This window comes from Simochromis diagramma, unplaced genomic scaffold (genome assembly GCF_900408965.1).
Source record: "Simochromis diagramma unplaced genomic scaffold, fSimDia1.1 OVJJ01000640.1, whole genome shotgun sequence".
NCBI classification, from domain to species: Eukaryota; Metazoa; Chordata; class Actinopteri; order Cichliformes; family Cichlidae; genus Simochromis; species Simochromis diagramma.
The window spans coordinates 336,422-393,490 of NW_024387439.1; the positions used below are offsets into that span (position 1 = coordinate 336,422).

Below are 57,069 nucleotides of genomic sequence, written 5' to 3' on the forward strand. Positions count from 1 at the left end.
CATTATTCATCTGGACTGATGGATCACCTTTGTTTTTATAAGTCAGCATTACCATGGAAATTACAGTAAAGCACTATGTAAACAGAAAGTGGATTTATTTGACTTCAGTCTTGATTCTGCATGGAAACAATAACCTGACATCTTTGGCTGGAATCATCAGTTTCAGAGCGTCGCCTGAAACCATGGTTACTGACCTGCAGCCTGACGTCACTCTCAGCAGCTGCATGTATGAGTGTAGACACATGCGTGCAGCTGCTCAGCCGGGTGGATGTGTTGGTGGAAACTTTGAGTGTGACAGTGAGGGCCAGGCGCAACATGAGCACATGACTGCTGTCAACACACTCAAGTGTATAAAGGTCTGTACCCTTGTAGTCCTCTTGCTATGAGCGCTCATATCCCCCAAACCCAAGAGGACTAAGGAGCTCTGAGCATTGCACCTCCACTGCTGAGAATACAAGCATGTCCAGGAAAGCTGTGTTGGCTTTGATTCTTCTCTGCCTGTTTACAGGATCTGTAGGTAAGTTTTTGCATGAGAAAGATGGAAATCGTGTGTTTTGTCTGCACAGCAGTGTTCATGCACAGGTATATGTGTCTGTTTCTACACGTGTGCATCATGTTAGACTCTTCTAATGTTGGGAAGAAAATGAAAACAGCATTTTCTTCACTTCTCTAACTAAAAATCTGCTGTTTTGTTTTCTATTCTACATGTTTATTTTTGCATCTGTCAAGATTCAGACACGGGCACTGATTATCCTCAAGTGTTTTTATTACCGTGCACTCAAATATGAGATTTGGAAGGACCGCTTGATTGTTTTTGTACTAGTGTTTGAAGTTTCTTTGCTAAATGACAGACCCTGATTCATGCACATGAAGGCTGTTGTGTTTATAGGTGTTGACAGACTCATGTTTAAGCATTGCCTCAGGTTTCATTGTGCAGGAAATGGACATGAAAATGAGTGGAAGGGGACTTTTTAAGTACAAAATTTGATACATGAAGATAAAGCTTCACAGCAGTGGCAGTTCCACACCAGATTTAGCAGGTTGGGCTCAGGGTGTTTTTTCATGGGGGCATTGAACCATCCTCGATCCTGCTGATGTCTGAAAAGAGATGAATATGGAGTAAACATGAGGCTGTAACTGAGAACTATAGTAACTCATTACTTTATCTTTTCATTATTATTCATTAGTGTTAATGAAACTGCGTGTATGGAGCATCATCACAGGGCAGTGTGAGACTCACAGGTCTAAGGACTGGTCCACTGTGTGTCCCTCACAGCCCGTATCCTCCTCCTCCTCCTCTCTGTGGCTCCCTCTCATTTCGGGGCTTTTCTGGTCAGATTCAACATGCTCGATCAAAGAAATTATTTTGGTCTTTCCTAGTAACCCAAGTTTACATGTCACATGGTTTACTTTTCACTCATATTATACAATATATACACTATAGTTTAATATTCATGATGATGTGCAATGTTCCCTCTAATTTTTCATGTGTCTGATTTTTCAACTCTCTGAGCGATCCCTTGGACTACTGTGACCAACAGAAGACGTGTGCGCTGTGGTCACGCCAGCATCAAATCCGTCCAAGTTACTTGGTTTATTAAAATAATCAAATTACAGCATTTACATTTATGTTAGACTACTTTTAATTAAGTGCTTTAGCCCACTTACAATGAAAATTTTAAAAGAAAATCTTGTTCATGACCTGTGTAGTATGTTAACACTACTGGAAGTAAAAATAACTTGAACTCCAATTTTGAAAGCACAACTTTTTTTTCTTTTTTTTTTTATAAAGCTCTGACTTTATGATTATGAGTCTGTGGTCTGGGAGAGAGTCCTGTAACTCTCTGTCTGCAAAATACAGCATATAATGACCGATGTTGGGAAATTACTTATATAGTTACTTCTTCAAAAAAGTGACTGAGTTATGCAAACAACAACGTTTTTTGCATCTGTTTATCTAAAAATGCAGCAAAGGCGTTTTTTTAAATATACATTTCAAACTATTTACAGAACAATCAGCTGTTCTGCATCAAATCTGATGCCACACAAATTATTTGTGCCACTCCAAAAAATAATTTTTGTCCACTATGAGATAAAGGAGAACAACAGCCTGATACCTGCAGGCCTGAGAACAGGAGATGTATCACTCCTGTAGCACCTGTAACATTCAGCAGTCGCCTCATGTTCTGACACACACAACAAAACAATTGACTACACTACACACTAACTACACAAGACAACACACTGACTTTAGACTCCAAACACGCTAAACGTTGCAAACGCCGTCACTCCTAAACTTCCCCCTTCCTAAACAACTAAATTTCATGTTTCCATTTCCTTTTTTTAATGGTCGACATGGTACATTTTTCTACCAATAGAAAAGGGGGAGTTTTTTTTGGTTTTGCCCACAGGTGGAGAGTGCTTTCAAACGCATTCCTTATAAAACGCAGTTTTTACCATTTTTCCCGCAGTAAATATAAACAATAATAGTATTCAGGAAAAAAACATTGCACATATTTTTATCATAACTCTGGTTTTACGTGGCCTATCAACACAATTTAAAAACTGGTATAAAGTCCACACTTGTTCCGTCAATTGTTCCGTCTGTCCTGCTCACATCTCCAATGGTTGTAAATATTGTCATTGGAGACCGTGCCAGCAGTGCATGATTGCGCACGCGCGCAGCTTAGAGGGAACATTGATGACGTGAACAGTTTCAATGAGGGAGTTTCATCCATCGCTCAAATAGGATATTATTGTCAGATGATCTGTTAGCTGTTTGACAACTACTCTTTCAAGAACTTTTGATATGAAAGGAAGGTTGGAGATTGGCCTATAATTAGCTAAGACTGCTGGGTCTAGAGATGGCTTTTTGAGTAAAGGTTTATGTCATGGCCTGGGTCTAGGGACCCAGGGCTCAGGCATTTTCAGTGTATGTTTATGTTTATGTTTTCCGTGTGTTGTATTGGTTTGCTCTCCGTCTCTCCATGTGTCTCTGTGTGAGCTTCCGGAGGTGTGGGTTCGCTGAGGAGACTGCGAACCCGGAAGTGGTCTACTCGAGAGACAGCCGCACCTGCCGCTCATCGTCCTCTGCCAGCTGCAACAGATTACGCTCGTCTAGGAACGGCATTTAGGACTGCAGCTGAGCTGAGGCCGACGCTGGATCCTTGAGTCAGAACTCGTCAGTACTGCCGTGAGCTTTTATGTAACCTCCGAGGAAACAGATCGCCTGCTAACCCTCTGCCTTTTGTGTTACCAGGAATCGGGAGCGGAGTACGCCTCTAAAGTCACGGTGTGGGAATTGGAGTTTTTTGGAGTCGCCACCTTTCACTTCTCACGGACATCTGCACTGTGTGGGATTCAGGGAGAATCACCACGGGACCACAGTGCTGGGATTTTGTATATAGTTGTGTGTTTTTCACCTCCTGTAAATAAATCCACTGTCCTTCACTTAGAGTCTCGCGTTTGGGCCCTGCTTTCACTGTCACTCCACGGTTTGCCATCGCAGCCCGTGACAGAAGGATCCAGCCACTATGGACCCAGCGGACTCACCGCGGAAGCGCAGCTCCCGTTTTGACGGGACCCGACTAGTGCTTGGAGGGCCTCCGTGCTGCCGTTCCTCGCTGGCAGCCTACCCTTCGGCCCACTCGTCTGCTTCCTCTCCGCGGACGCCTCGGTCTCGCAGAGAACGCCCTAGCCGGTCCCGGGAGGATTACTATGAGCCTGACAGCAATCAGCTTACGCCCGCTCAGGCATTCTATAAAATGCTAGGGATTATTCTCGTGCCACCCGACACACCCAGCGCTCCCACATCACTACAGGAGCAGCCACATCAAAATCCGCCCTCGTCACATTCCGCCAGCTTCATGAACACTACAGCTCGTGTTTCTCCGGTTTGTGAAAATAGAAGTTTTCGTTTTAAGAGCGATTATTCTCCCATAGGTTCAGAAGACTGTGCGCCTGACGTTCTTTCAAATCCAGGAATCAAGACTGTTTCGTCTAGAACTCTTTATTCTGGGGCTATGTTTGTTCAGTCAGCTGATCAGCAGCCGCCTTCAGTTCGGTTAGCCGATCAGCGGCCACCTTCAGCTCAGTTTACAGCGCCACGTATGGACCCAGCGGTCTCTGAGGAGAGGCTCAGGGGGGAGGTTATGGACAAGGTTTACCGCATGTGTGAGTTGTGGTGGGAGAAGCCCACGGAGGGGTTGCGTCGTGCCGTGGAGAGGCGGCTGCAGGGGATGCTGTTTGAATTCCCCTGGTTGGTGGACTCCCTTAATTCAGTAGTCCTGGACTTCCTGCTTTCCTCCCTCCACCTCCACTCTCCTCCTCAGGCTGCTCACCGGCCCGGACAGCTGGTGGATTCACAGCCTGAGACGCCGGCCCCGACGTCTACATGGAAACGACGTTCGCGCCGCCGGCGTTCCTCACCGCAGCCGCCCTCCCGGACGTCTCAAGAACCGGCTGTGGTGAGTAATAAGGACACTTTTTCATTTCTCACCCCATCTGCTTTTTTGTTTTCAGTGGATGGTGACACCGCTGACGCTGCTGCAAGCCGGCCTACAGTGCGACTAGCGTCGCCTCATTCAGCAGTCTCCACGCCGCTGGCGGCTTCACCATCTGCGGATGTAGCGCCGTCATCATCTCATCCGCATGTAGTCACCCCTCAGCCATCTTCTTCACCGGGTCTACCTTCACCTTCCCCGCCTGCGTACACCGCATCACCGTCTTCGCCTCCGGATCATCCATCTGTGACTGGAGCGCAGCCGGAGGTGCCCGCACGGCCAGCTGTGGAGCCCTGCGAGCGGGAGCCGGCGCTCATCGAGCGGCAGCCGGAGCTCAGCGAGCGGGAGGAGCTCAGCATGCCCGAGCCGGAGCTCAGCGAGCGGGAGGAGCTCAGCATGCCCGAGCCGGAGCTCAGCATGCCCGAGCCGGAGCTCAGCGAGCGGGAGGAGCTCAGCATGCCCGAGCCGGAGCTCAGCATGCCCGAGCAGGAGCCCGCGTCGTCAGCTGTGGAGCTCAGCGAGCGGGAGGAGCTCAGCATGCCCGAGCCGGAGCTCAGCATGCCCGAGCCGGAGCTCCGGAGCTCAGCATGCCCGAGCCGGAGCTCAGCATGCCCGAGCAGGAGCCCGCGTCGCCAGCTGTGGAGCTCAGCGAGCCGGAGGAGCTCAGCATGCCCGAGCCGGAGCTCAGCGAGCCGGAGGAGCTCAGCATGCCCGGGCCGGAGCTCAGCGAGCGGGAGGAGCTCAGCATGCCCGAGCCGGAGCTCAGCATGCCCGAGCCGGAGCGCCGGAGCTCAGCATGCCCGAGCCGGAGCGCCGGAGCTCAGCATGCCCGAGCCGGAGCTCAGCATGCCCGAGCAGGAGCCCGCGTCGCCAGCTGTGGAGCTCAGCGAGCCGGAAGAGCTCAGCGAGCCACCAGCAGAGGAGCTCGGCGAGCGGAAGGAACAACCGGCGCTGCCAGCCGAGGAGGGGCTCTCGCTGCCAGCCGAGGAGGGGCTCTCGCTGCCAGCCGAGGAGGGACCCGCTCAGCCGGAGCCGGAGGTCAGCGAACCGGAGGGACCTCCACGTCCAGTGCGTCCACGTCAGCTACCGGCGCGTCATAGACCATGTGCCACGCCTCGCTGTTGCTCACTGGAGCAGCGACGTTGCCATCGGACCCAGGGCAGGCCGCCAGAACCGTTCCGCCGCCGCCACCGGACTCGTGGCAGACCGCCGGAGGAGCAGCGCCACCGCCGCCACCGGACCCGTGGCAGGCCACCAGAACCGTTCCGCCGCCACCGGACCCGTGGCAGGCCGCCGGAGGAGCAGCGCCGCCGCCACCGGACCCGTGGCAGGCCACCAGAACCGTTCCGCCGCGGCTGCCGGACCCGTGGCCGCCCGCCGGAGCTGCTGCGTTTCCGTCAAGGGGTTAGAGGTAGGCCACCTGAACTGTTTTGCCGCCACTGTCTAACCCGCGGCGGGTCCCGCTTGTTTTGCCATCCTGCAGGTCGGCCGCCGGAACTGTTTGCTGCCGCTGGACCGGGGGATTGGACTGAACTGTGTTTTTTCTGTTGTTGCTTTGTAGTGGCTGTTTAGCGGAGTGGTTTTGGGGCCCTCCGTCCTGGACCTCCCGCCGCCCGTCCTGGGTTGGTTGTACTGTTGTTTTTGGTTTGTGTTTTTGGGTCGTCGGGAGCCGACCCTTAGAGGGGGGGTACTGTCATGGCCTGGGTCTAGGGACCCAGGGCTCAGGCATTTTCAGTGTATGTTTATGTTTATGTTTTCCGTGTGTTGTATTGGTTTGCTCTCCGTCTCTCCATGTGTCTCTGTGTGAGCTTCCGGAGGTGTGGGTTCGCTGAGGAGACTGCGAACCCGGAAGTGGTCTACTCGAGAGACAGCCGCACCTGCCGCTCATCGTCCTCTGCCAGCTGCAACAGATTACGCTCGTCTAGGAACGGCATTTAGGACTGCAGCTGAGCTGAGGCCGACGCTGGATCCTTGAGTCAGAACTCGTCAGTACTGCCGTGAGCTTTTATGTAACCTCCGAGGAAACAGATCGCCTGCTAACCCTCTGCCTTTTGTGTTACCAGGAATCGGGAGCGGAGTACGCCTCTAAAGTCACGGTGTGGGAATTGGAGTTTTTTGGAGTCGCCACCTTTCACTTCTCACGGACATCTGCACTGTGTGGGATTCAGGGAGAATCACCACGGGACCACAGTGCTGGGATTTTGTATATAGTTGTGTGTTTTTCACCTCCTGTAAATAAATCCACTGTCCTTCACTTAGAGTCTCGCGTTTGGGCCCTGCTTTCACTGTCACTCCACGGTTTGCCATCGCAGCCCGTGACAGTTTAACTACAGCCAGCTTGAAGGCCTGTGGTACATAGCCAATCATTAGAGATAGGTTGATCATATTTAAGATCGAAGAATTAATTAATGGCAGGACTTCGTTGGGCAGTTTTGTAGGAATGGGGTCTAAAAGACACGTTGATGGTGTGGAGGAAGTAATTATTGAAGTTAACTCAGAAAGATCAATTAGAGAAAAAGAGGCTAAATGAATATCAATCATCCTAAAAGTAGCTGTAGATAATATTACATCTGTGAGATGATTATGAGTCATTTTTTCTCTAATGGTTAAAATTTTATCTGTGAAAAAAATCATGAAGTCATTACTAGTTAACGTTAAAGGGATGGTTGGCTCAACAGTGCTCTGACTTTTTGTCAGCCTGGCTACAGTGCTGGAGAGAAACCTGAGGTTGTTCTTATTTTCATCAATCAGTGATGAATAGTAAGATGTTCTGGCTTTTCGGAGGGCTTTCTTATAAAGCAGCAAACTATTTCTCCAGGCTAAAGGATTATATTCTAAATTTGTGACACGCCATTTCCTCTCCAGCTTACGAGTCATCTGCTTTAGGCTGCGTGTTTGAGACTTATACCACAGAGTCACGGGTTTTGGGGGGGTAGCAGGAGGAGAGAAGCAGCAGAGAGGCGTCTAAGACTCCAACTATGCATCCTGGTCCCAACTCTGGATAGTCATATTTGGGGGGATTTAATAAATTTTGCCAGATTTCTAGAAATGAGAGCTGCTCCATCCAAAGTCGGATGGATGCCGTCTCTCCTAACAAGACCAGGTTTCCTCCAGAAAGTTTCCCAATTATCTATGAAGCCCACATCGTTTCTGGGACACCACTCAGACAGTCAGCAATTGAAGGAGAACATGCAGCTAAACATCTCACTCCTGGTCTGATTGGGGAGGGGACCAGAGAAAACTGGTCCGACATTGTTTTGGCAAAGTTGCACACCGATTCAATATTGATTTTAGTGACCTCCGATTGGCGTAACCAGGTGTCATTACTGCCGACGTGAATTATAGTTTTACTGAATTTACGTTTACCCTTAGCCAGCAGTTTTAAATTTCCCTCAGTGACGCCTGCTCTGGTCCCTGGGAGACAACTGACTACAGTTGCTGAGGTCTCTAGCTTCATACGGTGGCTGTAGCTTAAGTCGGAGAACAGGTCACCTACCAATCAGAAGATTGGTCTGTGTGCCAGATATCCTTGGGCAAGATAGTAACCCCAAGTTGCTCTCTGATGCATCTATTGGAGAATGAATGTGTGTATATATTAGATAGAAAGCACTTATAGACAAAGAACATAGAAAAGGTACTTGTGCGAAAGGGTGTTAATGGGGAAAGTTGAGTAAAGCACATTAATGCTCAGAGTAGAAAAAGCACCATATAAGAACCAGTCCATTTACATGTCTCAGAACAGAATCGCCAATTACCAGAGTTAGATCCCCGGCTGGTGTGTTGCAGAGTGGGGAAAAACGGTTAGACACATGAACAGGTTGGTGGTGTACATGGGGCTTCTGTTTAAGACTATGCTTCCTCCTCACCGTCACCCAGCCTTCCTGTTTCCTTAGCTGCTCTTGACAGTCTGTCAGGTGACAGCTAGCGGGGCCTACACCACCTTCGGCTGCACCAGCTACAGGGGCCTGGCTAGCTACGGGTGTATCAAGAGTGCAAAGCCGGGTCTACAATTCAGTGATCCCGGCTTCCAGAGCTGCAAATAGGCTACATTTAATACAATGATCATTACTGATAAAGGAGGCAGAGGAGTAACTAAACATTTGACACAATGAGCAGGAAAGTGTAGGGGGTCAGGTGAAGAGTCCATGCTGCTAGCGAGTTGGCTAAGAGCTATGCTAAGCTAGCGAAACCCTAAAGACACAATAAGTAATTACTGACAATAATTAGCAAGTGAATACACAGAGAGTGTGCTCCAGAAGCACATCAAGATTAAACTATGAATATGAAATAAGTTTTTCTATAAGTTTTTTTATTGCCATGAGCAATTCTGCCCCCAGGTCTGAAATGTACAGTGACAGAACTTTCACATGATGTTAAACAGAAGCTGTCAGCTCAGTTCTGTTAAGTGGATAATCATGTTGAAGAACTTCATTATAAGTTGTAGATTCAAGCCTCCCTTCATATGTTTGGCCACCAGATGTCACCAAAGAAGACTGTGTTGAAAAGCCTCGAGTACTGTACCCTTTTTCAATACGAGCTTCGGAAAGTTTCATTTGGCCGTCTCTATCACTGTGTGTGTTGTAACAGGAACAGGAAATGATACTCTACCACAAAGAGAGCAAAAAACAAGTGACAGCACCACCAAAAACTTGATTGGTCACAATCAAGTTGTTGATATTTAATTATCTGATGTCCCTTATCGCTCTCACTCAGGCTTACATGATTTAAACTTTAAAGTTCCTTCATTAATTCCACCATCAGGCTGGGGTCTTTCTGTGCTTGTCTCCCCATGTTTGTTTTCAACACAGTCAGATTAACTGGTAACAAAAAACTGCCCATAGGTGCGAATGTGAGTTTGAATGCCTGACCCTAACTTATCTGTAACTCTGACACTAACACCACATTTTGAGTCTCAGCAAACGTCTTCAAAATAATGGTGCCAAGAATTTGTCCCCATAAGGTCTGTTGGTCCCCACAAGTATATTAATTGTCCAAAGGATCATGGAAGTGATGAGTTGGTGACACAGTTCTTATCTTCCTGGGTTTGTTACAGGAAGTGTGTGTGTGTGCATGCATGGGTTTGTGTGTGTGTGTGTGTGTGTGTGTGTGTGTGTGAGAGTGAGCGTTTGCCTTGAAATGTACTTAAAAAAGATTGATTCTGTCCTGTGTTGTCTCTTCTCTCCTTCAGCCCTGACAATTATCAGAGCTGAGTGTGGACAGGATGTCATTCTGCCGTGTCAGGTCCATAAAGATTATCCCACTGCAGCTGTAGTGTGGAGGAGAACTGACCTAAAGCGAGAAAAAGTACTTTTGTACCAGAGCAAGATGTCTCATCGAGCCAACAAGTATGCATCTTCAACTAGCCGCTTGCATCTGATGGATGGATGGATGGACAGTGGGAATTTGTCCTTGGCTCTGCAGGATGTGACGCAGGCTGAGAATGGAACATATGAGTGTCTGGCCGTCGACAAAGAAAGATACCAATGGAAGACTCACATTGAGAACACTGATACAATCAACACCATCCAGCTGATGATTGTTCCAGTGGGTAAGTTTGTAGAGTCGTCAACAATCTGTTCTCTCTGAGCCTTATGTAGCCTCAAATCACAACTACAGTTGCCTTGGTTACGCTGCAGTCTAAGCTGCTGGGGGATTCCCATGATGCACTGAGTGTTTCTTCTTACCTCACTATGTGTTCAGACTCCTCTCTACACTGAATCATTAGTAATTATTAATCTCTGGCTCTCTTCCACAGCGTGTCTTTTCTCCTGTCCACGTCAGCTCCCCTCAGCTGGTCTCTCAGATGGCTGCTCCTCTCTGCGCCTGGTTCTGCTGGAGGATTTCTTCCTGTTAAAAGGGAGTTTTACCTTCCCACTGTCACCTAAATTGTTTGCTTAAGTGGGTGGGGGTGCACTGCAGGACACCTGAAGCGTTGTTCCTTCAGTTACAGCCCCTTGTGAAGATCAGCCTTTGAGCCCCTTTCATAAAACGTCTGCACACATGAGGCCGAGGTTCTGGGAGTTATAGCACAATTAGTTTAATCATGACTTACAATAAACATGATGAAGTTGTTTTCATCAATCTAAACTCACTGCTCATGTTGTTAGGTATACCTTGTTAGCACTGGGTTGGCCCCCTTTTACCTTCAGAACTGCCTTAATCCTTCAAGGCATAAATGCAACATGGAGCTGGAAACCTTCCTCTAACATTTTGCTCCATGTTAACATGAAAGCGTTGCACAGTTCCTGCACATCCACGATGTGAATCTCCTGTTCCATCCCAAGATTTCTCCACTGGACCGAGAACTGAGTCACTGTCCTGTTCACCAATTAGTATCACAGTGTTTTGTCCTGCTGGAAGATGGTGCACTGTGACCAAAATATGATGGACATTGTCAGCAGTAATGCTCACGTATGTTGTAACGTTCACACAATCTCAGACACTGAGGGGTCCAAAATGTGCCCAGAGCAGCAGCTGGAACAGGCGGGATGGATCATAGAGAAGGTGTCAGGTTGTTGCTATGGGAGGGGAACGTGTCCTTTTATGCAGATATTGTTGATGAGACTTTGTAGAAAGCAGGAAGTAGATCATGTCTCACACCTGTCTTCTGTTTCTCACCTGCAGCTCCACCACTGAATGCTGGCAAAAGGCGGTTTGCTCCACCTACATGTGATCTGCTTTTGACTTTGGGTCTTCTGTCATATTTCTGTTCCTGTGTTTAATCTTGATGATTCTGTTAACACCGACCTCTGACCTGAAAGTCCTGCCTCTGAGTTTAAACAGAAAACTTTTTTTGTCATTTCTTTGGTTTTTTTCATATAACAGCTGTTACAATGAGTGATAATGCTGAGATTACATGTAAAGGGTGGAAACTCATACGTATGTATTCTTTTTGTGGTTTGTTTTTAAAGATAATCGCAGATTTTGATTTCACTGCAGTTTTCCTCTTATAATCTACAGTTTTCATGGCTATTGCTTTATAGGAGGTACTTGTTTAGCATGTTTGGACTCACAGGCAGGAGTCACATTAGTTTCACTGATGTTTATGATGAAAACAAGACGATGTTGTCAAAAGACTCTCCACACGTTCACGAACAGACTGAATTTACTCCACTAACAGTACAAACCAACGTTAGCCAATCAAATCACTGTTTGTGGAGCATCAACATCAACTATCAGGGTGTTGCACATGAACACTGTCAGTAACAGGCAGGTAGCATGGCTAACGTTAGCTGCTAATGAAGGCACTGCTTGCGCGTGTCACAATTGACTGGACATGCTTGCTATGCTATATGCTGATGCTATGCTAGAGCGTTAACAGTTCCTGTAGTTCATGATTTAGAGCAGGGGTGGCACACTGACTTTAGATGGTGAACCACAATTATAGCTATAAATGGTACCATTACACTTACTGTTATTCTTTGACACAGTGGTATGACCCAGTCTGTCTTTGCCTGTGATTGGCTGTATCATGCCACCCCTGTTTGCATGGAGATCAGCAGGACTGAAGATTCAGCTCCCACATACATTCGGGCTGACATAACTGACATATGAAAGTGTATTAGGGGCCTGATGTGACCCGCTGGCTGTATGTTGGACATCCCTGTATTAGACGCTAAGTCATGGCTGAATGGGCACAAACAGCGTCATGCATGCCCAGATTTGTTTCTCACTACTTTTTTTGAAAAAAAAACAAAAAAAAAAAACAAACCCACCCATGAGCTTCAGATTGTACATTTGAATCTGTGTCACAGTGTTACTGTGGGGATGAAGGAGCTGCTCCGTGGCTGTAACAGTCACTGCTAAAGGAGCTCTCAGCGCCTCCACAGCCTCCTGCAGGGGGTGGAGGTACTGTCTATCATGGGGGACAAATAAAGCTTTAGAGTTGAACACCTCGCTTGCTATACACACAATATCTGTGAAAGTCGTATCATATGCACTTTACAATCACAGCGACATAGAATGTAGAATATGAGCCAACAGGCCACAGCACTGACTGTGCTCTAAAACAAAGTGCCATTAGAGCTGATTCAGAGCCAGAGCAGGCAGCTTTAACACTGACTCAGCTGCAGTGTGCCTGATATTTCTTTGTAACATAGCTCGAATGCTGCTTTATGTTTCCTTTGCTTTGTGTCTCTATTTGTAGCGTCGTGACTGTACGATAACTATCCTGTGATGAACTGTGAAACAGCAAGCGCCGTACGAAACACTCAAACACTTAGCCGTCCCTGTTAACTTTACAACTCCTTTTTTGCTGAGCAGCTTCGCCAAGGAACACTGTTTGTTCTCAGTAAGTCATTTAAACGGTACTCTTTACAACCAACACACACACACACACACACACGCAAAACAAACCAAAGAATCTATTTTCAAACTAAAGTGTTAATACTTTCTGTCTGTGTGTCGCTGCTGATACTTAACACATGAGTGTTGTCAGAAGAAAATGACTCTGTTGCTATGGTAATCCCTGCATGAATGGATGTTTTTAGCCTTGTTTTTCTCTTATTTTTTTTTCTCTAACTGCATCATAATTTTCCCAAGTCTGAAAATTACACACAAGGACATAATTACCATCATGTATTAGTCTAAAGTTTAATTGCTGTCGGCAGTTTTTTTTTAATGGAGAGAGAAAGAAAATCAACCAACACCCCAGAAAGTTCTAAAGTGTTGACTTGTTTGTGAGCAAACCTGCAGACTGAGCAGGTCTAATGATGATGTCCCTCTGGATAAGTCACCGTCTGTTCTTTACTGTAGAAAAGCCTTTTTAAAAAGCTGCCTTATTCATGCACATTCGCTTGTGTGCAGCCTGACACAGTGTTATCTCTGGGATTCCCTCAGGTCTGCAGAAAGTGTCCTTAAAGTTGAATATTGTGACAAAGTGAATGTAACAGTGAGACTGAGCTGCTCCATCTGTTTCTGCGGCCGCTGACTTCAGCTCCTTAAACATCCTGATTTATCAGCACTGCAGGGACACAAATGTCACTGTTACAGAGACAGACATGCACACAGAGCAGGAATGTGACTGAATATGGAATCACTAACAGGAAAAAACCTTTCAGCCTCAAACATGCAGTCAGGTGCTGCACTGGCCTAATGACTGATGTGAGCTGAGCTCAGGGAGCAGCAACGGGTGGAGGCTCATTTCATATGTCTTTAAACTCAGCAGTGTGAAATCCAAAGAGACTGGCATGTGACAAAGCATCAGTGCTGTCTGTTCCAGCATCATTTTATGGTTTGCTTTTATTTCTCAAGATGATGCAGGGAGCCTGGCTCAGGAGCTACTGTCATGTTGTAACCGTGTTCCTGTGACTGTACTGTGATTACTCTGTGACCATGTGATGGATTTGCTGTTGATGGTGTTCTGCATTAAAGTGTTACTGCAGCCGACCTGTCTGTGTGTCACTGTCTGTTCCTCCAACCTGTGGACTGCAGCGTCTTCAGCAGCAGGTGTTTGCTGTTTGCACCATCTGCTCAGATATTCTTAAATTTAAAAAGTTTTAAAATTAAATTTAAAACTGTATCTCATTGTACAACTGTATAGTGACAATAAAGGCATTCTATTCTATTCTATTCTAAATTTAAACGTCTTTATTTAATCTGTGCTTTCTACTCAACAATGCGGCTACATCGAATGTTAAATATGTTTTTATTCTCCTCAATTCAGAAACTATACTAAAATATGATGCGAACAAAATTGGAGCGCTGGTAAAATTGAGGGGGGGGCACCCTTGAGTGATCAACTCCTTTCCCCACCCCCCAAGACTTTCAATGTGTAACTTGCAGGTAACAGTGAAGGGGTGAATGAGGTCACTGCAGCAGCCCCACCCACCAGCAATGTTCCCTCTAATTTTTCATGTGTCTGAGCGAACACACAAACTCCCTGAGCGATCCCTTGGACCGCTGTGTGTTAGGTGACGGCTGTGTGTGGACAGGGATAGGACCCAAGATACAGACTCCAGAGACAAACTTAAACCAAAACAGCTTTAATGCTGAACGCAAACATAACATAACTGGAAAAAACTCAAAATAAACTAACACCGGTGGACTGGCAAAACACACAGCAAAATAAACGGTAGATCGCGACATGGACACAGAGAAACACAGGGCTTAAATGCACAGAGGGAGCAATCAGGGAATGAGTAACAGGAGGGAAACACAGCTGGGGCAAATCAGGCCTAACGAGACCAGGGGAAGCAAAACCAGACACATTAACATCAGACATGGGTCGTGTCCAAATTCATGGGCTGCATCCTCCTGAGGACCCGGCCTTTGTGGTCTACGTGGGCCGGGTCCTCAGATGGTCGGGTAGGCCGGAAGTAAACGGCCGTGAAATTGGACGGTCTAGCCTTCAGATTAGCGTCACCGCTGTCTCGGTGGAGTTTAATAAACTCAGCCGTCTGCTCCTTGCTATCTAAAATATAACAGGACACTGGCGTAAATTCTCGACCGTCTCATACTTCTGTTTAATCAGTTTTCTGTTTGACGTTTAGTCAACTGTGTAAAAACCAAAAAGGAACCCACCCGGGGGATTAATAAAGTTTTATTTTATCTAATCTAATAACTTTAATCTCAGCCAAACCGATTAACTCACGAACAAACAAAACACTGAAAAAAGCCCAACAATAACATTTTTAGGTTGTCTAAGTGAATTATATATTACGTTTAACCCGAGCAGCGAAAGTCCGCAGTGATCTGAAAATGATGTGCCGGGAGTTGTGCCGTTCTCGGCCGCATCGGTAACCCTCGAGCTCCCGGCTAGCTATCGAGCTGGTGGGTAGCAGACGCCTCCGAAAACGTCGAAGCACTTTTGCAAATATGCGATATCTTGATAAACCGAGCAGATATTTGATGTTTACGCAACTACTTTCTCGCCTGAAAATATGTTAAAAGTTTATTTTGTGACCCAGAAAGATTAGTATGAGTAATTTTAAAACTTAGTAGCGGCCGCCATTGTTGGAAGCTGGAATTTGGCTGGGCCGCGCTATGAATTCTGGGATATGGTGGGCCACGAAGGACACACCCGACCTATCCTTCAAATTCGGGGAAAAGGAGGACGCATTTGTCGGCTGCATTCGGAGGAGTCTACGAATTTGGACAGCCTTCGGCGCGTCGCTGTGACGTAATCGGTCTACAAATGCGACCTCAGGAGTATGCAGCCCATGAATTTGGACACGACCATGGACTTCCAAAGTAAAACAGGAAACATAACACAGACTCACAGGCAAGCACTAAAACAAAGGGAACAGAGACGTGGGACCAGGGCAGACACAGACACTGACTGGACGTGGAAATACAGCAGACAGGGGAGACAGCAACAAAGGAACACAGACAGAAAACCAAAACACTAAAACTCTAACCAAACCCCACCCAGAGGACCTTAACTAAGAAAAACCCGTAAAGCAAAGCTAGAATATAATGAAATAACAAAATCAAATAACCAAAAACACAAAACACTGGGTCACCGACCCAGGAACCCTAACACTGTGAGCGACATCAGACGTGTGCGCTGTGGTCACGCCAGCATCAAATCCATCCAAGTTACTTGGTTTATTAAAATAATCAAATTACAGCATTTACATTTATGTTAGACGACTTTTAAACTGCTTTAGCCCACTTACAATGAAAATGTAAAGAAAAATCTAGCCATTGGCCTGTGTGGTATGTTAACGCTATTGGAAGTAAAAATGACTTGAACTCCAATTTCGAAAACACAACTTTCTTTTTTTTTCTCTTTTCGTTTTTTTTTATATATAAAGCTCTGACTTGTATTATGAGTCTGTGGTCTGGGAGAGAGTCCTGTAACTCTGTCTGCAAAATACAGCATATAATGACCAATGTTGGGAAATTACTTATATAGTTACTCCTCAAAAAAGTAACTCAGTTTGGCAAACAAAGTATTTTGCAGCTGTTTTTTTTAAATGCAGCCAAGGCGTTTTTAAATAAACATTTCAAACTATTTACAGAACAATCAGGTGTTCTGCATCAAATTTGATGCCACACAAATTATTTGTGCCACTCCAAAAAATAATTTCTGTCCACTATGAGATAAAGGAGAACAACAGCCTGATACCTGCAGGCCTGACAACAGGAGATGTATCACTCCTGTAACACCTGTAACTTTCAGCAGTCGCCTCATTGTTCTGACACACACAACAAAACTATTGACTACACTACACACTAACTACACAAGATTTGCGCTAAACGTCTCAAATCTCTCACATCTCAAAACACCGCTGTCACTCCTAAAATTTCCCCCCGTTCCTTAACAACTAGATGCCACGTTGCCATATCATTTTTTGATTGGTCGACATGGTACTTTTTGGACGAATAGGAAAGAGAGAGGGGGGTTGTTTTTGCCCACAGGTGGAGAGTGCTTTCGAGGCTTTTTTCTTATAAAATGCCATTTTTACCGTTTCTTCCCGCAGTAAATATAAACAATGATAGTATTCAGGAAAAAAACAAACATTGAATATGTCTTTATCATAACTCTGGTTTTACGTGGCCTATCAACACAATTTAAAAACTGGTATAAAATCCACACTTTTTACATCAACTGTTCCGTCTGTCCTGCTCACATCTCCAATGGTTGTAAACATTGTGATTAACGTGGCTTCACTCCACATCAGCCATGCCGCTTTTGTAGCTAAAACTCTGGTGTCAGCACATAAGGACGCTGTCATAGCCTGTCAACGACATTGATTGGCTGTGTATACGAATATGAATCGCTGGACTATGGGATAAGGTGGCATCGTTCTAATCCCATACAGGAGCAGCCATACACTCACTGACTAACACTGCAAAACAGAATTGTTAAAGTATTCATTTTAATTTCAATTCAGGTTAGATTTTTTTTTTTTTTTGTACGCAACACAGATTTTCTGTGCGCAGAGACCGTGCCAGCAGTGCGCAATTGCGCACGTGCGCAGCTTAGAGGGAACATTGCTCACCAGCCTCTGCTGTTCGCGAGTACGGACTTTGTAAGTTCACACGGGAGTCCAGAATTCCAGCGAAAGCAGCAGATCATTCTACAATTGCAATGGTGACAACACAGCTCCAGAGTTTTCACTGCCATCCCCTCTTAATTTAACTGTGCTTAATATTTGCAATAGAAATTACAAATGTAGTAGATTAAAAAATATATAATTAAAAAAGTATCTTAAGCACTTTGGCAAAAATCAATTTTACATATCATCAGTTTCATAATGTCTAATAAGCTTCAGCACAACCACTACATGACAGAAAGAAGCCCAATGTCTCTATTAATAAAATAGTACACATGTATGTCTGAATAAAAACAAACAGGTGAGATGTTAGAACACTTTTATTTGCATTTTAGTAGACACTAAAACTTACAATACACAGCTGCTGGGGTTTGGAAGAGAACTGAACAAATATTTGAAATGTAATCGGATCATTTTTGGAGCAGCCTTCAGGATCTCCATGCATTAACATGCTGTTTTTGCTGAATTTAAATATTTGTCATCTTAGATGTAATTCTGATCCAGCTGTTTAAATAAGAACAGAACATTTTACATCAGGGGATATGATGGGTGTAATTCAAAATACAGTGACCACTCTCCAAGTAAGAATTCAAGCTTAACTTTAATCTTCGCCAAACCGATTTACTCAGGAACCAATAAAATTGCCATTAGTAGCTGTGGACTCCACTTTACTGCTCGGTAAAGTGGAGCGAGAACACATCTGGGAATTTTGAGTGTACTTGGGCTTGGCTTGATGCGTACTTTGAATTGATGACTGATGACGTATCACAAGTCCACGAGAACAACTGAGACAATGCATCCATGATATGAGGTTAGTTATTAATATACTACTGCACAGAGGTGGGACCAAGTCATTGTTTTGCAAGTCTCAAGTAAGTCTCAAGTCTTTATCCTCAAGTCTCAAGTCAAGTCTCAAGTAATGTCAGGCAAGTCAGAGTCGAGTCTCAAGTCACTGGTGTAAAAGTCCAAGTAAAGTCACAAGTCTGAAATTTTGAATTTCAAGTCCTTTCGAGTCTTTAAAAAAAACGAAAAAAAGCATGTTGCAGTTATATGCTAAATGTAAATATTAGACCATGTAATTTTTAAATCTGTGTTTTTCTCAACACATGACAAAATAGTGAACTTAGAAAATATACACAAATTGTGAAATTGCACCTCTTTAAAATGCAGCTCAATTAAACCTAGCTCCAAGAATAATTTTCACCGACAGTTCTGAGATAAGCTGCATGTTATTCTTGGATGCGGTTGTAGGACCGGCTTTAAAATCGCATGACAAAAATATCATACATAAATAAATGATTTTTTTTTTTAAATATCATTTTTTTTAAAAACTGCATCACCAACATAGCCTGGAAAACATTTGCTAGTTAGATGAAGTCAGCTATCTCATCGTAGCATATTTATATGCATATTTATAATCATATGGTTCTTGGAGTGAGTGCATACACTCATGAAGTTTAGTAACTTCCGGTCACTGCAACAAGCCCAGGTACAGTTTACCGACGGAAAGTAAAGACCATCGTACGTATCATAAGTTTACCAGTCTCACAAATCGTCGTCATAAATACACATTCATTAACCGTTTATTAATAGGACCTTTGAGCTCAACGATAATTAATTAGTAGTGGAAATAATTTCTGGTAGCATCACAGAAATGTAGCAGTGACAATAATATTGTGGGCGACCGTGGCTCAGGGGGTTGGGAATCGCATCTGTAACCGGAAGGTCGCCGGTTCGATCCCTGGGCTCTCTGTCCTGGTCGTTGTGTCCTTGGGCAAGACACTTTACCCTACTTGCCTACTGGTGTTGGCCAGAGGGGCCGATGGCGCGATATGGCAGTCTGCCCCAGGGCAGCTGTGGCTACAACTGTAGCTTGCCTCCACCAGTGTATGAATGTGAGAGTGAATGAATAGTGGTATTGTAAAGCGCTTTGGGTGCCTTGAAAAGCGCTATATAAATCCAATCCATTATTATTGTATGCTGTAATCGCACTGGGCAATTAGTGATACAAAACAACTGTTTTACCCTGTGAATAAAAGTATATGTTTTTGTCAGTGTACCATAATAACAGAAGCGAAACGCAATATTGTGTCAGGACAATTTACTATTTATGCACAATAAACAAAGGAGCGACAATTTCTGTTCAGCGCCAGACTTGCTTGTAACCTATATCACCAATTATGTTATGAAAATGACGCATTAACTACAACAGCAGACTGACCTGTGTGGAAATGCTTGGAGCAGACTAACCTGTGAGCTGGAGGGTTCTGGGACGTTATATTTGATCTTTGAATGGCTGCAATCCAGTCGCCTCTTTGTTACTTCGGAAACATGGCTCGAACAATTTCTCTTCAACGACGTAATCCGATAACAACCGATCTCTTTACCCGTCGGCTTCCCGTGGCTGTCATGCGACCGGCTATTGCAGTTAATAATACAACAGCTTCTTGACATTTTTGTGTTTCTTTTTATCGCTGTGTGACTGATTTTAATTGAAAGCCTGCGTGTGCTAGTACCGCTTGCCACGAGTTCCCAGAATCCTTTGCGGTTCTACCCGTGAATGACGTCACATTTTCAATCTCTATATAATATGCATGTTAAATTTTATATTTGGGGTAAAATATCAAGTCTTTTCAAGTAAACCGGTTCAAGTCCAATTCAAGTCCCAGGTCATTAGTGTAAAAGTCCAAGTCAAGTCACAAGTCTTACAACATTTTTTCAAGTCAAGTCTAAAGTCATAAAATTAATGACTCGAGTCTGACTCGAGTCCAAGTCATGTGACTCGAGTCCACACCTCTGCTACTGCATATAGATACATTGTAAGGTTTTAAAAACCAAGCTTTAAAATGAGCAGTGATCATAAAAACCGAGAGAGGCCAACAGTGATCACTGACTCTTTTTAGGGACTTGTTGAGATTAAATAGAACAAGATACAAAGCATTAAAAAATGTTAAAAACATAACAGCCTTATTAAACGCAGAGTAATTTGGACCTGGAAGCAGGGTTCATACATCATCACTTAAAGACAGGATTGAGAAACAGCCTGAATTTACATGGGGGACCACATGACTTTAGTTGGGCCAGACCACTGACCAGATCACAGTGACATCCTGTCACTGTGAAGGAGTCACATATTTAAGTGTTTTTCTATATGATGAAGAAAAAGCTCTGTGACAACAACATAAACCTGTCAGCACGACTCTTTAAACTGTAAGAAATAAAATGATAGAAAAAGTTCTGATAGCTCATCAATCATCACAAAAAACTGAAATTTCTATAGTAGAAAGTGAAAAACAAACTTTTCTGACTTTGTGTAGTATAAATGTTCATAAGCTGCAGGAAAAGCTTTAAAACTATGATAATACAGTAAAAATCCAAAATGTCTGCTTGTGTTTGTCTGTGGTGACCAGCGGATCAAACAAGTTCAGAATGATAACTTATAATTGTAATTTGTAATTCTTACAGCTTTAAATGCACGGCAAGCCTGTGAGACTCGTTTAGACTGAGCTGTTTCTCATACTTGCCAACCTTGATGCCTCAGAATTAGGGAGACATTCAAGGGGGAGGGGGGGGGGGGGGGGGGGGTTACATACACATATACAAAAAACTTGAATTTTACAGTGTTTATTTATTTTAAATTATTTATTTAAAGTAAGTTAAATGTCACTTTTATTACTGTCCAAATTCAGAGGCTGCATCCACCTAAGGACCCGGCCTTCGTGGTCTAAGTGGGCTGGGTCCTCCGAAAGGCGGGTAGGCCGTAAGTGAGCGACTGTGATGGTCTGGCGTTCAGAATTACGTCACAGGCTCTCTCAGTGGAGTGAAACTCTGCCGTCTGCTCCTTGCTTTCTAAATATAACCGGACGCTGGTATAAATTCTTGACCGTCTCACACTTAATCTGTTTTCTGTTTGAAGTTTTTTTCAGCAGTGTCAAAACCCTGGAGGAATCCTCCCGAGGGATTAATAAAGTTTTTATTTAATCTCATCTAATCTAATAACTTTAATCTCAGCAAAACCAATTTACTCAGGAACAAATAAAACACTGAAAAAGTCGAGTTACTTAAATATCATGTTTAACCTGAGTAGCGAAAGACCGCAGGGGTTTGAAAACGATGTGCCGGGAGTTTGCTGTTCTTGCCGGCTCAGATATTTGAAGTTTATTCTCACCTGAAAATATGCTAAAAGTTGATTTTGCGACCCAGAAAGATAAGAGTAACCTTAAAACGAAATAGCTGCCGCCATTGTTGGAAACTGGAATTTGCTGGGTTGTGGTTCTGGGATATGGTTTTCATTTTTGTTGTCCGGGTGGAAAATCAGGAGAAATTCAGGAGAATGGTAGCTCCGGGAGATTTTCAGGAGGGGCACTGAAATTCGAGATTCTCCTGGAAAAAAATCAGGAGGGTTTGCATGTATGCTGTTGCTCTGTGTTACATGCTCACATTTCTGCATCTTTGCCATTCAAACACACTTTGTATTCACTTTATTTGATCTAATATTCAATTATTAGTCGAACGCTGCTCATTTTCCATTTTCCTGACACTCTTGTATTTAAATCAGCTTCCGTCTCTCTGTGTACCTGGCCTGTACCCAACCATGGTATGACAGTCTGTCTTTGCATGTGATTGGCTTTATGGTCCCACCGCTGTTTGCATGGAGATCAGCAGAGCTGAACATTCAGCTCCCACATTTGCTCAGGTCATTAATAACTGACATATAAAATTGTATCAGGACCGGATGTGACCCGCTGGCCATATGTTGGACATCCCTGCTTTAGATGCTAAATCATGGCTGAACGGACACAAATAGCGTCATGCATGCCCAGACTTGTTTCTCACTACTTTCTGTGAAAAACAGAAAAAAAAAAACCCAAACAAACCCACTCATATGACTTTAAGAAGTCAGTGAGTATTTGTTCTACCTGCCAGCAGGTGAAAGTCGTATCACATGAACGTGACAATCACAGCGACACACAATGATTTAGAACATGATAGTGATGTGCGATACCACTGATTTCCTTTCCAAGTAATATTCAGGGTGGTATCGATGATACTGATCCGATACCGATACTTTGTATAAAAACTTATTTTATTTATTGTATCTCAAATTATAGCGTCGTAATGATTACAGGACATCAGATTACTTGTTCTTATCACTTAATAATGCAGGGTTCATCATACAGAAATAAAAAAAAAAACTGAAGTTGTGCGCTATTTGAACACCTTGCCTGCCTGCAGCACTAAAGGACTCTGCGAGAGACGTCTGTCTCGCCCTAGCAGCACCTGTCCCTCTCCTCCTCTTCAGTTCACCTCAACATACGCTTGTCATATTCTGTGATATGATTTACTCCGAGGTGTTTGACAAATTTGTGGTGTTGTCACAACACCTCAGTGTCTTGCCACATGTATCACAAACCACGTCGTTTGTGGATGTAAAATGACTCCAATCACGCTCAGCCATTGTTGTGAGTGCACACGCCAAGGGTCTGCGACACATTTATACAGCCGTATTTCGCACATGACTATGAAAGACGGAAGAGGAAGTAGTTCCTTCCAATGTAGACAATCTGAATGTTATAGTTTCTTTCCACTGTGTTCTTGTTAATGATAAACTACAAATTTACCCTAAATTACTAAAATATCGATATTTTAATGTGAGAATCAATTCTAGAACATAAATGACTGGTATTAGAGGAATCGATATTTCAGGATCGATCCGCACATCACTAGAATATGAGCCAACAGGCCACGTGCTGACTGTGCTCTAAAACATCATGATGATGGAAGCACTTGATTGCTATGATGATGACAGTTTTCATAAAGCACTTATAAATATCATCCGTCCCCGTGTCTGAATTTAGCTTCAAAACTTTCAAAGAAAAGACTTTGTTTGTTCTCAGTAAGTGATTTAAACGGTATCCTCTCAAACCCATTAGTCTCTGTATCAGCGCTGACACACACACACACACAGACCATCTCAAACCAACCAAAAATAAATCCATTAAAAAAAAAATATTTCAGTATCTTCTGAGTAAAGAGGACTCTGTTACCATGGTGACTTCATGTTTTAATGGATGCACCAATGCTGGTAGCCCACTTATGCTTATGTTTGTAACACGAAGAACTTTGCCTACTTGTGTCTTGTTTCTGCTGTGTAGTAAATTGTCCTTAACGTTCCAGCGAATGGGTTTAAGCTACAAACCTATCAGTAACTAATTACTGATTACTTCCCCCCAAAAGTAAACCTGTTATTTTACTGATTACTTATTGTTGAAAGTAATAGGTACTTAGTTACTTTTTAAAAACATAATTTACAACCTGAATAGGTGATAAAGCGATAGATCTTTCAGCCCAATTCTACTTTTTCTTCATGATCTATCATCCAAAATGTAATCAAATGGAAAAGTCTCTTTTTAAAACTTGTTTTATTAGTTTTAATCTTTTAACTTTATGCATCAAGCAAAAATTAAATTATATTCAACATTCTCTGACTGGAAGAAATTTGTTTAACATTTAAACCTATTTTCTGCACATTCCTGCACATGAAATAGGTTTTTGTGTTTACACTCACTCTTTCACATGGATGCAAGTAAAACACAGCAGAAAATAAGAAAAATCAAAGGCTAGCGGTCCTGTTGCTCTATTTTCACCTGGATAGCAAGAGTGTGGTAGGCGGATGTTTGCCCTGGTGCAGATGTGCCGCAGCGGTCAGCGGAAGAATCCGGGAGTTTCTCTGTGAATTTCACATTCCTGTGGCAGCGTACTCGGTGCTTGCGCAGAAGTTTAGGGGTTTTATTCGCTGTAAAAAGAAGTTTTCTTCCCATGCTGGAACAGTGGACGCTAATGTTTTTATCACTTTTAACAGAAAGTCAAAGTAAGGTCGGTACTTCCACGCTTTAAACGCTGCACGCTCAGATTCTGCACACAGCTGTTGCCATGAACGTCGCACTCGCTTACGTTTTTTTCTGCTCTGCTGTTCTCACTTAGTTTTAACTATTTATTAGTTGCCTTGGTGTATGATCGCCTGGCTTTACTGTCCATTCTTCCTCTATCATGCCTCACAATGTCTCTTCCTCCTCCTCCTGCATTTCCCACCCTCCACCATTAGCTGGATCCTCATCAGGTGATCTCAGCGGTCCCTGTAGACCATGGAAAAGGAGAGGGAGAAGAGCAGCTATTCAGGTAAAACTCAGGCTTTACTGGCGGCGAGCTTTGGCTGGTAAGCTATGTCGAGCATGCCTTGTCTCCTGTGCTTTGAAAAGCTCCATGGAGGGGGACCAGTTTTCCACGACCCTGCTTGGATACGCTGGGCCCGGATCTTTGAGACCATGCTGCCTTAGGGGTTTTTTTCCAGACTCTTTTGCCACCTCGCTTTTTATTCCCTCAGTGAGTGGATTCTACGAGCATGACGGCTCAGACCCTGTATATCTACGTCCGTTAACTAAAGCTTCTGCAAATAATGAGGCTTCTAACTCGCTGAATATAGCACTTCTTAATTCTCGATCTGCTGCTGCACCTTCTTCACTGTTTCCTTTATGTGTACTGTCCATGTGAGATCCTTTGTCAGATGTTACACCAAGCAAACGGAAGCTGCTCACTCTCTCCACAGCAGCTCCGTTGATCGTGATGCGGGTATGTGCTTCTCTACACCTGCGGAAGTCACCTATCAACTCTTTTGTCTTTGTGACATTGAGGATGAGATGGTTGTCTCAGCACCAGCGGGTCAGGATGCTGACCTCCTCCCTGTAAGCTGTCTCATCACCTTTGGTGATAAGACCCACAACTGTAGTGTACTGCCAGTAGCGCATACTTCACAATGATGTTGGAGTTGCTAGTGGCCGTGCAGCCGTAGGTGTAGAGTGAGTACAGGAGAGGGCTCAGTACACACCCCTGTGGAGCACCAGTGTTCATTATGATGGATGATGACGTGATGCTGCCCAGTCTGACCACTTGGCGTCTGTCAGACAGGAAGTTAAGGATTCAGCTGCAGAGGGAGCTGCTCAGTCCTAGGTTCTGCAGTTGTCTGTCCAGCTTCGAGGGAACGATGGTATTGAATGCTGAGCTGTAATCTACAAACAGCATTCTCACATACGTGTCTCTCTTCTCCATGTGCGAGAGGGCAGTATGTAGTGTCAGGGCTATGGCATCATCAGTGGACCTGTTGTGGCGGTATGCGAACTGTAGAGGGTCCAGTGAGTCGGGTAGTGCAGAGCAGATGAAGCTCACGATGGAGGTCACGGCTACTGGTCACCAGTCATTCCGTGATGAGATAGTGGAGGATTTGGGTACTGGGATAATGGTGGCCATTTTGAAGCAGGCTGGGACTACAGACAGAGAGAGGCAAAGTTTGGAGATGTGTGTAAACACTCCAGCCAGCTGAGCCGTGCATGACTTGAGGACGTCCAGACCAGTAGATTTGCGTGCCAACAGCTGAAAGCCGACAGCTCACTGATTCTGTGTCGGCAGGTCCGCGCTATGTGTTTATCTCTTTTTTTGCGCTAGATTCTGAATCTGCAGGTTTCATCAGCCTCAAACCAAAATTGACTGAACCAGTAGCAAAAAACCATCCAAACTACGCTTCTGTCATGGTCCTGCGACCATGACTCAGTGACTTTGTGTTTATGTACTTATCGTTATTACTTTCATTATTATTCATGGATGTTTTGGGATGGTTTGTGTTTGGGATTTTAGACACTGGGTTCTGGGTTTGTGCTCCCTCTGTTGGTCCCTGGTGTTAGTGTTCCCCTGTCTCGTCAGGTTAATCAGGTCCAGCTGTTTCCCCCACCTGTGTGTGATTTCCCAGTGTCTCTTTGTGTATTTATAGTGTGTGATTTCCTCTGCTCCTTGTCGCGTCGTCTGTGTACATACCCTGTGAAATCCTCTGCGTGCTCTCCCTGCTGTTCTCACTTCGATGTTCAGGTTTGCCACTCCTTTGTGTAGTTTCACCCAGTTTAGTTCATCCGTAGTTCTGTTTTGCCATCTCCTCTTTATGTTTGTTATTATCAATAAATCACCCTCACACCTGAATAAGTGCTGCACTTTGAGTCCTCCTTCCACTCTCCACACGGCCGCTGCCCCGGACCGTGACAGCTTCACATTTTGCTTCACATAAACATCATCAATAATTTCCTCGTCTTACTTTTGCTCCGACACAATAAAATCACACTTCATGTACAGCTCTCTCTCTCAGTGTGCTTTGAGAACCCATCTAAAAATCTGTTTCCTGCATTATTCGCTTGCTTACTGCGCACCATTCTACCGCTGTGTAGAGCGCTGTCGGCCACTGTTTTTTTTAATGACCTCCAACAAGAAAGTCTAATTTCTGCTGTTTAGTACTGAAGAAATTTAAACTTTTTAAAATGATGCCAAATTGCAAACTGCTTAGCTGTGTTTCTAATACAATCTCTGTAACTTTGCTCTGCTTCCATTCAGCAGCATCACGTAATGTTCATACACTCAACAAAAATATAAACGCAACACCTTTGTTACTGCTCCCATTCCCCATGGGATGGACGTAGAGACCTAAAATTCATTCCAGATACACAATATAACCATCCCTCCCAAACAGTGGTCACAAATCAGTCCAAATGTGTGGTAGTGGGCACATCTGCTATATTGAGATAATCCATCCCACCTCACAGGTGTGCCACATCAGGATGCTGATCTGACATCATGAGTAGTGCACAGGTGTACCTCAGACTGCCCACAACAAAAGGCCACCCTGGAATGTGCAGTTTTGTCTCACAGCAAAATGCCACAGATGCCACAAGCAATGAGGGAGCGTGCAACTGGCATGCTGACAGCAGGAATGTCAACCAGATCTGTCGCCCGTGCATTGAATGTTCATTTCTCAACCATAAGCCGTCTCCACAGGCGTTTCAGAGAATATGGCAGCACATCCAACCGGCCTCACAACCGCAGACCTCGTGTAACCACACCAGCCCAGGACCTCCACATCCAGCAGGTTCACCTCCAAGATCGTCTGAGACCAGCCACCCAGACAGCTGCTGGAACAATTGGTTTGCACAACCAAACAATTTCTGCACAAACTGTCAGAAACCGTCTCAGGGACGCTCAACTGCATGCCCGTCGTCCTCATCGGGGTCTTGACCTGACTCCAGCTCGTCGCCGTAACAGACTTGTGTGGGCAAATGCTCACATTCGATGGCGTCTGGCACGTTGGAGAGGTGTGCGCTTCACGGATGAATCATGGTTCACATTGTTCAGGGCAGATGGCAGCTGAGAATGTCCCAGTTCTTGCATGGCCAGCATACTCACCGGACATGTCACCCATTGAGCATGTTCGGGATGTGCTTGACCGGCGTATACGACAGCGTGTACCAGTTCCCACGAATATCCAACAACCTCGCACAGCCATTGAAGTGGAGTGGACCAACATTCCACAGGCCACAATTGACAATCTGATAGACTCCATGCGACGATGTGTTGCACTGCATGAGGCAAATGGTGGTCACACCAGATACTGACCGGTTCTGGGTCCCCAGACCCCCAATAGCACAAAAAACTGCACATTCCAGGGTGGCCTTTTGTTGTGGGCAGTCTGAGGTACACCTGTGCACTACTCATGATGTCAGATCAGCATCCTGATGTGGCACACCTGTGAGGTGGGATGGATTATCTCAATATAGCAGATGTGCCCACTACCACACATTTGGACTGATTTGTGACCACTGTTTGGGAGGGATGGTTATATTGTGTATCTGAAATGAATTTTAGGTCTCTACGTCCATCCCATGGGGAATGGGAGCAGTAACAAAGGTGTTGCGTTTATATTTTTGTTGAGTGTATGTTGATTCATGGTTTTCTTCAGTTTTTAAACTACTGCAGAATATTTTTAAGGTTATCTGCAATAAAATCCCAGGCCAGGAAAATCTTCATGTTTTTCTGTGTTTTATCCTCAGTTACTTTGACACAAAGGCACCTGCTGTGATGTTCACACCTCTGATGAAGTCTCACAAGTGTCAGTGCTGACAAATGATCAAAATTATAATATTTCTGACTGTCTGAGGCTAAATTTCCCCGAATCGAATCGAATCAAATCGGGACCTTGTGAATTGGAATCAAATCGATTCTAGAAATCAGTGACCATACCCAGCCCGTAATTTAAGCTGTTACTCCTTTAATAAGCAAATCATCGTTGGAAGAATTCATGAAAAAAAAAAAGAACAGAAGCATAAGTGGGCTAACTGCATCGGTGCATCCATTAAAACATGCATTCACCATGGCAACAGACTCATCTTGACTCAGAAGCTACTGAAAACTTTTGTTCTTTACATTTTTTAAATGGATTTATTTTTGGCCTGTTTGAGACGGTCTGTGTGTGTGAGCATTGTTACAGACTTTAATGGATTTGAGAGGATACAGCTTGAATCTCTTACTGAGAACAAACAAGAAGGCCATTTAAAAAGGGAAAGACCATCTCTGAATAGAGGATCCATGTGTGTGTGTGTGTGTGTGTCTGTGTGTGGGTGGGAGGGTGGGTGTATTGCGTTGCTTATATTGTTGAGATTTACATTGCTGTGCTTGAGAGTCCCCATCTACCTGAACCAAATTCCTTGTATGTGTCTGCGCATATACATGGCCAATAAACACGATTCTGATTCTGGTCTTTGATCAGCGATCATAACAGTTCATGTTAATGATCATGAGCTGAGCTCAAGGGCTAAGTAATCGTGTAAACACATGTCTGTGACATCGTGTGTGTGTGTGTGTGTGTGTGCACTGCACAGTGTGACTGTGGGGATGAAGAAGCTCCCCTGTGGCTGTAACAGTCACTGCTGAAGGAGCTCTCAGGGCCACCACAGCCTTCTGCAGGGGGTGGGAGGGGCTGTCCATGAACACCTCACTTGTTTTACACACAATATCTGACACCTGCTTCCTTTATGAAGTCAGTGAGTATTTGTTCTACCTGCCAGCAGGTGAAAGTCGTATCATATGAACGTGACAATCACAGCGACACACAATGATGCAGAATATGAGCCAACAGGCCACGTGCTGACTGTGCTCTAAAACAACGTGCCATCATGATGATGGAAACATATGATGATGACGGGTTTCATAAAGCACTTATAAATATCATCCGTCCCCGTGTCTGAATTTAGCTTCAAAAACTTTCAAAGAAAAGACTTTGTTTGTTCTCAGTAAGTGATTTAAACGGTATCCTCGCAAACCCATTAGTCTCTGTATCAGCGCTGACACACACAAACACACACAAACACACAAACCGTCTCAAACCAACCAAAAATAAATCCATTAAAAACAAATTTCAGTATCTTCTGAGTCAAGAGGACTCTGTTGCCATGGTGAATCATGTTTTAATGGAGACACCAATGCTGGTAGCCCACTTATGCTTCTGTTTTGTTTCTTTTCCTCCAAGTCTGATTTGCTTTTTTTTTTTTATAAAACCAGCAGCAGAAGCAGGAACAGCTTAAATCACAGAAGGGGGAATAATTATCTGATCAGTTACACACAATGAAGTCTTTTGTGTTATGTTTTTTTTTTCGTTTTAAAAGAGACAGAATATCAACAAAAGCATGAAGGCTGTGTATGAATTGTTTTCATGTCCCTGAGTGAGGTAAGTATTAGATGTGCTACAACCCAGCCAGAGGCAGTACGGTGGTGCAGTAATTAGCTCTGTTGCCTCACCGCAGGGTTTGAATCCCCCACCTGGCCTTCCTGTGTGGAGTCTGCATGTTCTCTCTGGGTTCTCTGTGTTTGGAGGCTTCCTCCCACAGTCCACAGACATGCAGTTAGTGGGGTTAGGTCACCCGCTGATTCTGCAGGTGTCACTGCAAATGTTACCCTGTGATAAGCTGGTGACCTGGCCAGGGTGTACTCTGGCTCCAGCCTCCTGTAACCCTGAGCTGGATAAGCAGAAGAAAATGCATAGATCTCCCACAGAGTCAAACCAAGTACAGATACTCCTGATCTCAGCTCAGGTGTGGATGAAGCACACCTGTCCACAGAATCACACCGATCACTGCTCTGCTAACGTCTTACAATAACACACTTACAACGACACACTTACAATAACACACTTATTTACTTATGTGAAAAGGTTGCACTCTGGATTCTTTGCACATCATGTCCTACCTGGATTTTGCACTCACCCCACTCATAATCATTGATATTTCATATTTTCTAATTGTATTCTGTATCCATGGGCAGATGAATCGACATGTATATAACATATATACTAAAATAAATAAATAACATATATTCTATTTCTGCCACTGTGTTGTTTCTCGCACTGCAACCGATTCTTGATTCATGTCTGTGTGTCACTGTCTGTTCCTCCAACCTCTGGGCTGCAGCGTCTTCAGCAGTAGCTGTTTCTCAGTAAGTGTCTTACTGTGATGTGGACTAGAACACACACACTGTGTGTGAGAGCTCCACAAAGCTACGGTGACGTGTCTTAGTGCTGCTTTTCTCCTTATATTCCTTTTATATTCCTTTTTTGCTCATAGAGCTCCTTATAAATGAATGTCCACTGTTCAAGTGAGGCACTCAGCAGTATGAGGTTCAGAAACCCAGCAGTGGGTCTGATTCAAACAGTGCTTATTATAGATGCAGCCAGTAATCAGCTACCCTCTGCTCCATCACCACATCTGTTGAAGCTCCAGCAGCAGCTGAAGCAGGAAAACCTCCACCTGCCTGTGCATAAATGAAGCAGTTCTAACTGCAGCGATGCTCCACTGACTCTGATTTGTAGTGGAGGATTTTCCTGTTTCCTGTTTATTGAGGAGGAAGAGAAGATGTGTTTGTCTTTGCTCTTCTTCTCAGGAGCCAACAAAAGCCCAGCTCCATTCCTGATATGCTGGCCTTCAGTGAAAACTGCAACACTAAATGTTTTTACAGTGTCAGCATCCTCTAGAGCAGGGCTGTCAAACATAAGGCCCGGGGGCCAGAATTGGCCTGTCAAGGACTGTGATTTTGTCCGTTGGACAGCTTTGGATCATAACGGGCTGCATATGTGGAAAATCAGTTTGAGAGAAAAGATAAGGACAGAAAGCTGAGAGGGGCGCGAACAGACCAACAACAAAGTCAACAACAAAGACGAAAGCACGATCAGATATCTCCTGCACCGAGACGCGGACCCAACAGCTGGATGCGAAGACAGAACATGTGAGAAGATACTGCGTCCCAGGGGCCAACGAGGGAGCTTAAACAAAAAACGTCTTAAACTTTTATATTGTGTATATTTAACTTCAGCTGTGCTCTCAGACAGACTGTGGAGCGGCTCCCAGCAGAACTGGGCCACTAACGTCACCTTCATGTCCTGTGTCCATGGGAGCTCTTCAACACCACCTGGTAAAAAACTATATAGGACCAGTGACTGTAATAAAGAACCCACCACTGTGTGTGGACACAAACCAGTATCTTTGGCAGTGAGGACAGGACCGAGTAAACTATCTAAATACTGCAGATTTAATGAGGCTGTGCTAAATGATGAGGTCACTAAACAGGAAGTACAGAAAGATTTAACAGAATGGGTTTTATCACATGACGATGCCACAGTCAATCTGTCTATCCTGTGGGAGGGGCCTAGAGTAGGCATGAGTATTACAGCCATTTCCTCCAGACTGAGAAAACAAAGCTGATCCAGAGAAACGAGAGACAGAGCAGCAGCAGCCACACTGTCACGTCATTAAAGGACACGTTGACGATATATCCACATCAAAGCACACACACACTGGGATAACAAACAGGAAAATGATGGAAGAGGTGGAAGGCGGAGCAAGTCTCCAGTTTCACTAATTACAATCCATCAGGACTGGTCATAAAATGAAACGCTCACATCGTGACAAGACGTCAACATGACCAAACTATACCACAGCCATGTTTCTGCTTGCTGTCAGAAGACAAGGACGATCCCATGAAACAGGAAGGATTTAACTATTCTGTGACATCAACGACAGCAGAGGCTGAAACACGTCCTAGCCTTGAATATCACAGATCCCCACGGGTACACTCCAATCACTGCACCTCCACAGTGCAGCTGGAAGTGTGTACGAGTGTTCAAACACCCCACAGGGATCTGTGATTACTCTCACAGAATATGAATCATGATACAGACATTTTTCTTTCTCTCTGGTGGAGGTTGGGTGAAGTTCTTTACTGCCCTACAGCTGTGTTGGACAGAAACAATCACAGGTTTACCTGACTGAAGGTCACCGTGCTCACCTGTGATCAGCGTGGGAGGAGTTTCAGGCCTTCAGACAGACGCTGCAGATCCAGTGCTGCACCGACGTTTTTGGGTCCCGAGTCATGGGGACAGCAAAAGACTTGTCAAATGATCTGCAGGAGAAGAAAGCTGAACTTTATTAAGCAGGAAAAAGATGTAGAACCACTAGATGTTAGTAAAGAGCTGCTCCTCGGCCCCATCACCGTGTGCTTGCATGCTGTAACTTCTACATCAGGTTCTAGTGCACAACAATGAACCTGCGTTTCTCCTGCCCTGAACTGAAGTGTAACACCTGAACCTGTCCAGCCGCTCTCAGTCTTTGTGTCTCCACGTCTCTGCTGGATGGACTCACCCACTGAAGCCAGGACTCAGCGTGGAGCTGGGTGTGAAAAATGTCCTGTATCATCATCACATGACACACTGGGCTCCACAGAGGATGGCACCGGTGACATGGAGAATGGAGTCAGTGTTGCTGTGGTTTGTCTGTGTGTGGAGATGAAACACACCAGTGCTGTGTGTGCTGTTCCTCCTCACATCTGTTCGACCTCTGTCACCATGAGCTGACCTCTGCTCCTCCTGCCATCTCTCACTGAACTAACTTTGTTAAATGGAAATAAATCGTGTCCACAAAATGTTTCCTTACAAGGTGAAGGAGGTTTTATTTAAACCGATGCTTTGATTTTATTGTGAAAAACCTCCTTGAAACACGTCCGAGTGGTAAAGTCTGTGGATTTTCCCGCAAACGTTGCTCTCGTGCTTCCACACAGCTGTCACACAGACACATTACCAACTTCATATCCAAACAAAGCTCCCAGATTTATACTTTTCCACGTCCACGTCCATAAATATGAGTCTTCCTGTTTTCATGGAAGAAATGTAAAACCACATGGAAGCTTTAAAAGTTAATGTTTGCGATGCTGTTGACGTCTCATCTTCAGTCTGGCATGTTTTATACTCATGTACGTCTTGTTTGCGTTCCTGTTATGATGTCATCACTTCCCTTGTTGTCATTAATGAATATTAATCCTGTTTTCTGTATCTGATTTGATTGATTTGATTGTTTATCAGAAGCTGAGTACAGCTCAGGTGATCATCCACCATGTTTCCTCCAGCCTGTGATCAGACTGGTGCGCCACCCGGTGGTAACGATGCTGCTCAGCTGTTGCCATGGAAACAGAAATGGCAGAAATGAAATCATTTTGTGAGATTCAGTCATTGTAACGTGTTTAAAGGGCGAGAGATGCTGAGATCAAAAATGTGTCGCTATGGTTTCAATAAACATTTAAATAAATCCAGCAGAAAATGAGATGATTATGGTGACTCTGCAAAGACTGTGGTCACGTGACGCTGATACAGATCAGCAGAACAGACAGATGGAGGATAGAAAGAGTATAGATGGATAAAGGATGGAGGAAGGATGGAGGAAGGATGGATGAAGGATGGAGGAAGGATGCATGAAGGATGGAGGTATATTGTGTGGAGTACCTTATTGGGAGAGATCAGCTCAAAGTGCTGCCATAGAGGGGAACCCCTTCTTCTGTCGGCAGGCTCCATGGTAACGAGCTCTACGTCACAAGTTAAACTCCAACACCAACACTGACATGCGCATTTTGTGGGGATCCAATCCTCTTTATATATGTTCGTACATCATGGAGACACTACAGCTACGCATTGCTGCATTTGAGCCTCCACACACGTGACTTACATGTGGTCAGGTGATGGCAGCCGCGGGTTAATTTTCCTTGCGCTTCTACACTGAGGTTTACGGTAGCGCATCTCTTTCACTGATTGATCCTCCGATCAAAGAAAAAAATAATTTATGTTTGTGGTAATGACTAAACATGTGATAATTATATTTATTATATTGCACCGTTTAAGATAAAGGCTGTGTGTGTGTCTGTGTGTGTGTTCTTGTTTGTGAAAGAGAGCGAGAGAGGTACCACTGTGCACAAGTGCAGAAACACATGGTCATACATGCAGCTTCAGTAAGTTTGCAATATTTTTAATATAGATTTGGTTGCTCTAATGTAAAAGGTAAACAACATGAGAGTGAATATACAACATAACTTTATGGATGGAAGATGAGAGGCAACAGCTGTGATGATTTGGTGCTCTATAAACCAAATTCAATTGAATGAATGGTAAACAACTATCTACACCTCAGCCAGGGGTGGGCAAATCCAGGCCTCAAGGGCTGGTGTCCTGCAGGTTTTAGATGTGTCTTTGATTAAACACAGATGATTTAAATGGCTAAATGACCTCCTCAACATGTCTTGAAGTTCTCCAGAGGCCTGGGAATGAACTAATCATGTGATTCAGGTGTGTTGACCCAAGGTGAGATCTAAAACCTGCAGGACACCGGCCCTGAAGCCTAGAGTTGCCCACCCTTGCCTCAGGCTGAGGTTCAGTGTCTGATCCTGGGTCAGGCAGATCTCCCTGGTTGCAATGAGAGGAAGTGACAAACGAGCAAAGAGAGAGAGGGTGGGACATGAACACTAGAACAGAGATGTAAATGGGACAAGAAGGTGTTTGGAGATAACAAGAAGAATGGAAGTATGAGGTCTGAGGTCTGGTCCTTCTAATATAGACGCATTTCCTTCACCACAGAACGACTAGTATGTGTAACAGACTCTGTAATCCTCACTGTGATCAGTGCTGTCGGTCCAGATCAGAGGACATGTTGGATCTCTTATTGTTTAATGTCCATATTAAACAGCCACTGACTCACTCTCATCGCTTGAGGAATCTGTATTTTGCAAATCAAATTTGTGACATATGTGTGACATAATAAATAAATTAAACAAATAGCATAATAGACCTGTATGTGAAGTTAGGCTAGTTTCTTCTTTTTGATTAGCCTCTCTTAATTAACAAGATAATCCTCATTGTTAGCTTGCACATGAAAAACTTAAGGATGCTAATAAACATCCTTTATTATTTTAGAATCATAAAAGCATAAAAAAAATTAAATCCCCTAAAATATTGAAAGTTTGGTTGTCAAAGACCAAGTTTGATCAAACGTACCTTGATTTTTAAGCTAAGTCAGTTCTGAATGTCTAATTTATATGTGGTTTGCTTATTCGGGCTACTTAGCTAAAACATATTTCCAAATTATCAACTAGCTAACCAATATTAGCATCATTGTGAAATAACTTTCTTACATTCAAACAGAAAATGCTGAAATTTGGATTTTTGGTGGACTTTTCCTATTCAACAGAACCCTTAAGATATAGGTATAAAAAACTAAAAAAGTTTTAATCACTTTTCATACCTTTAAAGCTGCTCTACATGCTGCTGTTGTCCGGCACACTCGTCCATAGCTGCATTCAAGGCCTATGGTGAAATGCACCTCCCCTCTCCGGCCTTTAGGCTATCCCTGCTCTGTCCCTCTTCACTCTCACACACACACACGAACTCCAGACCTGCATTCATCTCTTTCCTCTGAACCACCTGCCCCACAGCCATACCAAACCAAAGTTCTTCATTGTTGTTCATACACTGAGGGCCATGGGAGCATTGCAAGTTTAAATTCTTGTGCATGCTCTGTGCATATGGTCATTACGGTGGCCCCTAGAGACAAAACACATACAAACTCCAAAACACTTCTTTGGAATTATAGGATTATTATATTTTGTTTTTCGAAACCTCTGAGTTTTAATTACTTTTGTCTCTAGTTTTTGGTTCTTTGTTGCCTTCATGTTTGTTTCATTTTTGTGTCCAGTCTGTGAAAATAAAAGCAATGTTGTTCAAAGAACATGTTGGATTTATTTAATTGAATAGTGGACATTGGTTAGTACCCCAATAGTACTTGGTCCCTTAAGTACTATATGTTGTCTTCATATTACATAATCTTCAACAGTCTAGTTAACTTAAAACGTAATAGATTTATAACAACTTTCACTCCACTCTCTTATCTTCATCAGGGTTGTGGGGGAGCTGGGGCCTATCCCAGATGTGATAGGGTAAGTGGAAGGGTACACCCTGGACAGGTCGCCAGTCTATGACAGGGCTAACACATACAGAGAAAAAAACATTAAAATTAGTTTACAATGACAGATTAACCTAGGCGTAATAACTGCGAACCAGATGGAACCCACTGCCCAATTGTGGATTTGAACTCCTTCTCCTACTTCTTGCTGTGAGGTAACAGTGCTAACCACTGCACCACTGAGCTGCCAGTATATGCGTCACAAAAGTATTAAAACTATGATTACAAGGTTTGATGCAGCATTTTTTGTCCTTGAGAGGTTAAACCACAATAAATAGCAACAGCATACATGTGATGCGTGCATAGTTGTCTGCCTCTTATAACTCCAGTGTTTTTCCTGTTGTTTGAAATCTTGTGTGATCTTGTGAATTTTGTGAGTCCGGGCAACTAACCACTCTTACTAGATTGCATCATGTCATCTCAACAAGAATAAATGAAGTTGTTAAATTTCATACAAATCCTGCATGATTTAATTACGTTCATCAGAGAAACGTAAAATTATTTTGTACAAATTAAAAGTTAGACTTTTGTAACAACCACCCAATTTCCTTTTTTTGTTTGTGGAGTGTCACTGTAAAGTGCTTTGACAGGATATCACCAGCAGGTGGAAGCCCAGGAGATTCAGTCAGACCGACAACACACCAGGCCTTGACTGTGACCTCTGACCTTTAATAAGGGAAGCTTCTTTAAATCTATCTGAGTCATGCACAGTGATCTTTGTGTCATTAAAATGTCTCAAATGAGTAAAATCACAGAATAAATGTTGGAAAGTTTCCCCTGATAAACAAACTGCTGTTGGGCGTTGCCTTCTCTCTTTCTCTCTCTATCTCTCTCCTGTCAAGTCTCGGAGTAGTCGTAACATTTAAATGACTTCCTTTGAGAGCAACAGCAGATTTCACCATCATTGATTTTCTGAGTCTGTTACTTCCCTGTTCTGCTGAATGACTGAAACAAATAGTTTAAAACTCGGTCTCTGGCTCATCATGTTTCCTTGTCGTTGAAGGAAAACATCACGAGGTGAAGGAATGATGAGAGGTTTTCTTACAGCTCTCTTATCATAAAGGATGCTCCAGTGTTTACTCTGCTAATAGAGGTCATAAAGGAAACACCGCTGCATGTTTCCCTATTATTTCAAGAATCAAAACAGCTCTGATCACAACTACTGTTTTTCGGGTTTTCCATTGAGTCATAGTTCCTGGTACCAGGTGATTTTTAGTATCTGCTCGACTGGGGTGTCAAACAATCTGAGAAGGTATTAAAGTGTCACAGATGGATATAAGTAATGATATCATGTCATTTTGAGCCACAAACCACGTTCCTGTCAGAAGGCAGAAGCTGCAATCAGTTTTTGTCAAACTGATGTATCCTTTATTTATCGAGTTAAAAAGTCTAATTTAAATTAAATATGTATTTTTTGAAGTAATCTGGCCAAGAGGATATCAGGAATTACAAAAATATAACACTAGCTTTATAAAGGTATTTGTTATGTAGGTAACACAGAGTCATTAAGATACTTGAAAAATAGGCAATTTTTAAATTTGCAAAAACTGTTCACTAACATGTATATACAAATATAAGTAAAGACATTACACATAAAAAAGTACAGACAATCACTTTTGGCACAACTGTCAACAAGAGAAACAGCTACAAAAAATAACACTGTAGTCCCCGAATTCGACGAATAGCCACAGACCGAGTGAAAATGAGTGTTGTTTGGGCCACATGTGGCACAAATGTCACAGCACTGCTGACAATTTACATATAAGAGGGGAAGATGTGGCTGAATTGATACAGTCTGATTTATTCAACTTGTGAAAGCAAGTGTGAGCCAAAAATTACACACAGGCAGCTTGCTGAGGAAACTCCCTCTGATCCAGCTGAAGCATCTCTGCTCTGGAGTTTTTCTTTAAAGCATATTTCAGTCTTTCATGAGATGTGTTATCCTGATGACATGATGTTGTGATTTGGCTCTGTATACATACAATTGAATTGAACTGTAAAACACTAAGAGCAAAGCTATAGAGAAAAAGAAAAAAAGACCCAACAAAAAAACAGGTTCGAGCTGACAACGCACTGCTGAATAAACTCATCTGATCACATTTTTAACATCCAGAGTTTGTGCTCAGGCACTTACACGTTCTTTAGGCATCATTTAAATTTAAATGATAAACTTGTTTTAAAGGAAAAAAATGATTCAGCAGATATTTTTGAGAGAGCTTGGATGGTAGCTGTTCTCCATAAAAACCACTTTTGCTTTTGAACTGTGCAGCAGTGGCGCTTATGTACAATCCAGGCCCTGAGGTGACGGTTGATGAGTGCCTGGTTCCTTTCAGAGGTCGCCGTCCCTTCAAGGTGTACCTTTTAAGCAATCCAGGAAAATGTGGATGCAACGTTGGACCCAAGAAACATAAGCTGGAGCGAATATGATGACAGCAGAATTTTTATTTAATACTGTGGTTTTTACTGGGACACAGACACTCCCGCTCTCTCTCTCTGCTGTCACGTCCGCTTCCCTCCTCCGACTGTCACTGCCAACATATAAAGAGACACAATCACTGTCAGATCCCAGCACACCTGTTCACCCCGCCCCTGTGCCACCCCGGGAGCTCACTGCGTCACCCCTCCTCTGCAGCTGGCCAGAGACCACACCCACGCCACAGTGGAATAAAGGTCTGGGCAGCATGTGACGCCAGGAGCAGCTATGCCTGGAACATGCAGGTATACACGGGGAACCCCAGTAGTGGAGGAGCCGAAGAAAACCAGGGCGTGTGTGTTGTGCTGGACAAAACAACCAGTCTCCAAGGGCATAATACCACATGTGACAACAAGCCTGAACTTTCCCCTGCACAAGTATCCACCAGAGGAAGAGAGGCACTCTCATCAACATGTGCTTTCACTGACACACACACACTTGTGTTGGATTTTCCCACGGAGAATAGAAATGTCATCCCGATGAGCACGCTACTCAAAGACGCCGCGGTCAGCACCACAGAGGACAGGAAGCCCCTTATAATCCAGGACTACAAGAAGAACAAAGGAGCTGTTGACTGCCTTGATAAGGTAATGTAAAGTTTCATCGATCCTGCATGTATTTCATTTTCATTTATGTGAATCATAGCATTTTGTGTACGACAGATTCAATATGTTCCCAATCTCTTATTTATTGTTCCTTTTATTGCAGCTTACTGGCACATACACCTGCAAGCTAATGACAGCTCGTTGGCCTGTGGCACTGTTCCACAAGATCCTTGATGTGTCTGCTTTCAACGCATATGTGGTGTGGACAGCCATCAACCCAACCTGGAATCAGGGGAAGAGTTTCAGGAAGAGACTTTTCCTAGCAGAGCTGGGGAAAGCTTTGGTGACTCCTCTTATTCAACGGCGCCAGCACATTCCCCGCACACCAGCCTCTGCCAGTCTGGTGAAGAGTGTGCAAGCCCCAGCCACTGGCCTGGCTGCTCTCCCCCAACAAAGACACGGGCAGAAAAGGAAGCGCTGTGAGCTCTGTGCGCCGAGAGACAACAAAACAAGCCTGAGATGCTGCAAGTGTGATGCCTATGTTTGCAAGGCCCACTCTCACCTGACTGTCACATCCCACACATGTGCATGATACACACACACACACACACACGGCTTCATGTTGAGTTTGGTCTTTGGTTTTCCATGTATTTTTTTACATTCCATGTTCATTTTGTAATACATTTTTAGTGCTTATTTGTATTTTCACTGCAGTTATTTTATGTCTAATTCTGTTAATTTATGTTAAACACTACTTTGAGACATTGTTCACAGCTGTAGAAGGTTTAATAAAAATTTGTTGGTGAAAAAAATGTTGTTTGTGCTAATTTTAGGGGAGTTAAAACGGACCATTTTGACTGGGAACACTAAACTAAGGGGCGGCAGGTGAACACAAGATCAGCGTTTAAAGGGACAGTTCTTCGTTTGAATCTCCTGATTGGCTGTGTTCTCTCTTTACTCTTCTCACCAATCCAAGACACATGTTTGTAACTGTGACCTGTTTAGTTTATCGAGCTGGGATAGGCTTTACTCCGTGTCCCCTTGTGACCCCTGTGATAGTAATATATGAATCTCTGTGTTACTTCGCTGCTAATATATATATAACAGCTGATATTTGCTGACCCAGTGAGATAGAAGGGCAGTAGGAGCACGCCTACACTATACATATTAAGCCTTAGCACTGCAAATCATATAAATAAAGGCACAAAAATGTGTTGACAGTTAAATCTCTTCTATAAAAACATCAAAGATTATAGATGTGACTTGGCACATGTTTTACAGGTTAAGCAAAGTAAAGTGTTTTCTTTATGCAATGTAATGTCTATAAAGTGTTAAACAGTCCTGATAACTTTGAGCAGCTCTGTACTTCTCTGGACTCTCTCTATTCCCATTGCATACATATAGAGACAAAAAAGGTGACTTTACTTTGAGTAATGTGAAAGACGTGACTAAGACTAAGTTAAACTCATAGTCAGGTGTGTGTGTTCCTTTTAGTGTTAATTAATGCTTGTGTGTTTTTTCTGCCAACATTGCCAATGTTCACGCCTCCTGTCAGTCAACATTATTGCCTCATAGAACACAAGGTAAGAGCAGAATAAATGTCATAAACATTGTCCATTTGAAGCTGGAGATTTTTCCTTCTTTTAATTCATATTAACTTGTTAACAATAACAAGGAAATTCCCTGGATTTACCCACTGTGAGATAAAGTCACTTGTTGGATTGTGAGTTTAACTTTGCGCACTTTAAGACTCATACAGGAATAAAGGAATGAGGAAATAAAAGGAGATGGTAGTGGAACTTTTTAAAATATGCATTTGAAATTCTAATCAGTCAGTAATACAGAGACTGTTCCTCTTCGAGCGCTGGATGTTTCCCCATTCTAAATTATGAGAACCTGGTTCTTGTCGTTTCTATGGAACTAGATTCTCAAGATTCCAGTGTAATTAGATCTTCCTGAACACGAGCAACAGCATACCAGAGAGAATACATGAGCCAAGACGAACAAAGGCTTGTATAATCACTTCTCTAGAAAATAACCATGGCTTGTAGACAATAAAAACACACAATCCACAAAAAGAGGTTGTTGCAGGATTCTTTTTTAATTTCATTGATAACAGCAAGAAAGTCATAGTACACCACAATCCAATGCACAAAACTGGTATTAGCTTTTAATTTCTCAGAATGAAAAGCTTACAAGATAACATTACTTACAAGTTGTGCAAAATGACAGTCACATCAGGGGAAGAATGACAGCCAAAGGGAGAAACTTATTTCACCACTAAGTACTTTTGGCTATAGCTGAGACAAAGATGTGCTTTTCCTCTCAGTGGGCTGAGAGAACAACAGTGCACATTAGCTTCAACTCTGTTTTAGGACAACTGAAAATCAGAAATCATGTATTACACTATTTAATAGGAGAGGAGGTTGAACTTTGTCATCTTTGTCATCCATTGTCATCTTTCCAGTTTCCTGATCATTTGAATTTGCAAATTTTCTGTAGATCACAAAACCAGCAACAGTAGCAACAAGAAGCCCAGCAGAAGCTGACAGACCAACCATCAGTTCAACAGATCCATCCTCTGTGAGTCCTCGTGGCTGAGCTGCAGGTGAGAAACAGGTGTGAGGCGCTGTCAGACATTATCTACTATCAATACAAATTAATATATTAGAGAAGCAATGAAAGATCATAGTAAACTTTGGAATTTGTTTGTGTTAGTTTCTAATTTGTTTGTAAATTGTAACATCACTGATCAATAAATTTACATTAAAAACACGTCACAGGTTCATTGTCTAGATTTGATTGAACTTATGCTTAAGATGCCTTTGAGATACAAAAAAGGAGACCAAGAACTCTACAAACTTACTTATAGATTTAACTTTCAGCTGCACTACATGCTGGGCTTCAGAAACTGCTCTCTTACGGCGTCCAGTGTGAGTGCCTACCACATAACACTCATATGTTCCAGTGTCATTAGTGGTGGTGTTGAAGAGAATGAGGGACACATTTCCATCTTTAATTTGTGGATCACTCAGCTTCACTCGGCCACGAAAGGATGGATGCTGGATGTTTTCATAGAGACGATTTTCTCGGTAGAAGAAAACATGCAGATTTGTTCCCAGATCTCTCCTGATCCATGATAACTTTTTGATTTTACCGATACTGGAATCACAACACCTCAGTAGTGCATTCTCTCCAGCTTCTACAACTTGTTTTTGGTCTAAGTCAAACAGAAAAGAAAGAAAGTAAATATTTATATAAAGCACGTTACTGTCAAATGAGCCTTTGACGCTTTGAACAGTTTAACGTTCTCTTTCCAGAAGAAATATATCTCTGAGCCATATATGTAATTTGACGGTGATATTATGCTGCTCAACCTTCAAAGATCTAAACTTGAATCACATTTTCTCTGTGTCAGCTTTCATCATAGTCCACATTTAAAAATGTGCTTTGTAGATTTATTTGCATTCTTTTGTTTTATCTTATATATCCATTCCACCAAGAACCAGTAGTATAATAATTAACTCCATTTATACTATTATACTCCATGTTAGTGTTGTGCTTAATTCAAATCTCAACATTTTCCCATGTTTATCTACAAATGAAATGCAATGACTGACTGTTCATAATCCTTTAAAATTAAATTATCATCATATCAGTTGTCAAGTCTACTTTAGAGCGGATCAAATGCTTGCTTAGCGTGTACTAACAAAACACAAGTTTCTTGTTAACAGAAGGGGAAAAACCCGAACAGGAAAGACTTGTTATTTCTTTCAATCCAGTAGATAAAGGTCGAAAGTAGTAGAGGTAAAAAAGAAAGACAATAATAGGCAGACGCTGCTAGTGCTTAATAAAATATAAAACATTGTAAAACCCTAAATAAACCATTTTCCGTCATTAAGAGAAAGTACATTACAGAAGGAGAGAGGAAAGAAGCTTATTCAGACACCTTTCCTCATGCACTTATTTAACATTTGGTTTTACTCATCTTAATAATTACTGAGATCTGTGGGTTATGATGAAAATTTTGAAGACATCATAGAAAAGGTTATTTGAGTTCCTTATGAGAGCAACTGTCAGTATACTACAGAAAGCACAGCTTGACCAGAAAAAAAGGGATTTCAGTGAAACATCTTTACTATATAATTTTTTTTAACTTGTTTGCGTATACTTGTGCTGTTCAGCTTACCATCGAGAGCAGAAGCAAATCCCCAAAAATATGTAGTAAGGAAAAAGCAGAGGAAAGGTGTTAAATCCATGGCACAGAGAACAAACTTTGACACTACATGACATTACAACAACAAGAAAGGGAGGCACTAAAGTCAGGGGAGGCACTAAAGTCCCTCCCCTGACTTTAGTGCCAGGGGCGGATCTACAGAAATTTTCTTAAGGTGGCATGAGGGTGGTATGAAAATCAAAGATGCATTAAATATGGTTAAAATTAATCATATGCAGTTAGTATGCACATGTTTACATATAGTCTGTTAAAAGTCTGCTTGTTCACTGTAACTGTTTTATACTACATTACCCATGATGCACCTCGGTATCTGTACTTCCGGTTGGGAACGTGTTCAGCGCAGGTCTGCACAGATGAGAGGTGTGTCGGAGGAGTAACGTATTTACTTGCATTCCTGTGTGAGTTAATACTGTGTGCATGCTTACCATATGACCACACACACCCATATACACACTCACACCCCCTGTACCTGCATGTGAATACTGTAATGCCTCCCTACCAACGCTTTACATCCTGTTGATGTCATCTGCCACCTCCTTATTAAAGTTATTTGAACTACATCACTGTGGAGTACCATTCCTTCTGACCGAGGACGACTCAGTTGAAGTGTGATCGGCAATCAGTGCAAACATACATTACAAGTGGTCCTTTGAGCCGGAGTCGCCTTGGCTGAGTTAATGAGATGACAAACCCTCAGGATAGAGGTGCATCGAGTAGCCCCCGTCCAACGTGGGAGAAGAAACTTCCAGGACATCTGGTGGACTATGAGCACAACCTAACTGAGCCACCCGAGCCATCTAGAGGTCCAGGTAGTTCAAGCAGCTCCGACTATGAAGAGGATGAGAGATAGCAGAAGATGGAATCAGTTTGGAGCAGTGTCCTCCAACACATGACTCAACTGCAAGTGTCTATGGAGGAAACTCGTGGGACATTACTAAAGCGGGTGGAGCGTTTGGAGCAAGCTTCTAAACCTGGCAGTCCTCTTCCCCAAGAAACAGGAGCGTTAGAACAACCGCAACATATTTCCTCCATAACAGAAGTTGCACCACTACAACCTAGCAGTGAGGTGTTACATGATACCACAGAGCCACTAACTGTGCCAGTAATACCCTCAGAGCAGGGCACCACAACACCTGCGAACATGCCAACGCCAGTGCAAACATCTGCTCCATCACCTCCTCGTAGAGTGAGCCTTCACATTCAGCCAGTGTTGCACCCTGCCACTTATGTAGCCGCATCGACGCCACTCAGGAGACCTGGACGATGCACTGCTGAACCCTTCTCATATCAGCGATCGGAACATCAGCTCCTGATAAACAGACCAGGCCAGGTGCAGCTATTACATCCTGCATCCCCAGCTGATCAGCCACTACAACATGCTCATCTTTCAGTGCACCAGCTATCACAGGCTGTGGACCCAATGAGTCTGCAGCAGATGTCACATCCCGCTGCTCCTGTCTTCCAAGGCAGACATCCAGCTAATCCTGTGTACTTGCAGCAACCTTCACGTCCACCAGCGCCTGTGACCCAGCCATCACAGTGGGCAGAAGCTCATCGCCCTGTACCCACCATACTGCATCCTGAAGCTTTGCCTGATACAGCTGGCAAGTACTATGTTCCTTATCCCTCAGGAAGTAACTATTCATCATCTTCCTCTGCTGAACACCATAATCCACAGGTTGCCACAACTTACCCAGCAGGAATGCCTCTACCAAACCTGATGGAGATGATGGTGGCGTCTTCATATGGCATCCCAAAGCCTAAGCTGGTGATCTTCCGGTCGGGGAGAGAGAGTGACTTCGCCTTATTAAAGAAAGGGCTGGACAGCACCTTAGGGCCACATTCTCATCTGGGAGAAGATTACAAGTATCAGGTCCTACTAGATCATCTAGAGCATCCCAGCACCTTACAGGTAGCCAAGCGCTACATTCACGACCGCACTCCCTACACTAGTGCAATGAGGGCGCTAGAGCAGAGGTATGGACAGCCAAGGCAGTTAGTCCAAAGTGAGCTTAGCACTATATTAAACTGCCCCCCTATTAGAGCCGGAGACTCTCAAGCTATTGAAGACCTCTCCCTGTCGGTGTCCAGCCTGGTCGGGCTTCTCAGTACCATGGATGAAGTAGCAGCCAGTGAGCTTCATTGTGGTTCACATGTGGACAGACTGCTTACCAAGCTCCCTCTGAACTACAGGGACAACTTCATTGAGTACTGTATCACCCGGGGGATCATCCGCAGTGGCAGCAGCCGAACATACAATATGTACGACTTCTCAGAATGGCTCGAACGGAAATCCCAAGTCCTTCAGCTATCCAGACAAGCCTCTCAAATGCCCCCGGACAAGCCACGTCCAGAGAAGAACCTACTCAAAGCCTCAGCAGGGCTCAAGCCACACAACAGATCTGCTTCCATCTACTACGGCCCAAATCCAGCCAAAGCCAAGCTAAAACAGGAGGGAGAATCTACAGCAGCACCTGTGGTGACCAGCATTTGTCGGTGCTCCATGACCTGGTTGAGGCCAAGAAGCGGGACCCTAACATACTAACTGTGAGTACTAGTATGGTCTACCTAGACTATTTAAGTCACTCAGGTCGTGTTATGCTTAAGGTAGTACCAATCCAACTACATCATGGGGGCAAATCACTGGATACATTTGCTGTGCTCGATGACGGCTCAGAGAAGACTGTTGTGCTTCCAGCGGCAGTTAAATCTCTAGGTTTGGAACAGGAGGAAGCAACACTCTCACTGAGAACTATCCGTCGAGATGTAATCCAGATGAAGGGAGGCTTTGTCTCATTTCAGGTGTCACCAAGGGCTAAGCCCAAAGTGAGGTACAAGGTAACACATGCCTTCACAGCCCAACAACTGAGCCTAGCTACTCAGTCATGTCCAGCTGAACAGCTAAAGAAGAAGTATCTTCACTTGCAGAAAGTCCAGATTGAGGGATTTAACCAGATCCAACCTTTGGTGCTGATTGGCTCAGATAACGCTCATCTCATCACCCCTGTCCGCCCCGTCCTTCGGGGGTCGTCCAAAGGGCCAGTAGCTATCTGCACCAAGCTCGGATGGGCCATCCAGGGGCCGGCCAGTAGTATGCCTACATCTGAGGGGGACCTGCAGTGCCTGAACATGTGCCTTTCTCCTGCAGAGGCCCTGCATCAAGATGTGAAGCGTTTGTGGCAACTAGATGCTCCCCCCCTACCGGACAGAGAAGGAGGTCACACGGTCAAAGGAGGACAGAGAGGCGGTAGCTATGTTGGAAACACAGACCATCAGAGTCCCAGTAGACGGTGTCGAGAGATACGCCACTCCACTGCTGAGAAGAAGGGACTTTCCACAGATGTGTGTCTCTCCTGAAGCAGTAAAAGGCCTCCTCAGATCCACCGAACGCAAGCTGGCCAAGAATCCTGATCTGACCCTCACATACAGCCAGGAGATCCACAGGTTAGTAGATTCTGGTTATGTTGTTAAGCTGAGCCCAGATGAGACACATAGCTCTTCCGAGTCATGGTATGTACCCCACCACATGGTACATCACAATAATAAGGCTAGGGTGGTCTTCAACTGTTCGTTTGAGTTTCAGGGGGCCGCCCTGAACCACTACCTCTTACCAGGACCTCCCTTGGGGCCCACTCTGCTGGGGGTATTACTCCGCTTCAGCCAACACCCTGTAGCCGTGAGTGGAGATATCAAAGCCATGTTTCACCAGATTCGGCTGCTCCCGGAGGATTGTCCTCTGCTACGGTTTCTGTGGAGGGATTGTGAAACTGACCGGCCCCCAGACATATATGAGTGGAGAGTTTTGCCCTTCGGAACGACATGTAGCCCCTGTTGTGCTATTTTCGCCCTACAGAGACATGCAAGGGAGCACGAAGACACCCACAAGGACATCTGTGAATCTGTCCACACAGCCTTCTATGTGGATAGACCAACCCAGAAGAGGCAAAGCAGCTCATCGACCGAATGAGAGATTTACTCATTCAAGGAGGATTCGAGATACGTCAGTGGGCGAGCAACGTGCCCGAAGTAGTTGCTCACCTGCCCGCTTCAGCTAGATCAGAGAGCTGCGAGCTTTGGCTGAACTTCAAAAGTCTCGACCTACAAGAGTCAACATTAGGACTCAGCTGGCACTGCCCGACAGATGTCCTGGGATATAAGCACCGCCCTATAACCTACTCCACGGTCACGCTGCGCAACGTGTACAAGGTACTAGCTACCCAGTATGACCCCCTAGGTTATATTTGTCCCTACACTACAAGGACCAAGCTGATTGTACAGGCCCTGTGGAGCACAGAGAGAGGATGGGATGAGCCCATCGAAGGGAATCTACTTCAGTCCTGGCTTGAGTGGGAAGGTGAACTGTCACACCTTCAGCATGTCACCATTCCCCGCTGCTACGCTCCTCCTCACAACTCCAGCAATGTGACATACGAGGCTCATATATTCTGTGACGCATCAGAAAAGGCGTATGGGGCTGTGGCTTATCTCCGAGTAATCGAACAACAACTGCCCATCGCCACATCATTCCTGATGGCTCGCTCCAGAGTGGCCCCATGCAAACAGGTGTCAATGCCCTGGCTGGAGCTTTGCGCAGCACTCACAGGTGCCCAATTGGCCAAATTACTCCAGACAGAGCTCACCATTCTCCTGCAATCGATCTAACTGTGGACAGACTCCACAACGGTGCTGTAGTGGATCCAGTCTAGTTCCTGTTGCTATAAGTTATTTGTGGGGACTAGAATCTGTGAAATACAGGGGCTGACATCTCCTGAACAGTGGCGGTATGTGACCTCTGACCTCAATCCCGCTGATGACATTACCAGAGGGAAACATCTCGCTGACCTAACTGTCCACAATCGTTGGTCACATGGTCCACCCTTTCTGTCACAAACTGCTGACACTTGGCCTAAGTTGCCAACAGAGCTCCCGGCATGCAGTGAGGCAGAGCTCAGGAAGACTGCATTCTGTGGGCACGCTTCTGCATCCCCGACCTTATCGGATCCAACACAGTATGACACGCTAGATGAGCTGATTGCTGCTGCATACCAGACCCAACACGAGGCGGCTGACGCTCCGATTACAGCAGCGGAGCAACTAGAAACCAAGACCATGCTGCTTCGCTCGGCTCAGACTGACAGCTTCCCAGAGGAGGCCCGAGCCCTCCAGATCGGTCACCCAGGCCGCTCAGACAGCCGTCTTAGCGTGCTGTCCCCTGAATATGACAGTCTTACCGGTCTCATCAGAGTCGGAGGCCGCCTCCGTCGAGCCGCCGACTTAGATCCAGACAGTATTCATCCCATCGTATTAGCAGCTGAACATCCCCTGACCAAGCTCATCATAAAAACTTATGATGACCAGCTCCTTCATCCAGGTGCAGAGAGGCTGTTTGCGGAAATACGGCGCACCTATTGGATTCACAGAGGACGTCAAGCCATTAAGAAACATCAGCACCAGTGTGTGGACTGTAGGAGATGGCGCGCCTCACCTTCTACACCCAAAATGGCTGACTTACCTTCATCACGGCTGAGACTCTATAAGCCCCCGTTCTGGTCAACGGGCGTAGACTGTTTTGGGCCATACACGATAAAGATAGGCCGTAGAAGAGAGAAACGCTGGGGAATTATCTACAAGTGTCTTACAACCAGATGCGTGCACCTTGATCTCCTCCCTAGTCTTGACACCGATTCCTTCCTTATGTCATTACGCAGATTTATTGCACGCCGAGGAAAGCCATACGAGATGTGGTCTGATCGAGGGACCAATTTCAGAGGTGGGCACAGAGAACTCCAAACGGCGTTTGAAAACATGGAGCCGGACCTCAAGCAGCAACTGGCCAAGCAGACTATCAACTTCTGCTTCAATCCCCCACACTCTCCTCATTTCGGAGGAGCCTGGGAAAGGGAAATCAGAGCAGTGAAGTCAGCTCTGCAAGTAGTCCTGAAGGACCAAGTTGTGGCGGAAGAAGTCCTACTCACTGCTCTCATAGAGGTTGAGGGCATTTTGAACTCAAAGCCGCTCGGCTATGCATCGGCTGACATAGCTGACCCAGATCCCATCACACCAAATCTTCTCTTGATGGGGCGGCATGATTCGGCACTACCCCAGGCAGTTTACGGCCCCTCAGGCACTCTTTCGAACAGAAGATGGAGGCACAGTCAGGTCATCAGCGACCACTTCTGGAAGCGGTTCATACAGAACTACCTCCCAGGACTGCAACTCCGACAGAAATGGAGGAAGTCCACTGACAACATGGCTGTGGGACGAGCTGTTATGATTGTGGACTGTAACTTGCCTAGAGGCCTTTGGCCTGTGGGTACCATTGCCACAGTTTTCCCAGGGATTGATGGCGTTGTTTGAGCCGCCGAGGTCAAAGTTAAAGACAGTACCTATGTTCGCCCGGTAACTAAGCTGGTGGAACTTCCCAAAGTTCCTGAGGACTCAAATGACACTGTTTCACAATAGAAGGGCTTTAGCGGGAGTGTATTTGCCTACAAATACAGGGGCGGCTGTTAAAAGTCCGCTTGTTCACTGTAACTGTTTTATACTACATTACCCATGATGCACCTCGGTATCTGCACTTCCGGTTGGGAACGTGTTCAGCGCAGGTCTGCACAGATGAGAGGTGTGTCGGAGGAGTAACGTATTTACTTGCATTCCTGTGTGAGTTAATACTGTGTGCATGCTTACCATATGACCACACACACCCATATACACACTCACACCCCCTGTACCTGCATGTGAATACTGTAATGCCTCCCTACCAACGCTTTACATCCTGTTGATGTCATCTGCCACCTCCTTATTAAAGTTATTTGAACTACATCACTGTGGAGTACCATTCCTTCTGACCGAGGATGACTCAGTTGAAGTGTGATCGGCAATCAGTGCAAACAAACATACATTACATTACATTCAACACCATCCTTCCAGACCATCTCCAAGGCAAGCTTTCCCAGATGAATGCGCCGGATCCCATCTGCCGGTGGATCACTGACTTCCTGACGGACAGGAAGCAGCATGTGAGGCTGGGAAAGAATGTCTCGGACTCCCGGACCATCAGCACCGGCTCCCCTCAGGGCTGTGTTCTTTCTCCCCTGCTCTTCTCCTTGTATACTAACTGCTGCACCTCCACCCACCAGTCTGTCAAGCTAATCAAGTTTGCAGATGACACCACCGTTATTGGACTCATCTCGGACGGGGATGAGTCTGCCTACAGGAGGGAGGTTGAACGTCTGGTGTCCTGGTGCAGCCACAACAACCTGGTGCTGAATGCCCAGAAGACAGTGGAGATTATTGTGGACCTCAGGAAGCACACAGCTCCACTCCCCCCCATCATCCTGACTGACACCCCCATCACCTCTGTGGACTCATTCCGCTTCCTGGGTACCACCATCACCCAGGACCTGAAGTGGGAGCCCACCATCACCTCCGTCATTAAGAAGCCCAGCAGAGGATGTACTTCCTGAGGCAGCTGAAGAAATTCAACCTGCCAACACGGACGATAATGCAATTCTACACTGCAATCATCGAGTCCATCCTCACCTCCTCCATCACCGTGTGGTACGCTGGAGCCACTATCAGGGACAAACAGAGACTGCAGCGTGTTGTGCGCTCTGCTGAGAAGGTGATTGGCTGCAGACTCCCATCTCTGCAGGACCTGTACACCTCCAGGACACTGGGGCGTGCAGCTCGGATCTCAGCTGACCCTTCTCACCCTGGACACAGTCTGTTTGACCTGCTCCCCTCAGGCAGGAGGCTCCGGTCCATTCACACCAGAACCTCTCGCCATAAGAACAGTTTCTTCCCCTCTGCTGTTGAACACATGAACAATAACCGTATGACTGTTCCCACCACTAACACATGACCCTACGCTGTGTTCACTGCATCATTCCATGTTTGGCACTGATCACCACCTGCACTCATGTACATATCATGTATATATCTATCTATCTACTTAGCACTTTTAATTCTTATTCCCATTTTTATTTTCATGTCTATTTAAGCTTAATTTATAACAGTATGTTTGCACTGAAGCACCGCAGCAATTTCCTAATGTTGTAAACCCACTCAACATTTGGCAATAAAACCCTTTCTGATTCTGATTCTGATTCTACATAGTCTATAACTTTATTTTCTTTAGCCCACACAATTAAACATTTCAGTTACATAAAATGTGAATTTGGATTTTATGTACTGTCTATATAATACATAAGTACTTAAGAAAGCTACACAACATGGGGTGGTTTATGAATGATTTTTCACCAATAATTTAAACCTAATTTAAACCTTTTCATGATTTGTTGGGTTCTTCTGGGGTCCAGAGCATAATGGGTCATTTTGACTAATTTTGATTTTTCCTTTGTATTTCACTTTTTTTTTTTTCTTTGCCTTTGGTATCATTATTTTCTGCTTAACATCAAGTTTCTTAATTCTATATTGACATTGAACATAAAATTCTAGTAAGAATTTCCATAAGTTAAAATGCAAATATAAATTGTCAGTTTTAAAAACTTATGCACAAATTTTGTCAACAGTTATATACAACTAGTTACCTAAAAAAGCAGCCAATGCCTTTCGTGTTTTTTGCGCATAGATTTAAAAATACTACTAAAACTAAAATTCTGAGAACAATCGGGTGTCACAAAAAGATGCTAAACAATTGATTTGCCAGAAAAAACAAAACAAAACATTGTTTGTCTTCCACAAAAAGAGGAGAACACTACAAGCCGAAACCCTGCAGGCCTGACAGCAGTGGGTGTATCATTCCACCGCTCCACCCCGCTCCACCTGGAGACTTTGGTGTTTTGGTGGCGTTTTAGCAGCTACATAGCAACTACTGACAGCAAGAAATAAAGCACTATGGGCTGAACCATTTTTTAATGGTTGAGGGTGGTAACACTGTGCAATATATTCAGTATTAATTGTAGCAAGGAACAAATGATTAATGCCAGCTTAGTTTAATAAACAATATTTTGATATGCAAAACTAGGGGTGGCAAGAGATTATTTTAGGAGAAATGTCCCTGTTTAGTGCACCATTTGGCCAATCACATGCAAAGTCATACTGGGATCAGTGTGTCTTAGTATCTAAATGAGTCTCACAGGCTTGAATGTGCGCTTGAAGTCATTTATAATTCTTAACTTTTACTGTTCATCACAAACAAGCACAAACTGTCATTATGAACTATTAACAGTATTTTCACAAGTTTTACAATTTTTCATAAGGATGAAAAGTTCCCATTTGGCCATTCATCTTAAGCAATAAACAATCAACCTGTTGAAACTGCAGGTTTTGTCACTCTCCAACCAAAATTCACTGAACCAGAAGCAAAAGAAAAAAAAAGAAGAAGACCAAAACTACACTTCACGTTTAAAAAATATTTTCTTGAATTTTCCTTGAATTTCCTCCTTGCTTCCACAATGATAGAATCGCATTTCCTGCACAGCTTTATCCTACAGTGCACCTTGAGAGCAGTTTCTTATTGTGTCTTTTCTGCAACATTTACTTGCTTATTAGGCACGAGTCCAACGTTGTCATTAGCGGGTTTTGACAGGGGAAGTTGCGCAGGGTGGCATTGCGGTGGGCGCGGCATCATGGCATCGGCAAAAAAGAAGTTGTTTGCACCCATGCAGCCCCGACACCATGCCAGCACATTATAGGGATTGCATAGGCACCGAACGGTTTTCTATTGGCCATTTGCAAGGAGTAAGGGTGCCCTCCATTTTCAAATTCAAATTCAAATTCAAATTTTATTTGTCACGTACACAGTCATACACAGTACGATATGTAGTGAAATGCTTGGACAACTGCTCGTGACCTAAAGAAAACAAAAAAAGGAAAGGCTATGAATAAGATAGGAAATAAATATGAAAAATTAAAAAGAAAAATTAAAAAGGGTAAATTTAACTAGGAAGGAATAAAATATAAATTAAGGTTAAAAATGAAATAACTGTACAACACAAATTAGAATGAAGGGTAAATTTAACTAGGAAGGAATAAAATATAAATTAAAGTTGAAAATAAAATAACTGTACAACAAAATACACAATATAGAACTATATAAGAATGTATGAAGAAATCTAAATATAAATAAATATATACACAATAACAGCAGCTGTACAAGTATTAACCGGAAATGAAGAATATAGTGACCAGTGTTGTGCAAAAACAAAGTCCAGAAAGTCCAGTGTGTGTGTAAGAACCATATGTGTGGGTCAGTACTGTGTGGTGGTGTGATTGAGAGACCGTATCGCCTGCGGGAAGAAGCTCCTCCTCAGTCTCTCTGTGTTGGTCTTCAGGGAGCGGAATCGCTTTCCTGACCTCAACAGAGAGAACAGTCTGTTGTTGGGATGGCTGAGGTCCTTCACGATCTTCCTGGCCTTGGTCCAGCACCGCCTGCTGTAGATTGAGTGCAGGTCAGGGAGCTCGGAGCGGATGGTGCGCTCAGCTGACCGCACAACCCTCTGTAGAGCTCGTCTGTCCTGCATGGTGCTGTTCCCGAACCAGGTTAAGATGTTTCCCGCCAGGATGCTCTCTATGGTGCACGAGTAAAAGTTCCTGAGCACCTTGGAGGGCAGTTGGAAGTCTCTCAAGCGTCTGAGGTGGTAGAGACGCTGTCGGGCCTTTTTCACCACGGTGTTGATGTGACAGGACCATGACAGGTCCTGCGTGATGTGAACTCCGAGGTATTTGAAGCTGTCCACTCTCTCCACTGGGCACTCGTTGATGACAGGGGTCTGGTAGTTCCTCTCCTGCTTAGTGCTGAAGTCCACTATCAGCTCCTTTGTCTTACTGACGTTTAGAAGGAGGTTGTTCCTCTGGCACCAGTTCTCCAGATTCCTAATCTCCTTCAGGTAGGCCGTCTCGTTGTTATCAGAGATCAGGCCCACCACGACGGTGTCGTCAGCAAACTTGATGATGGTGGTGGAGCTGGTAGTGGCCACACAGTCATATGTGTACAAAGAGTACAGCAGGGGGCTCAGAACACACCCCTGGGGTGCTCCAGTGCTGAGAGTGGTGGAGGCTGAGACATGTCCGCCCATCCTTACTGCCTGTGGTCTGCCAGTTAGGAAGTTGGAGATCCACTGACACGTAGATGAGCTGAGTCCCAGATGCTCCAGCTTGGTGGTGAGTGTGGAGGGAATTATGGTGTTAAATGCAGAGCTGTAGTCTATGAAGAGCATTTTAACATAATTCCCCCTTCTAGTGTCCAAGTGAGTGAGTCATGTGTGGAGGAGATGAGAGATGGCATCGTCTGTGGAACGATTTGGACGGTAAGCGAACTGTAGTGGGTCCAGTGTGTCTGGTAGTGAAGAAATGATGAAATCTCTGACCAGGCGTTCAAAGCACTTCATCACTACTGAGGTGAGGGCTACAGGGCGATAGTCATTGAGAGAAGCAGGGTGGGGTTTCTTCGGGACAGGAACAATGATGGACTCTTTGAAGCATGTGGGGATCACCGACTGAGATAAAGAGATGTTGAATATCTCAGTGAACACAGGAGCTAGCTGGTATGCGCAGTCTCTTAGGATACGACCTGGGATGCCGTCTGGTCCTGCTGCTTTCCTGGTGTTCACTCTCTTGAAGGCTCTCCTTACTTCATGCTCGGAGATGACGAGCACGTTTCCGGTGCTGGCAGCATCTTCCTGTCTGCAGCCGTTAGCGCCGCTAACACTAGCATTGTTGGAGACCTTAGCTGCAGCCTCGAAGCGAGCATAGAAAGTGTTCAGCTCGTCTGCCAGAGTCACGGCCGCGTTCGTCATACCGGTTGTTGGTGCTTTATAGTCCGTTATTGTCCTTAGTCCCCGCCACAGGCTCCTAGAGTCACTCTGTTGGAGTTGTGACTCTAGTTTCCTCCCGTAGCGCTGCTTCGCCTCTTTCACCGCCCTCCGCACGTTATATGACGCGGCTTTGTACGGGTCCATGTCCCCCGTCATGAGTCCCGTGTTGTAGGCAGCGGTGCGGGATCTCAGAGCGTCGCGGATGGTTTTATCCACCCACGGCTTCTGGTTGGGAAACGTTGTGATAGTCTTTGTCTCCACGGTATCATCCGCTAGTTTCCCGATGAATCCCACAACCGCTTCCGTAAACACGTTGACGTCATCGTCGGAGCTGTTCCTGAACATGTCCCAGTCTGCGTCATCGAGTGCGTCCTGTAACGCGGCCACCGATTGGTCCGTCCAGCGCGCGACCTTCCTCTGAACCGGAACTTCCTGTTTCAGCCTTTGTTTGTATTTTGGCATGAGGAAAATGGCGGCGTGATCAGATTTGCCAAACGGGGGGCGGGATTGTGCCTTGTAGCCGTCCTTGACCGTAGTGTAGCAGTGGTCCAGTGTCCTTTCACCTCTGGTGGGGCAGGTGATGTGTTGATAAAAGTTCGGCGCTGCGCGTTTGAGGTTGGCGCTATTAAAGTCCCCCGTCACAATAAGCGCAGCGTCCCGGTGTTGTGTCTGGTGCTGTGTGAGTGCCTCATGCAGCTCGCATAAGGCGGTGACCGTGTCCGCTTGTGGTGGAATATAAACGGCACTTACAATGACCGATGTAAATTCCCGAGGTAGATAAAAAGGACGACACATGATGGACAGTAGTTCCAGATTTGGTGTGCAGGAGCGTGTGAGAGGAACAACGTTCGCACTGTTGCACCAGTTGTTGTTCACCATTAAACACACGCCGCCTCCCCTTGACTTCCCCGAGTCCCGTGTCCTGTCCATGCGGTGAACCGAGAAGAACTCGGCCGGCTGGATGGCGTGGTCCGGCACCGCTGGGTTCAGCCATGTCTCGGTGAAGCAGAGGAGATTGCAGTCCCGAATGTCTCTCTGGAACTTTATCCTGGCCCTGAGGTCGTCAAGCTTGTTCTCCAGTGACTGGACGTTGGCGAGCAGGATGCTAGGCAGAGGTGTGCGGTGTGCACGAGCTCTCAGCCTGTTCCTGACGCCGGCTCGCTTCCCTCTAGGCCGCCTCCGCTTCCCTTTGTTCTCCCTCGAGATCTCACTCGGCCAGCTCGGATCCGGAGTTAAAAACTTCGAATTGTGAGTACATTGTATACCAATAGAAACAAGGGTGTCACTGTCATACCTAATGTACCCAATGGTGATGATTTTGCCGATTTAGAAACGCTGAAA

General features: G+C 44.6%; 3 protein-coding genes and 3 long non-coding RNA genes across 6 annotated transcripts; 4 read left to right on the top strand and 2 right to left on the bottom strand.

Moving 5' to 3' along the window:
- The first annotated feature begins 2,854 nt into the window (after positions 1–2,854).
- LOC120722501 (proline-rich receptor-like protein kinase PERK9) lies at positions 2,855–5,602 on the top strand. The gene is made up of 3 exons (XM_040013511.1): positions 2,855–3,181; positions 3,260–5,140; positions 5,191–5,602. The coding sequence occupies exons 2-3, from the start codon at positions 3,534–3,536 to the stop codon at positions 5,600–5,602; spliced, it is 2,019 nt and encodes a 672-aa protein (XP_039869445.1). The 5' UTR covers positions 2,855–3,181; positions 3,260–3,533.
- Positions 5,603–7,292: 1,690 nt separating this feature from the next.
- Positions 7,293–32,761, top strand: LOC120722489. The gene is made up of 3 exons (XR_005693487.1): positions 7,293–7,423; positions 23,522–23,531; positions 32,726–32,761. It is a non-coding gene; the product is annotated as an uncharacterized LOC120722489 (long non-coding RNA).
- LOC120722493 lies at positions 7,798–13,889 on the top strand. The gene is made up of 2 exons (XR_005693491.1): positions 7,798–10,050; positions 10,258–13,889. It is a non-coding gene; the product is annotated as an uncharacterized LOC120722493 (long non-coding RNA).
- Positions 24,296–25,338, bottom strand: LOC120722499. Its single transcript, XR_005693497.1, has 2 exons — positions 24,779–25,338; positions 24,296–24,674 (listed from the first exon to the last, which is right to left on the bottom strand). It is a non-coding gene; the product is annotated as an uncharacterized LOC120722499 (long non-coding RNA).
- Positions 32,762–38,971: 6,210 nt separating the features above from the next.
- Positions 38,972–40,759, top strand: LOC120722465 (piggyBac transposable element-derived protein 4-like). The gene is made up of 2 exons (XM_040013491.1): positions 38,972–39,753; positions 39,875–40,759. Exons 1-2 carry the CDS (start codon positions 39,406–39,408, stop codon positions 40,301–40,303), a joined length of 777 nt encoding a protein of 258 aa, XP_039869425.1. The 5' UTR covers positions 38,972–39,405; the 3' UTR covers positions 40,304–40,759.
- A 1,027-nt stretch (positions 40,760–41,786) lies between these two features.
- Positions 41,787–44,029, bottom strand: LOC120722467. The gene is made up of 3 exons (XM_040013494.1): positions 43,901–44,029; positions 42,578–42,931; positions 41,787–42,313 (listed from the first exon to the last, which is right to left on the bottom strand). The coding sequence occupies exons 1-3, from the start codon at positions 43,968–43,970 to the stop codon at positions 42,099–42,101; spliced, it is 639 nt and encodes a 212-aa protein (XP_039869428.1). The 5' UTR covers positions 43,971–44,029; the 3' UTR covers positions 41,787–42,098.
- Between the last annotated feature and the right edge of the window lie 13,040 nt (positions 44,030–57,069).

Excerpts from the sequence above, each read along its gene's own strand:
- LOC120722501 (XM_040013511.1), top strand. The coding sequence starts at position 3,534 with ATGGACCCAGCGGACTCACCGCGGAAGCGCAGCTCCCGTTTTGACGGG. Across the intron at positions 5,141-5,190 it reads AGGAGCCCGCGTCGCCAGCT|CGAGCCGGAGGAGCTCAGCA; the intron begins GTGGAGCTCAGC and ends GCCGGAGCTCAG.
- LOC120722465 (XM_040013491.1), top strand. The coding sequence starts at position 39,406 with ATGCAGGTATACACGGGGAACCCCAGTAGTGGAGGAGCCGAAGAAAAC. Across the intron at positions 39,754-39,874 it reads CTGTTGACTGCCTTGATAAG|CTTACTGGCACATACACCTG; the intron begins GTAATGTAAAGT and ends CTTTTATTGCAG.
- LOC120722467 (XM_040013494.1), bottom strand. The coding sequence starts at position 43,970 with ATGGATTTAACACCTTTCCTCTGCTTTTTCCTTACTACATATTTTTGG. Across the intron at positions 42,932-43,900 it reads ATTTGCTTCTGCTCTCGATG|ACCAAAAACAAGTTGTAGAA; the intron begins GTAAGCTGAACA and ends TGTTTGACTTAG. Across the intron at positions 42,314-42,577 it reads GCTGAAAGTTAAATCTATAA|CTCAGCCACGAGGACTCACA; the intron begins GTAAGTTTGTAG and ends TCTCACCTGCAG.